Below are 72,089 nucleotides of genomic sequence, written 5' to 3'. Positions count from 1 at the left end.
CATCATTAAACTTAAACTCAAAATATTTAGAAACAAGAAACTTTTTGGTACCTTCCTCCTCGACTTTGTATTTGAATTCCAAAGCATTTCGGATTTTCTTTGCCGAAGGTTCAACAGTATAGAGATCATAAAGACGGTCTGAAAGTGTGTTGGGAATGTGACCTCTACACATGATTTCGTCTTCCTCCCTTTTTTTTGTGCCTTAAGTTCTTCAGAATCATCATCCTTTGGTGAAGGAATCGGAGTAAGGCTTTAATCAAGCACATAAAATATCTTCAAAGCAGTCAACATAAACTTTAATTTATCCCTCCATCTTGTGAAATTTGCGCCATCAAAATGATCCAGACAAAATCTTGATTCATGATTTTGATAGTGTCAAAATCCATGATAAAAAATTATAACTATCAAACCAATAAAATAATTCTTCAACTTCAGAAAGGTGTTGAATGCCCTTAACCCAAAAGGCAAATATCGTTTTTAGATTGTTGGAAAATATATTTCAAGGACACAAATTTATATGAAGAAGAACACTAAGATGAAGGTTTGATAAAATGAACAAAGAACACAAAATTGTAGCCTTGAAACACATGCAAAATATTTTCCTAAAAATGATATTTGCTCCCTCTCCTCCACGAGATTGCTATGGGATTGTATGCAAATAGTTTTAGTGGATATGACAAGCCTATGAATTTCTGCACTAAACAAATAGTGAAGAAATCCTATTGAAAAGCAAGAACTTGAAGACTTGATCTTTTGGAGAAGAAAATATTTCTTTGGAGAATGTTGTAAAGAAAATGTTTTTTGCAAAAAGTTGTTTGTAAATCTGCAATAGTTGGATTTAAATAGAATTGGTGGTAACCAAAGAATGAAAAGACACAACCTTTCATTTATAAGACACTAACTAAAGAATGAAAAGACATACTCTTTCATTTAAAAGACACCAACTAAAGAATAAAAGGATACACTCTTTCATTTAAAAGATACCAACTAAAGAATGAAAGGATACACTCTTTCATTTAAGAAAACTTATATTAATAATTTAATTTAAACAAAATTCCAAAACCGAAGGGAAGGGGCATTGGAGGTGAGCCAGTACAATGTATAGTAGCTAGTACGTACTGATTAGTACTACAACTTAATGCTTAATTCATTAACATTTTCAACACCTTACTATTCATGCATTAACAATTAATTGAATAAGTTATATATGCTACTAATCTAGTATTTAATATGATGAAGTAATATATCGTACGTTTGCAATAATGTTTTAAGTTACAATTTAGTATAAATACCCATGGTTAGACATTAGAAGAAGCACATCGATCATCTTCAGAATTATAAGCTCCTTAATTAATTCGTATTCGCTACATTTCAACATGGCTTCGAAAACAACTCACTCCTCAGTTACTCTTTCTCTATCACTGAATCTCCTCTTCTGTGCTCTTGTAACTGGACACGATGACGGAAGTGCCCAATAGATGCTTTGAAACTTGGAGTATGTGCTAATATACTTCATTTGGTGAATGTAGTAGTGGGGTCTCCTCCAACTTTGCCATGCTGCAGTTTGATCCAGGGACTGGCGGTAGTTTAGAGGCGGTAGTTTGCTTATGCACAGCCATAAAAGTAAAAGTGTTGGGAATAAATTTGAATGTGCCACTCACTATCAACCTCATTCTCAACAGCTGTGGAAAGAAACCTCCTACTAACTTCACTTGTTAAACTAGTTTGCCTGATTATGCTTGTCAATGGGTGGCACAGGCATTAATTAATTAATAAATAAATGTCTCGTCGAGCTTATTAATTACTATGAAATAAGTGAACTTTGCATATGCAAGTTCATCAGTTCTGTCGTGTGTCAACCTGATTCTGATCTTCTTATGTTACATAAATTAAATATCAAATCAATAAATAAAACTAGGGCTTATTACCTCTCTATGCTTCTCGTAAAGTTAAATTGAAACTATGTTATGTACTCTCTTTTCTACTTTCATGTCAAACAATGCATATATATTTCCTATGTTCTAAAAAGATTGATCAAGTTGACCTCTCTTAAGAGATCCAATTAAAACGTAGGAAGGGAGCATGTCTCTCATCCTTTTGTCGAAGCGCTTTGAAGACTACTTATAATTAATGGGATTTGAGATAATGTTGCATTTCTCGTTTGTTATGATTCGATGAACTTAACTGCCTACTTCTTCCAAGAACGTAAATAGTAAGAGCCCAATTACGCCTTCACCTGAGTAATATTTCCCTCCCCACCCCGTAATATTAATGAAAATTAAAAAATCCATCAAGAATAACTGTACAAATCCTTTCTTATTGTTGAACAAAAGAATTATTTCTATGATTTTATAATAAAATAACATATCCAATGTAATCTCACAAATGAGGTCTTGAAAGGATAAAATATATGCAGATTTTGGAGATGGAGAGGTTGTTTTCAACCGATACTCCGCTCAAAATAAATCATATCCATGCAATTTAGAGAAGGGGATACAAAATAAGAGCAATTACATTTACATCTAACCCTGTTAAGTGGGTCGGGCAGGGTTAGACCGGCCCATTTATTTTTTGGCCCATCGGCTATTCGGCCCGGGTCAGACTACATCCCGGGTCGGGTTGGGGCCAACAGTGAAAAATCGTAAACAGTCCGGCCCATGACCCATTAAGGGTATAGTGTCCGGGCCAGAATGGGCCCGTTGGGCTTGATTATTTTTTTTCGACGTTTATATATTCAAAAATTTAAGTCAATCATCAATATAGTGTATGGTTATCTATTTAATTTAGAAGTAATTATAACAATTTATATACTCACAATATACTATATATTATAGTGATATAATTAATTACATATTATATATATACTTACAAAGTATACCAAATATACTCACAATATATATACTTATACTATAATATATATATATATATATATATATATATATATATATATATATATACATACACTTATAATGTATATCTAATATACTCACAATATACTATCTATTATAGTGATATACATACATTATATATACTTAGAATGTATATCTTATATACTCACAATATATTATCTATTATAATAATATCCTTATGTTATATATTATATATACTTACATTAATGTATATCTAATATACTCACAATATATTATCTATTGTAATAATATACTTATGTTATATATTATATATACTTACAATGTATATCTAATATACTCACAATATTCTATCTATTACTTACATTATATATTATATATACATACAATGTATATCTAATATACTCACAATATACTATCTAATATAATAATATACTTACATTATATATTATATATACTTACAATGTATAACAAATATACTCACAATATACTATCTATTATAATAATATACTTACCTTATATTATATATACTTACAATGTATATCTAATATACTCACAATACACTATCTATTACTTACATTATATTCTTACAAAGTATACCAAATATACTCAAAATATACTATCTATTAGTATATATATATATAATTATATTGTAATATATATACTTACAATATATATCTAATATACTCACAATATATTATCTATTAAAGTGATATACTTACATTATATATATTTACAATGTATATCTAATATACTCACAATATATTATCTATTAAAATGATATACTTACATTATATATACTTACAATGTATATCTAATATACTTACAATATATTATCTATTAAAGTGATATACTTACATTATATATACTTACAATGTATATCTAATATACTCACAATATACTATCTATTACTTACATTATATATTATATATACCTACAATGTATATCTAATATACTCATAATATACTATCTATTATAATAATAAACTTACATTATATTATATGTACTTACAATGTTTATCTAATATACTCACAATATACTATCTATTACTTACATTATATATTATATATATTTACAATGTATAATAAATATACTCATAATATACTATCTATTATAATAATATTTTTTCAAGTATTGAAATCTTATAGTGACTACAAATTTAATTTTCCTTAGATGATGATCTAAAGTAAAAATAATTATTTAATCGAATCATACAATATTTATAGGGGAAAAAAATTAAGAAATGCAAAGACTCAATGAGTCTTTGACTTTATTAATATATTAATAAAATTCAAAATATGCAAGTTACAAACTTACAATTAGTTGTATATAATAAATTGTAACTTCTACATATTTTGAATCATTTTCTCCAATTCATCTGTCTTAACATTAACAAGAATTGACTCATAATTTTTAAAATCAACTAATCCGTAATTTGGACTGGCTTATGCAGAATGATCTCCAATTGATATTATTTCTTCAAATTCTTCGTCTTCTTCCGTATATTCTGCTCTTCCTTTTATTTCTATGCTCTGATCTAATTCAATCTCTGAGGCAAACTAAAACATTCATGGTATTGCTTCCCAAAGAGTGTCAATTGTCTCCGATATGCTGTCTTCCTTGACTAAATGCGCACTTCGATGCAACAGTTGACATTGAAATATTTAACACATCCCTAGCCATGGTTGATAATACTGGATATTATTTTTGATTGTTTTTTCACCATTCCAGTATAGTGACACTATTTTCATCGTAGATCTCTAAAGTCTGTCTCAAGTAATAATTAAGTTCGTCTCGATTTATGCTTCATTGTGATGTAGACTGTATTCTATTTCAAATAGATAAATTAAAAATATCATAAGCAGGCATACCACGTGCCTATCTTTTAGAAAATGATGGCTCTTCAGAAGGATGAGATAAAGGAATAATATGACTAGGGGTAACATTATCAAGTAAATCGATATAATGATTATATAATGTTTGAATATAATCATTTGTATCACTCATCGCCTTAAACATAGTAGGATCTTCATCTTTTTCAATTTTTATAGAAGTATATATAAGGAGAACACATTCAGACATAGTATTAAGTTTCATATTCGAATTTAACATAGCACCAATTAAATAAATAGGAGGAATAGAAAAAAAAATATTTTTAAAATTTTTCTATCATTTCAGTAACAACTTCTTTATAATCATCTTTCTTTTTATATTCCATAAGCAATACAGAAATTTTGGCTAAAAAAGTTAAAATATTAGAAACAGTAGGATAATAGGTATTGAAAAATTCAAGAGTAGCCAAATAAATTTTTTCTAAAAACACAACAACATCATTAATTTTAGTCCAATCAGATTCTTCCAACATGACTTCAAAAAATTTATTTGCATATTGATTAAAAGTTGTAGTTATAGGAGCTTTATAAATATTACAAGTCTTTAAAAAATCATAAGTCGAATTCCACCTAGTCTCAATTTCTTTCGGCATTAATCTAGGTCTAAGATTATTTTCTTCGCATTTTTTTTAAAATTCTTTAAGTCTAGCTTTTCTATTATTTTCTTGAATAAAACCAACTGCATGCCTAATTCTTTCAATTGTTGGCTCAAAAAAAATAAAATCCATATTTTACAATTAAATTATATATATGATAAGCATATCTAATATGAAAAATATCATCTAAAGAAGGGACGAACTCAGTTTTCAAAGAATTAATAGCAGCGGTGTTGTTATATGCATTATCAAAAGAAATAAATAAAACTTTGTGTTCAAGACCATAATATTTTGCAACCATTAATATAGAATCAGAAATAAATTGTGCATTATGTCTTCGGTCTTCATCATATTAAAATATTAATACGTTTTGCATAATAAAATCACTATCTATCCAATGACAAGTAACAGTTAAATAATTATTTTTATTTATAGCACGATCAAGATCAGAAGTAAGTGAAACTCTACATGGAAGATTTGTTAATAACCAACATAAATAATATGCATATTGTCCGTGAAGTCTAAAAATATCTGATCTACAACTACTTCTAGAAATACCATTAAACATGAGATTATAAATTGATTGTATATAGTGAATAAAGCATCAAAAGAAGCAAATGAAAAAGGTAGACAACCCACAGCTATCATTTTCGCTATCTCTTCACGGTCCCTTCATTTTATTATATGTCCCCGTTAATTTTTCGATCTGTGGGTTTATTCTACCTTGAACTGGACCAGTAGCACTCCCTATTCGTTCTTTCTAATCAGGATATTCATTGTCTAGATGTCTAGTCAATTGACCCGTTCCACCTCTATTACCCCGGTCTTATACTCGATTTTTTTTTGACATTCTTTACATTAAACTTTAGTTGTTCTGGCTATGCGTTCAAAATAATGTCATACTAAACTAGTTTTTTTTCTTTCTTTTACAGGTCGTGAAAGAAGATTAATAGTTCTATATTGAGCATTACCTATATCTACATCAAGACTAGTTAGTGTAACATTCACATCATCATTATTATCTTGTTATATTTCTACTTCAAATTCATTTGGTTCTTCTATACAGTAAGTTTCTTGATATTCATTTTCATTCATATCATGTGCACCTACACCTATTTCTCCAAATTCACTAGGTGGTGCTTCAGGCAAATGAAAATAATTTCTACTTGTACTACCTCTATCGGAAACACTTTTTTTATTACTACCACTACATCCGCCGAGACACAAATTTTTAATACTTTTACCTATATTTTTTAATCTATCCATTATGCAAAATAAACTAATAAAAATTATAAACACAAAAATTAACTATTTAAATACACTGGAATTAATTTACTAAATAAAAGCAAGGGAAGAAAAGATTATACCAAATTGCCGGAATCAAACAAAGAATCGTAAAATTGATGAAATGTGAACACTTGAAAGTTGAAAACTTCTACTTGATGTTGTTAATTGCAAAAAATAATAAAAGATTGATATCACTTTAAGAGAGAATTAGATGATTGTTGGTGGGAAAAAATGATTAAATGTTGTAGGTATTTATAGAAAAAAATTTTGATTAATAATTTATTTTTTTTAAGAAAAGGCCATTTTTGACCAATTTTCTGAAATGGCCGCCATTAGGCCCAACGGCTATTTTTGAAAAATGGCCCAAATGGCCAAATCTGCAAATTAAAAAAAAAATTAAACTGGGCAGGCTACCAGTCCTTTACCGGGCCGGTCTTACCGGTCCAGGCCAAAAAATAGATCGAATCGGCCCAAATTTTTTTTGGAGTGGGTCGGTATCCGGTCCGATCCCTACCGTGTCGGGCCCTTAATGGGCCGGTCTTGGTGGGCCGAAAACCGAGCCACCCGACTCAGTTGACACCCCTATTTACATCTTGGCGATAGATTCTTATCACATAATCTATATTAATATACTAGTTCTTACGCACCCTTATTGCCATATAAAAGTTCTGGTAATAAATCGAGTCAAAAATTTAATCCCAAGTTCGTGAAATTAAACGTAGAATTTTATTCCAAAGTTGATTCACCCATAACACAAAGGTCTCAAAATCAAAAATTTCATCCAAAATGGAATTTAAATTGACCTTCAAATCATCAAATTATATTCCTACATTACTTGATATGTGGTTTGTCTTACTTATTGGGTTGATATTTCGCCCTTTACACTCCTTAAATTTATTGATTCGAAGTTGGATTATGACAATATATTGTTGTTGTAATATTGGTAGTGTAATGTGTTACCCCTTGTTTGGATAGTTGTTGCCCGTTGTATTTTATTGTATTATTAGTCTAAATACATTGTTTGTTTTGATTGTTACTTAAATTATATTGTATTGTTTAAATTCATCGTTAGGTAACGACGAAAAGAGTTATTTTATGTAACGACCGATTTGGTGTGATAGCGTCATTACATACTTTTTTCTTATTTTGTCTTTATTTATTATTTAATAATTACATTTCATCTTTTATCCTACTTTTTTCGAGTAACTCTACCCCGTACCTTATTTTTTTGTAAGTTTATCATTCAAATCATGTAGGTGTGATATTATGCAACGACGGAGAATGATACAATCCATCCTAACACTATATTCATTAAAATAATATAGTACGATACAATACAATACAATACGATACATTATGAAACAATACGTAACAAGCATCCAAACAATACGGTATTTTTTTTAAAAAAAGCCTCAACGGTGTAGAGAAGAAGTGGGAAGAAATGTTAAAAGGACAAATAAGGTGGGTTAAAATTTAGCAGGCGTCTGCTTTGATTTTCATTTGCTTACTTAATTAGCTTTTTTATATGTTGAACCCCTTGAATTGAAATCCCACATCCACCAAGGGTTGTATGCGTGCACATTATTATATATGAATCGGAATGACACATTTGCTCAGTATATGGACCTCACAAGTCTCCGATGAGCCCCAATTATCCGATACAGAAAATGGATGTATCATACACATTGGGTTTTATTTCAAAACTTTTACCTTACATGTTGATTTGTAAAGATAAAAGTGAGCAAGTGATTTGTTTTCCTCCCTGTTTTTTCCTGGAACAATTTTAAGGAATCACGCGGGAATTAAATGTTAAATGATCCTTAGTTATAGGGAGGTTTTCTTTTGTTAATTAATGTGGAGTTTTAGAGTGGGTTCCACAATAACCGTCTTCTTAATTAACCGTCGCGACTATGATCATCAATATTTACAAGTAGAAAAAAAAAAACTGTCAAAGGTCACATTAAGAAATGACAAAGAGATACGGAATATTGCGTAAGAAATTGGAAAAACTTGAATCGGACATCCACTTGCTCTTCACATTCCCACCAGACACAGAGACCCATGAGATCCTCTACCACGGAATCGAACAGCAATTGGAGTTCTTAAATCATCTATTGGCTGCAGAAATCACTTCGTCCCCATCGAAGCCACGGCATTTGTACCATATCGCTCGCAGACTCAGCGAACTCGAAACCGCCTTTATCCACTCACAGCAACAATCACATGGAAATATGAATGATCATGATTCTGCTTCGGTCTGTTCTTGCAACGAGTCGTGTCTCAATGATGATGGAGAGGCGGCTGTAGAGCGCGATTTCGATGTCTCTATGGTTAATTATGATGTTCCGGAGGATTCTCCTGTGGTCAATAATATTATGAAAGGTGTTGATGGTGACGAAAAAGGGAGTAATATTAATGGGAAGTATTTTGGAATATTGGGGTGTGGGATGATGATGGGAGCAGTTTGCTTGGGATTTGTTATGTTGAGATTCTATGATTCTTTTCTTGTAATTCAGCCTTCAGGTTTTCTTGTTCCTACTTAATTATCACTTCCTCTGTTGTATGCTTTAGAATTGAACAAATTACTTCTAATGATGTATGTATTTTGAATTTGAATGATCATATATAGCACAACCAAAATTTTGTATTGATGCACAAATATATATATGCAATACTATAACAAAACAAAACAAAACAAAACAAAAAATGATGGTAATGCATTAGGTTGGATTTCACATTTCTTTCCTCTTCTTCTGGCTAATTAAATTTAGTACTGAGGTCTTGAAACACTGAGATTTATAAGGTCTACTTTCAATCTAAATGTAATTTCTACTGCGTTTACCTAACTACTTGTTTACGAGTGAGATGTTTGACACTGTATTAAACTGACGTTTTAATGAACCAATTCAAACGTTTTTTTTTTTCGGGTTAAACTGCCATCTGAGTGTAAATTATAATATTCCAACAAAAAGTTATAATGAGATGGGCTAATTAATCTGACCTCGGAATACAACAGTTGATGGGAAACCACGCCACTCAATGAGCTAAAAAAAAGGATTTATTGTAGAAGAGGATCCTATTCTAAATAAACTATGGCTGAACATATCTTTTAAGTAACAAAAGAGATTTGTCATGTCATATCAAATTTTGAGACTAGGATTATCCCGTTGGTAAGCACCTTTGGCATCTTTGGATAGGGCTTGATCCAATGTCTTGACTTGAAGCAAATTGAACCAAGCTAACAATTTTTTGGTTACCCTCCATGTAGCAGTGCTTAACGGTGATATTTATAGAGCTCATATTATATTGTTTAAAATCTTCCCCACTCTTCTTTTCAAAATGAGGTCGTTGTTCATCGATCTTATTGTGAAAGCATGCTGGCAATAATTTGAGAGTCTAGCTCTGTAAGGCCAAGTATTTTGCACATTTTCACACCATAACTGGCAGCAATTTTTCTCAACATATTGTTACTGTTACACTTTATTGTTGACAACAATGCTTAAATAACTTCACCATCCATTTCTAGGAATGCATCTAAGTGTCACGGACTTAGACTTCAACTAAGACTTCCGTGCGGCACTTGACAACTTATTCACGATTCTTTCACGATCTTGTAAGTTCAAGTAAGCCTTTAAGATTAGATCGCTAAGGGAACGCTAGATTGTAAGAAAGACAAGAGAACTTTTATGAAGAAGGTTTTTGTATTGCTTTGGAAGAATGCTGGATTGCTTGATGATCTTCTACAAATGAATGCCCCCGCTATTTATACTATTCCTAAGGGGCCTAAGTGTAAATAAAATTTACTATACAAGTCCTTTCGTATTTACAAAGAAGTCCCTACTCTAGAACTCTCCACACACTCTAGAGAATTCCAAGTATTTCAAGACTTTTCTACAAGTTTCTACAAGAATCTAGAGTCTTCCACTAACCTCTTCAAGACTCTAGGTTCTTCTATTTTCTTCAAAAATTCTCTTGGACATTCTAGAGCCTTCTATTAACCTCTCCAAGACTCTAGATCTTTCCCCCGTCTTCATGATCAAGTGGCGGGTCATGACATAAGTCCTAGTTAGCTAGAATCGTGAAAGTATCTTCCACCAGTGTTCAACTTCACTTAATTAGGTTTCTCCTAGATTACTTTTTTCCAGGTGAGTGTGGATCTTGATGAAGATAATATGGACGAGTTCAACTATGTCTTGGTTTCTTCTGGTATCCTAGTTTGTATAGGCTCTGTTGTTGTTGTACTGTAATCATCTAGGACTCTTGGTTAGTCTCTGTATATATATCCTCGTGTAAGTTGAATACGATCATTGAAGAAGAGAATCTTTACATGGTAGCAGAGCTCTAAGAGGTTAATACAACCCCCCAAAAAAACAGAGAACTGACTGCAATGGTAAAGGATGATAATATCTTCACAGCCTCTGGATCGCTAGGAACAAATCTGATTACAACAACACAAACCTCATTCACTAATATACATATACCGTCCCCAAATCTTGCACACCAATTACCAGTTAAACTCGCATCCTCAATTTTTTTGTTGTGGAAGACGCAATTTCTTCCGATGGTTCGAGGATGTGGTCTTGGTCATCATATAAATGGTAGCGCAGTGATTCCAGATCAGGTTCTGACTGGTGATCAACCAAATCCTGCATACCACGTTTGGGTAAGACAAGTTCAACTTGTGTTAAGTTGGATCGTTGCTTCAGTCTCAGAAGGTATTTTACCTCAATTGGCTGGTTCAGAAAAGGCTCACAAAGCATGGAGCAAACTCGTGGCTGCCTATGTGTCTGGTTCAAAGCCACAGATTCGTGAGTTGAAGATACAATTACACACATTGCGGAGCGATAATGCAAGTATCGAAACCTATGTGCAACATTCAAAGGGTATTGTGGACAAGTTGGCTGCATTGCAGCATCTCGTTACTGATGATGATCTGGTAAAGTTCATTGTCGCTGGTTTGGGACAAACCTATCGTCCCTTTACAAGATCACTTGAATCGTGTCAAAAGGATATTTATTTTGATGCTTTATATGGATTGTTGTTGAATGAAGAACGACAATTAAAGAGATGAGGATCTTAATGTCATAGCACTGACAGCACAATTTACTCACACCTCAGTTGCTACCAATCATGGACGTGGTAGAGGTAGAGGTAATAGAGGTCGTGGTCGCTCTTCACATCAAGGTTACTCCCAGATGGCTCAGAATAGTGGTTATCAGCACTATACTCCATCCTCTAATATTAAATCTTCAGTCACAGATGTATCAACCATTGTTTGTTACAATTGTGAAGTAAAAGATTACATCGCACGAGTATGCCCGTTGCCTAGGACACTCAATGGAACTCGATCTTTTGGCAGACCCGTCTCCAACCTAGCAAACACCCAACCCTCACCTACCCAAGAGTGGTTGATGGATAGTGGCACCACGCATCATATGACAACTGACCTTAATAATCTTGGAATTCATTCTGAATATCAAGGTCCAGAGGAGGTAACCGGTTGTCTCTAATGATGGTTATCGTTATTATGTGATCTTTTTCGATCACTTCAGTAAATATACAACAACAACAACAACCCAGTTTGATCCCACAACGTGGGGTCTGGGGAGGGTAAATTATACGCAGACCTTACTCCTACCAAGGTAGGACGGCTGTTTCCGGGAGACCCTCGGCTCAATAAAGCATAAAAAGAAGTTAGATAAGTCTAAAAAGTGAAGTGGTCAATAAGTACAAAGCTATATGATAAGGCACAGAACGGAGATGCTACACTTCAGTAAATATACTTGGATATATTTTCTTCGATTTAAGTCTGAAGTTCTCTCTGTGTTTACTCAATTTCGTACCTTGGTAGAAAAATATTCTGGTTGTTCAATTGAATCTTTTCAAGCTGACTGTGGTGGTGAGTTCAACTGTTCAAGCCCTGACAAGCTACTTACATGATAATGGAATTACTCAACACTCTTCTAGTCCTTATACGTCAAAATGATTGTGCTAAACTCAAACATAGGCATATAGTGGAAACTGGTAGAGCATTACTACATCATGCTAAGGTTCCCTCTCATTTTTGGATTAATGCTTTTGAAACTGCAGTCTATACCATTAATAGATTACCTACGCCAAGACTGCAAAATCGATCTCCTTTTTCAGTACGTACTATTTCGAGTTGAACCAGATTATTCTCTATTGTGTGTGTTTGGTTGTCTTTGCTTTCCTTGGCTTCGTCTTTACATGAAGGACAAATTATCACCTCGCTCTAAATCTTGTGTGTTCTTGGGATATAGTAAAATTCATAAAGGATATAAATGTTTTGGTCCTACTTCCTCCAATTTTTTCGTATCACGGCATGTCATTTTTGATGAAAGTGTGTTTCCTTTTACATCACAGGATACTATGGTGCCCGAAACATCAATCAATGCCACCATCAATCCTCTCACGTTACAACTTCCATTTACATCTCCAATAGTTCTCTCTCCACCTCCAATTTTGCCAACCTCCCAGCCACATTCACCATTTAGTTAAGTTGGCTCTCCACCTACAACCACAATAATTACATCTGGAACTCCGCAACCTTTGTCGATATACTCCTCCGTTAATGAGATTTCTCCGTGTGTTGACCTCTCTAAGTGTGACTTCCCAGTTGTTGCCTCTGACTCTATTCCATCTCAGTTGCCTTCAACACCTACTTGCCGAATGGTTACTCGATCTCAATCAGGTTCGTTGAAGCCATAACAACCGTTCTTCATGTCTGCCTACTTAAGCGCTCTCTTTATGGTCTCAAACAGGCCCCTCGGATGTGGAACAAGCGCCTCACCAATGCTCTTCTTTCACTTGGGTTCATGGGTTCTAAGACTGATAGTTCTCTATTTTATATGTCCACTCCAGGTGACAAGCTGTTTTGCTTGATATATGTGGATGACATTTTATTGATGGGCAATAACCCTGTACGTATCAAGGCTTTGGTTGCTCAACTTCAATCTCAGTTTGCCGTCCGCGATTTAGGGACCTTGTCCTATTTATTGGGTATTGCAGCAACTTGGACGAAGGAAGAATTATTCTTATTACAACACAAGTATGTCACTGATCTTTTTCGTCGAGCACAAATGGACTCGTGCAGTCCTGTTACTACTCTCATTTCCCCTGCTTCGAAGCTTTCCTCTTCTGGTGGAATTCCTTTCAGTGATCCTACTTTGGTGCCCTACAATACCTGACATTCACTCTCCCGACATAGCATACCCAGTAAATAAAGTTTCGGAATTTATGCATTGTCCTGTGGACATTCATTGGGTGGCAGTGAAACGGATTTTGCGATACATCAAATCTACATCTGCTCATGGTTCTTATCACGTACCTCGACCCCCTACTTCATGGTTACACAGATTTTGATTGGGGTGGCGATGTGGATGACCGAAAGTCTACCACTGGTTTTGCCATATATCTTAGCAACCACTTGATCTCATGGTCTTCACGGAAGCAGCATGCTGTCTCCAGATCGAGTACTGAGGCTAAGTATAGGGCTTTGGCAGCTGCAATTTCGGAACTCACTTGGGTTGAGTTCCTTTCTTCGTGAAATTGGCTGCTGCATCTCTTCTACTCTTAGTCTTTGGTGTGATAATCTCAGTGCGACATACTTGACTGTCTGTCAATCCTATTTTTCATTCGCATACAAAGCACATGGAGATTGATTTTCATTTTGTTCTAGACAAGGTTCGCGCTAAAACTCTTGCGGTTCATTATGTCAGCTCACATGATCAAATAGCTGATGTTCACTAAGCCGCTGTCGAAGTCACGATTTCAGGACTTGAAGTTCAAGTTGACAGTGGTTCAGCACCCTGCTCAACTTGAGGGGGAATGATGAAGATAATATGGACGAGTTCAATTATGTTGTGGTTTCTTTGGTATCCTAAGTTTGTATAGGCTTTGTTGTTGTTGTAATGTAATCATCCAGGACTCTTGGTTTGTCTATGTATATATATCCTCGTGTAAGTTGAATACGATCATTGAAGAGGAGATAATTTACAGATCTCAACTTCCAGCTCGCAGAGGTTGCACCGTGGTACTTCAATATTAATCCTAGTCATTTATTAAGGGGAGGAAGCACACAACTAAAGTTTGATACGATAATAAATAATTAAAATAAATTGGATACGGGAATTTTACGTGAAAACTCCTCAAACAGATAGAGGAAAAAAACCACGGGGTAGAAAGATTTTACTATGATAATATGAGAGTACATTATTCTCAAATAAAAGGAGAAAACAACAATAAACGCTTCTCTCTTGTAAAAGGATTAACTCACTAAAGAGGACACTCAAGACTACAATATTTATCTTGATATATAACTCTCTTTGTGTTTTTACTCTTTTGGATTGTATTTTTGTGGGATGATCTAAATGAGGGCAAGAGACCCTCTATTTATAGGAAACTGAATACGCGTTTTCGTGTAAAATACGCACTTTCTTATCAAAAGTTGCTAAATGAGGTAACAACTTTTGAAACGCGTAAAATACGCGTTTTCTTCTTGGACATTGCATGTGCACCTCCTTTTTTGACTTTCTTGCATTCTCTCACTTGAAGATTTAATTGAGAATCACTTAAGTCTTCACACCATCCTTTCTACCCAATTACTATAATGTTATGTTTCTGCTAGGCCAATAGAAGATCGACATCATTTAAACTTGTCACTGTTGATCGACTTCGTAAACATATCTGCTAGATTGTCATTAGTGTGAATTCTCTGAATATCCACACTGCCTTCTTCCATCTTATTACGAACAAAGTGATACTGAACTTGTATGTGCTTTGTCCTTGAATAAAATATTGGATTCTTTGCAAGATGCAAAGCGCTCTGACTGTCACAAAATAGAGCAACATTCTCTTGTCTGTGCCTGAGCTCCTCTAGTAAAATCTGCATCCATATTGCCTCTTTGCTAGCTTGTGTAGCTATTACATATTCTGCTTCCGTCGCAGATGTAGCCAAGATAGACTGCAGTTTTGAAACCCAGCTTACAGCTCCTCCAGCAAAAGTAAACACATAACCTGTGGTGGACTTGCTTTTATCAAGATCACCTATATAATCTGAATCAACATAACCTTTAACAGTAAAGTCTGATCCTCCATAACACATTGCAACATCTGAGGTACCCTTGATATATCTCAGGATCCTCTTAACAGTATTCCAATGCTCTCTACTAGGATTAGCCATGTATCGACTAACCACTCTCACTGCTTGTGCAATGTCAGATCTTGTATATATCATGACGAAGATTAAACTTCCCACTGTTGATACATACGGTACTCGAGACATCTCCATCCTCTCTGCTTCATTGCTAGGACTCATACTTGAGGATAACTTGAAATTAATAGGAAGTGAGGTAGAAATTGACTTACAGTTTTACATCTTGAAGCGTCGCAAGATTTTCTTCAAGTAGTTCTCTTGAGAAAGTCAAATCTTCATATTATTTCTGTCTCGATGAATTTGCATTCCTAGAATCTTGTTTGCTGATCCCAAGTCCTTTATTTCAACTTCCTAGCCGACTGTGCCTTTAAACTTGTGAGACGATCTTTGTTGAGTCCTGCTACCAACATGTCATCAACATACAACAGCAAAATAATAAAATCGTCATCACCAAATCTCTTGTAATAAACACAAGGATCTGAACTATGTCTGTTGTATTCAAGGCTTATAATAAAGGAATCAAATATCTTATACCAACACCTGGCGCCTGTTTGAGACCGTATAGAGATTTGTTCAACCTGCAAACCAAGCTCTCTTTTCCCTGTTCTTCAAAACCTTCTAGTTGGAGCATGCAAATTTCTTCTTCAAGTTCTCCATGAAGAAATACAGTTTTGACATCTAACTACTCCAAGTATAAGTCAAATGTAGCACACATTGTCAGGACCACTCGAATTGTTGTGAGTCGAACCACCGGAGAAAATATCTCATTGAAGTCTATACACCTTCTTTCTGAGCGAATCCTTTTACCACCAATCTTGCATGATACTTCTCCACTTGATCATTACCATTGCGTTTGATCTTGTAGACCCATTTGTTTTCATTGAACTTCCTTCCTTGTGGTAATTGAACAAGATTCCATATTTTATTTTTATGAAGAGCTTCAATTTCTTCTCGCATTGCTGCCATCCACAGAGATGATTTTTGGCCTTTCCTAGCCTCGTGAAAAGTTGAAGGCTCTCCATCCTCTGTTAATAGACATTATGCAACATTGTCCTCTATAGAATAATCTGATTGCCAAGCTGGTTCTCTTTTCTCCCTAGTTGACCATCGAACTTGTGGAGTTTCGATCTCAGCTTGCTCTTGTTCTTCGTGCTCTGGTGCTGCTTCAGAAAAAACTGGAACTTTTTCTATTTCTTCAATTTCAACTGTAGTAGTCTTTAATTTTTCTTTTGAAGTACTACCTTCTTTTGCTTGTATCTTATTTTTAACAAATGCAACATACCTGCTGATTACCACCTTGCGAGCAGTGGGATCCCACAAGCGATACCCTTTGACTCCATCAACATACCCTAAGAAAATGCATTCTCAAGATTTCAGATCCAACTTTTATTTTTTTTAGTGTTGTACATAACATAAGTAGGACTTCCAAATGTATGTAAGCAAGAATGATCAGTTGGTTTTTCTGTCCACATCTCCATTGGCGTCTTCAGATCAATTACGATTGATGGTGACCGATTGATCACATAATAGGCGGTTTTGACTGCTTCTGTCCAGAATAATTTTTTCAATCCTGTAGTTGTCAACATAGCTCTTGTTCATTCCAATAAGGTTCTATTCATCCGCTCTGCTACTCCATTTTGTTGTGGAGTATATACCACTGTGAACTGCCTTTTAATACCTTTTTATTTACAGAAGTTATAAAATTCATCATTAGTGTATTCTCCTCCATTATCTGTCCTTAAACACTTGATCTTTTTCTCAGATTCAAGTCCACCCGCGTTTTGAACTCTTTGAAAATCAGAAAAACATCTGTCTTTCTCTTGATTAGATACACCCAACTTCTCCTGGAGTAACTTCCGATAAATAACACAAAATATTTCGCTCCTAGGGACTCCACCGGTGCTTTCTAGACATCAGAGTGGACCAAATCTAATATTTTCTTGCTTTTAGCAGAGGAATTGCTAAACTTCAGTCTATGTTGCTTACCGATAACACAATGCTCAAAAAGGATAGTGAAACCTTTTTGAGCCTTGAAAGAAGTTTTTGCTCAGCAAGAATCTTCAAACTTCGTTCCGATATATGACCAAGTTTACGATGCCACATCATCGTTGATTCTTCAAATGAACTTGCTGACGCGGTTGATGCTTCTCCTTCTTGGTGTGTTTCACCTTTAAGCACATATAGATTTGCAGCAAGTTTTTCCGCTTTCATCACTATAAGTGATCCTTTTGATATTTTCATGATTCTACCATGAGTCTTATATGAACATCCATTATTATCTAATTGTCCTAAAGACAATAGATTCTTCCTTAAGTCTTTTACATGTCGTATCTCCTGTATGGTGCGTATCGTGCCATCATTCATCTTTATTTTGTTGGACCCAATACCAATAACATCCAAAGTATGAACGTCTCCCATGAACACAGATCCTCCTGAGATAGGTTTATATTGATGGAACCATTCTCTCCGGGAAGTCATGTGCCATGTTGCTCCTGTGTCCAAGATCCAGACATTAATGAAACATTTTCTACCTTCATTATTTGATATTGCTTCACTATATAAAATATCACCATCATCCGAGGTACTTTCAACATTCCCTTGAGCATTTGATGACTCAGGGTGTTCACTCTTCTTCTTGAACCAACAATCTTTCTTGATGTGCCCTTTCTTGCCATAGTTGTGATACTTGATATTCTTCTTACTTCTTGATTTAGATCTACCATGATTGTGACTCTTATGGGGGCCACATTCCATTGGTCTTTCTCCCACTATTGTCAAAGCTTCAGCTTGCTGCGAACTTGTTTGTCTATCTTTCTTATTTTTGCGTCGATTTTCTTCTTCTAAGACAACGGCTGCTAGGGCTGGGCGTTTGGTATTCGGTTCGGTATTTTCAAAGTTTGGGTTCGGTAATTCAAAGTATATATCAAATACCGAATTTTCAAACTTCGGTTCGGTAATTTGGTAATCGGTAAAATAAAATTCGGTTCGGTATGGTATTCGATAATACCATATTGAAGTCGAAGTCCACACGGAATATGTTAGTACATCATATTCACAATAGCAATAATAAAAAATATGAAGATTTTTAATAACAAACTATGTAATGGATCGAATACAACTGAGCCAGGGTGCTGATCAGTGATATTTGAATAGGTATTCTTATGTTCAATAGGTATCAACTTCAATATTACTGCAACAAGCAGGCTTGCAGCACCAATTAAGACACTGTCTCTGGCCTTAATATGTTCCATGATGTGCCCACACTCATATCCTGAAGAGCATTAAACAGGAAGAACAATTAAAGTAAGTTATCACCATAACAAACAACAAAAACAAACATCATCCTGAACTAAACTGTGCATACATGTAGGTTTAGTCATTTAAAAAATTTTGAGCTTCTATAGGCATTGTAAGTACTATACCTGAAGGCCTTCTTGCTCAACTCTCGATTGTGCATAATTTAGTTGCTGCTCAGAGAGAGTTATACCAGTATATTTACATCCTGTTTGCTTGACAACTTCCATAGCCAAAGTTCCCCAACCAAATCCAATCTCTAAAATGTGATGTTCCTTGCTAATTTTTGCCTATATAGAAATTCTATGTAGCTACGGTGAGAAGGAAAAAATGGACATAAAGTTCAAAGAAGAGATCTAAAGCTTCATTCAATTCACAAACATGAACATCGACTAATACGAGTTAAGATAAAAGAAAAATTTTACCTTTTCAAGAGCAACAAACTGGTACTATGAGTTGAAACGAGCTATTCCACACAACGATTGAAATCTTCCGGCTCCAGACGAAAACTCAGGTAGCAGAAGAAAGAAAAGAACTCTTTTCTAAAGAAATCTAAAAGCTTCGAAACTCTCTTAGCTATCAAAAATCTCTATTTTTATGATAAAATCCGTGTATTCAGAACCCTCCTTTATAAATGAAGAAGAGATAAGTTTATATAGGAAAGGATTTGGGGAAAATGGAGGGGAAAAACCGAATAGAATTAGGGATTCAAATGTGACATCATTATGCTTATCATCTACACAATAGCAGTCCATTTTAGACAAGAAAAATACAGAAAAATGGAAGGTAGTGATAAATATACTGAACTGGCAAAAATATGGCAAGGATTCATAGTACTTCAATGATATAATATGCAAGATAATTACCAGGTTATAATGATGAGAGATATTCCGACGAGCCTGAGTTAGGGTGTTCCATTTTGAAACATGTTGAATGAAATATTTCGCAGATGACAGTGCTGCTGTAAAAAGCAATGTCGTCCACCAGCCTCTAGAGCCATGAAAGTGATAAAAATTAAGGTGTATAATATGTTTAGTTAGGGTTAGGGATTTGGGCTGAACAATTTAGGGATTTGGGCTAGACATTTTACTAATATATTTATGGGACTTTACTCCTTTAGGCCCTACAGAATTGAGAAATGAGAATACAATGGGCTGGTCACTTACTCATTTAATTTCGGTATTCGGTATTTACCGAATACCGAACGGTATATTTGTAAATACCGAATACCGAAATTAAAATACCAAAACATAAAATTCGATATCGAATACCGAACTGAATTACCGAATACCGAAATATCGAAATAGCCGATTCGGTTCGGTAATTCGGTTTTTGGTATTTTATGCCCAGCCCTAGCGGCTGCAACTTCATCGAAAACTAGACTATCTATATTGTTCGTCAGGTTGATGATGAGTTGATCATACGAGTCAAACAGACTTTGAAGTAGAAGCTCCGTATATTCAGTCCCCTCTATTTTGCAGCCCATTGTTGTAAGTTGCAAAAATAGAGTATTGAAAGTATTGATGTGTTCAGTAACCGACATGGACTCTGCCATTCGAAGAGTGTACAATCTTTTTTTTAAGAAGATTTTATTATGCAAAGACTTGGCCTCGTACAATCCCGTAAGAGTATCACATATTTCTTTCGCAGTCCATTTTTCAGTCATACTAGACAACACTTGATCAGCTAGTGTCAAGTGTAGATCAGCAACAGCATTGCTGTCTATGTTGTTCCACTTGCTGTCGTTAGTAAAGTCTGTGGGTCTGCCTTCAATTGCAACTAAGCAATTGTTTTTTTCTCAATATCGCTCTTATTTTCAATTTCCACAATGAGAAATTAGTCTTATTGAATTTTTCAACGTCAAACTTTGTTGTACTCGATATTGTTATTTGGTTCACACCCTTCTAGATTATTTCTGAATATTTTTGCGAACAATCATGACAAATTGTACCGTCATCAAAATTTATCATTCACGTGAACAGTACTTTTCACCGAATTTTACTATTCACAAAATTACTATTCACAGATAGTACCTTCGCATAAAACAAACAGAATAACAGAGGGCTCTGATACCACTGTTAGGGGGGATGAAACACCACAATTAAAGTTTGATATGATAATAAATAATAAAAATAAATTGGACACGAGAATTTTACGTGGAAACCCCTCAAACAGATAGAGAAAAAAAACCACGGGGTAGAAAGATTTTACTATGATAATATGGGAGTACACTACTCTAAAAAATAAGGAGAAAACAACAATAAACACGTCTCTCTTGTAAAAGAAATAACTCACTAAAGAGGACACTCAAGACTACAATATTTATCTTGGTGTATAACTCTCTTTGTGTTCTTATTCTTTTGGATTGTATTTTTGTGGGATGATCTAAATGAGGGCAAGAGGCCCTCTATTTATAGAAAACTGAAAACGCATAAAATACGCGTTTTTGTGTAAAATATGCGTTTTCTTATCAAAAGTTGCTAAAGAATGCAAGAATTTTTGAAACGCATAAAATACGCATTTTCTTCTTGAACGGTGTATGTGCACCTCCCCTTTTTGACTTTTTTGCATTACCAACTTCCTCAGTGCATTCCTCACTGTCCTTTCCAATTGGTATTTCATTTAAGCCTACTGAAATGGTCTCTTAATTCCCTCCATATTTGCCTTCCCAGTAACTCTTTCATGTTTTTCATATAATTGCAATGGGTTTAATTTGCAACAGTCTTGTGAATCTTGTTTCTGTATTTGGTGTTTCACTAGATTTGCATTAGCATGTTGATTGGTACGGGGTTATCACCCCAGGAAAGTTTGCAAAATAATTCTAAATAATCTATATATATCTTTTCCTTCAATTAAAGCATGATGTATTTGCATGATTATTGAATTTGTATAATAAAGTAAATCACATGTATACCGAAATATGTTATATGTAATTAATTGGAACCAATATATTTCGAGGGTGCATTTCACTTTGGAGGGACTGAATCTGGCCGACCATCATACCTCGACTATATCAGATGATAATAGGAGAAAATTAATTTGCCTATCTCCATTTCTTAATTGAAACAGGACAAAAATCCTAATGTTATCCCACATGCGAGATCTTATTGAAAATAACCCCAATTTCAAAATTAGGTGGGATAATGAATTTCACATGGCTAATGCACAATAAAAAAGTTCCAAAAAGACTAAAGCCTACTCCACTTAAATTTGTCTGATAAAAGTACATTGTTTATCAATTATAATTGGGTTGCCTTTGAATTCAATTGAACAGCCAGTGGCCCACAAAAGTCAGAACCCCACATGCCCTTTAACCTCATCTTCATTCATATACAATCCCAATCTAAAGATTCTCTTGTCTATTTGTACGGCGCAAATTCCTAAACTTTTTCAGGGCCATATTCGTAAAAAAACACATATCCCGTGCGCGGCGATATTATACGCTTTAACCAATCAACCTAAGTACTCTACACTAATCTCCGTCAAATTCCAATAATATCCCCCGTCACTTTCTTATTATCCTTTTTTGACTTCTTCTTTTTCTTCCCCACCTAATACATTAACCTCTGCATCTTTATCACTCTTTCACCATCTCTTCTCTTCTCTTTCCTTTTCAAAGCTTACATCTTTTTTGCCTTTTGGGTTGCTAGATTCAAGCGAAAATGAGCCGTTTAAGGAGATTTGACCTCATCGAATACTCTCCTTCTCCTTTCGAATCCTCATTTTTCACATCCAAAACCCTACCTCTAAACCCATACTTACCCTCATTCCTCATTGAAGATGAGCTTGACTGCACTCTCGATCTCATCTGCCCCAAGCCTAACGGACCCACTACCTTCCTCGATCTTACCTCCCCTTTCGACGACTTTGACACCATCACCGATCTGATCCAAATCGAAAGAACCCCTTTTTTCAGCACTATTCGCCGAGTTCAGCACCGGTTAAGACTCGGTACTGAGTTGCAATGCCTTTCTGACCGAGTCACCGCACTCGAGCGGATGTTAAGGGAGAAGGAGAAGAATAATAAGAAGAACAAAATTGGTGAGCGGAAGTACACGTGGACGGCTGACATCAAGAGCCCTGAGAAGGACGGAGTTGATCGGAAATACAAATGGGTTGCTGAGGTGAAAGATGGTAAGAAGAAAGGTGCTTTGGATAAAAGCTACAAATTTAGTGCTGAGATCAAAGGAAAAGGTGAGGAGGATTCACGTAGTTACAGTTTCAAAGCATCAAATGTCAGCGATAGCGATAGCGATGAAAGTGAGAAAAAAGAGAAGAAAGATAAGAAGAAGAAGAAATGTGAAAGTGGTAAATCTGTTGGTTGTACTCGCCTTGTTGAGATTGAAGAGCCGTCCCATCATGGGGCACTCGTCTTAAGACAGGTTCAGTTTCCAGATTTTCGTAATCAATGTTACAGATCTTACTTAGGAATGACAAATCTTGAAATTTTGTATGATGGGATTTGTGTTTTCTTTGTTTGTGATGTATAGGTATTTGCGAAGAGAGTGGAGAAGAGAAGGGGGAAGAGGAAGGAGCTGTCACCACAAGATGCAGCTTTAGCAATTCAAATGAGCTTTAGGGCTTACTTGATTAAGAGGTCTCAGGCACTGCGTGCTCTGAGGGAACTGGCCATTGCCAAGACTAAGTTGAAGGAGCTAAGGGCTCTCTTCAACAACTTCACTTACCGAAGACGTGTTGCCCGTGATGCTGAGGAACGCCAGAGGTTCTCTGAGAAGATTATTGTGCTGCTACTCACTGTTGATGCCATTGAGGTAAACATAGTAGTATTCGTTCGTGCTTGGCAATGTTGCTAGTTGTTTGTATCAATTGGCTTATTGAGTTTTGTTATCTAATGTTACTTTTTTCTTTTCGAAATGATATGACGGTGTTTGACTAGATAGGGAGTGTAAGATACAAGTGGTTAGGGCTGTTCACAGTTTTGGTTAAAACCAAAACCAAATTGAAAAAAAAACCGACATTTGATTTGGTTTGGTTTGATTTGGTTTTAAATTTGAAAAACCGATAATATTTGGTTTGGTTATGGTTATAGTAAAAAATAACCGAATAAATAACCGAATCAAACCATAATTATATACATAAAATTTATAATTATTTATATGTATAATATTAGCTTTTCATAAATAATTAAAGATATTTTATACCTTTTAATTATTAATTTAATTTTGATCTATTTATTTTTAAGTCTCATGTCTTAAAAGAATATGTCCAAGTCCAACAATCAAAGTCCAACTCTAAATTCTAATAAGTTGTAAACACTAAGCAACATAAGGGTAAAACGTAAAAATTCTACTATCTCTTTTCCTTTTAAGCTAAGGAAGATGGTCGAAGTACTTTTGATTATATTATGGATTCTCTAGCTAGTTTAGTTTAAATATGTAATTTTTTCATTTTAATGGACAAAGTTGTTTGTATTTTGGAACCTCTGTTTGACTTGTTCTTTATAATATCTAAACTGTGTTGCAAGTTTGGTCCGTCTGATTTGCCATCAGCATGTCTTTCCCTCAATATGCAGCAAAGTTCGTCCTTGTGAGCCGTGAGAAAAAAAGAGCTTCATAAGAAATTTGAAGAATGTAGAGAGAGAATATTTGAATTGTCCCGGCTAGTCATAAATCGAAAAATCGAACCAAACCGAACCAAACCGACAATAACCAAACCGGTGGTTATTATTTTACTTGGTTTGGTTATGGTTTTAGACATTTAAAAACCGATTAAATTGATTTGATTATGGTTTTAATCAATAACCGACCCAAACCGAACCATGAACACCCCTACAAGTGGTAGTTGAAGAAAATATTAAAGTAATACTAGAAAAAAGCACACCAAAATTTATGATTTGATTAGTTAAATGGATTTGGATATTTGAAAGTTGTGAATATTGTACAAAATAGTATTGTCAAAGACTTCGAGTTGTCCAAAAAATCAAATAAGAAGGCTTATAAATTGGAATGGATAGAGTACTAGAAATTTGCTTCTTGGAAATGTTACTTTCGTATGCAAAGTATCATTTATGAGTTCTTGGATCTATAGTTCTCAGATGTTTGTAGTAGTTACTTTCAGCCCCCTCATTTTAGTGATTCGTCTGTATTTTTTGTTCTTATTTCTTTTCTTTCTCCATTGGGTTTGGGAGTGTTAGATGGTCTATAATTGACATAGTTCATCAAATAGGAAGGGCATTAATAGGAAGTCTGGATCTGAACAATGAAAAATTATACCCACGACCTTTGCTATTTTGCTGGCAACATGGATTGTACATTCTTCGTATTGTCTGAACTAAACGGGCAACATAAGGATGCAGTTTATTATTACTATGTTGCTGTCTTTCCTGATATTGAGGTGGGGAAGCACAAATTTTCTGTTCTCCAGCTAGCTTTGCAGCAGCTTCGTCACTTTTGTAAATACTTCCTGTTAAAACTTTTTCGGTTTGTATTTTCATATATTTGCATTAAATAGTGCCTACTGCAGCAACCGTCAATGTTATCTTCGACTAATTTCAGTTTCTATATTAGAATCCATAAACATAGTTTGTCAATAACATCAAATGTGTGCATATAATGGGATCACATATTTTCTTTACTTGCAATTGTGTTATGCAAAACTTTGGCAGTCTCGACCCTTTTTTGCATTTTCCTTTTGCTCCAGAAATGCATTTATTCTTTACTTTCCTTCTATATTAGGGTGCGGATATGATGGTGCGATCTGCAAAGAAGTCCATGGTGGACGAGTTAGAAGCAATGCTTGATGTTATCGACCCCCAACCTGGTGGGAGGCCTTTATCTGTTGCAAGAAGGAGAACATTTGATATGCCAGATGGTGCCATTCAGAAGGAGCTTGCAGCTGGTGTGGCTCAAGTTGTTCGAATGCTTGACGAGTCAAATGGTACTGAAACCTTTGAAGGATGCTTATGAGTCTACTATGAGTCTGACATGTGAGATTCCACTGGTCTCTGGGGTTTGCTAGTGTTGTATGTTCTAAGTAGGACCGACTACGGTATGAAGCTAGTACTACTGTTGTTAACGTTTCTTTTATTCTGGATAATGGAGATCAGAGCTAGTATGTCATCTTCCTCTATCTTTTGGTATGAGATTTTCACTTGGCTTAGCGCTCAACCCACTTGTAGGGATATCTTTTGATGCATAGGTGATCATGTCAAGTGTAATGCTTGATGTTTCCTTTGTAAATCACATGCATTTCACTATCATGTTCAGTAGACCTCGTGCTATGACAATGTCCACTAGCATCTCTTTGTGTTATTAATAATGTGGAAAACATGAATCGTGATTCCAATTTGACCTTAGACGTGTTCAAGTTTCAGTTGGGACTGCTAATGTTGTGTAGTTGCTTTCAACTTAGCTAAGTTGTAAGACCAGGTTGCAAAAATTGGTTAGCTACGGGTAAAAGCTTTAAGACTGGCAATTCCCTACCTCAACCTTGTTAGCCATGCACATACGGGTAGCTGTTGTTTGTTAGAAGTGAAAATACATTATTCGTGAGTTGGTGTTGCACGTGCAAAAGGCACAAGAAGGATATGAAACACCATATTTTGCACTGTAATTTTGTATCACAATTTTGCTCCTTTTTTCTTCGGGTGAATGGGGCATGGTAATGGTCTGAAGCAGATGTAGAAACTCTACAGATACCATCTGTTGAATTTGCTTGTGGTTGTGTTGTGCATAGTGCATACTTCTATTGGCTTTTCCCTTCTGAATATGCGAGGAAAATCATTCTGGCAACCAAACGACGATAAACAATTTACAGTTTGAAAAATATTGAACAGACATGAGCTAAGTCAAGATTTGTGAACTAGTGTGCTATAATGCTGTTTATACTTCCCAGTAGCTTTGCTAGTCTGGCAAGGCGGTGCGCTACGCAGACCAGTCCAAGGGCTGCCCCGGGCAGATCCAATTCTAAAGAGGGGTTAGTGATACACCCAAATTATACCTCCAATTAAGTAGTATAATGCAGTCATTGTCAAATATAGAACCCAACAAGATTGGAGTCGAATTTGTGAGAACTAATTCATATGCAACTAATATTAGTTACTTATTTTCAAAGAAAGGGAAAGTTTGGGGGATTTGAATAACTTTTGGTATCAACTTGTAATCCTTAACTTCGACAATATTGATTTGAAATGGGAAATTTATAGAGAGAAAAATCAGAATTACGTTCGCAAAACTGAATGACTTATCTCGGGTAATTACAGAATTCAACCTTATAGTGTTAGTTTGTCAAACTTCATGATGCATTTAATTGTTTCTGAACCAAATTAAATGTGTCACTTTTGTTCTTCCAAACTAAAAGTTTGACCTTAAGCAAATGACATTTACTTCGAGTTGGTTAATCTTGCAACAACATTAACCATTAGCCGAGTTTTAATAAGCTCGAATTCTTGTTATTAGCTCATTTACTAGGTTTTGCACTTTTTTACTCAAACAAGTTAAACCCATAACAAGATTTAATGTTTGCAATCATTAGAAATCGGATAAAACGAAAGAACTAACAAGGCATACAATCACATTGTAGGTTTTATTCTATACACACCCTTTATTTAGGTCAAATTGTCATGGATCGCACAATCCTTGATCGTGGGGTTTAACCATTCATGATAATTGAAAAAAAATACTCAATTGCATTTATTGAATAAGAATTTACTTACAAATTAAAGTCAATCAAACAAGATTTTGATTTCAAAAATCCAGTAATCTATGAATAACCTTTAGTCATAACATACATTGTCAATGCGTTCTTTGCTAAAAAAAAAGATAATAAAATAAACCCTAGAAAATACTAGCTATAGTGCCATAAAATTTGAAATTTACAACGTCAAAGCTGGCCCTCTGAAGCATGCGTGAGGTTTTGTCTAACATCCCATAACAAGTGTGACATTCTGTCGCTCTGATCATCAGCTCTTGTCAATAGCTTCGTTAAGATACCCTTAGCAAATATTTGTCTGACGGCTCATCGCAGGTGTGACGGTCCATCAGATGGACCATCGAAGCCTTCCAGTGTGCTTCTATTAGCTCTTGACAGTGGAGCTGACGGTCTACCGGATATGTGACGATCCGTTAGAGATCCCGTCATAGTCACTTTTTATTCCACTTAGCTCAATTTTGCTTTCTTTTCCTTTTTTGTGTGATTTCCTATCCAATATAGTAGAAAAATCATCAAACGACACTATTATTGCTTAAGATCTAGCATTTATTCATAGTTAAAAGCGTCAAATGTGTCATCTAATGCCGGCACATCAGTTAGCAAGTTCAATGGTCAATACATAGATGATTTTTGTTCTTTCGAGCAATCATTCTCTCATCAGTTAACTTTTAGATTGAGTTAGGGCAAGGTCTATTTCTTTACAATAAATACTACTCCCTACAGGAGTATATGTCTATTTCATAAAATTTAGTGGTTTCTAGGGAAGAGGATCAAGTTGGCCCTTGCAAACAACTTGATGCACTATCTCCCTTCAACTCTTTGAGTGAAATGCAGCAAAAGAAAAGGAATGAAAATTCATAGACTGATCCCATCATCTCGTTCCGAACTTGATCTTCATTTTCGAACTTCTTGTTCGATAAGATCCTAAGTCTTGTTGTTTCCATTTTCTAAAAGTGCAAGAGGGGGGGGGGGGGTGAATTGACTATTTTAAAAATCTTTAGTCGACTTGCAACAAAAATAATTAACTAATAAAATCAGAGATAATAAGTAGACTGTAAGGAGCAAGAAGGAAATGTGACGCCGGATGTTTTTATACTTGTTGGGATCTAATGTAGATCTTAGTCCAGTTCCCTTGGGTTGCAAGGTTGTTCTACTAAAGCTTATGGAAGGTTACAAAAAGGAACAAAAGTAGATCCTAGATCTACACTCAATTCTTTTCTTGATCACTCTTTTTTTTCCAGATTCTTTTTGATACAATGCCACACCACTCTAATTCTCTCTTCTCTTTTTAAGTATACAGAAATTTAAAAGCAATAACAATGCTTGCTAAAGTAGAATAAAGATTGTATAAGTGTATTCGACAGAGTGAATACTTCAGCCAAGTCTTGATTGATTTATAGTTTATTGAGGTTGAGTGCAACCCAAAGGAATTGATCCTTAGAGAGGAAGGTGTATCCTTCTTTCTAAGAAGATTGTCCTCCATAAATTAAGGTCTGATTCCCCTTGATTTGTCTGCAAATCTTTTCTTCAATCAGTTTGGTATTGTTTCCTTCTTTGTAGATTCCTTTTTACTTGCTTTCCTTCTTTTGCTGATTATTTGCTTTCCTTTCCTTGCCTTATACTTGGCTTGTAAATCACTTGTAGATCCTTCTTGATTTGCTGCTGAGAAATCTTTGTTGATTTCTTTGCTTCTTTCTTTTTTATGAAACCTGCATATTATCATCAAAATTAGCTTCAACACGCTTTGACTTCATTAGAAAGTGGTTGGTCAGCTATCGACATATCTTTTAGGTCACCGTCCACATAGTCTGTAATGCCTTTCACTGCATCGCATTTAATTTATCGGGGTTGAATCCTGTTTCTTGAGCGATCGCCTTCGGTCGTTGGCAGAACGCCTTGATGTGTGCGCTTGTTTGTTGGGTTGGCCAGCTAAGTTCGAAAAATGTGTTTTTCCTTTTCAATTGGGAAGTTGACATTATGAAGCGTAGCTATCTCCAGCCCAGTGCTAGTCAATTGATCTATTGTTAGTGCCTGTTTGACTTAACTTATTTTATAAGCTCAAAAAAAATTAATTGGGTAGCCCAACTTATATTGTTTTGGCTTATAAATCATTTTTAGCTTATAAGCTGGTTTAGATAAGTTAAGTCAAACCGATCCAATTATTTTTTGGGCTTATTTTAAGTACAAAATAACTTTAAATTGACTAGTCAAACATTCAAAAAAACTGAAAATAGCTTATAAACAACTGACAAGTCAATTCAAACGGGCTTTTAGTCTATTCGGTCCTACATATTTCTCTCATTGGACTGATGAATTTTATTGGAATGATTTCGATGTAGAGATGGTACAAGCCTGGTGGCAAATGGATTGGGCTTCGAGCTTAAACCCAACTTGGGATATGTTCGGCGTAGCTTCAAATAAAATCTTTTTCGAAAAATATTTTGAATATTTTATGTTTGACCAAATCATTTGAGAAACGGTTTTAGTAGTACCAAAAAAGGTTTGTGTTTGCCACAAAAAAGTCTCATAACCACCTAATAATTGCATACATTTCATGTGCCTTTTTTGGTTGCATGATTTCCTTGTTCTAGACGTAATGCAGAATTAATAGAGTACGTATTAATTGAAATTAAAATAATAATTTAGGAGTTAGGCGCCGACTATAACATGATGTATAAGTCTATACTATTACTACTGGTAGGAATGTACATGGATCGGGTTGTTTACAAATCAAATTAAACCATTTGTGTCGGGTTATTAAATCTATAAACCAAACCAAATCAATAAAAGTCGGGTTTTTCGATATCAATTTTTCTCGGATTTTTCGAGTTTTTTCGGATTTCTCGGATTTTTCATAGTATCTAATAAAAAGCACAGTGCTTCTTAAAAAGAGTTCTAGTACAAAATATCAACATATAAGATAGATGCAAAACACTGTTTGAAGTTTTAACTTTATAATATAACTTTCTAAGATGAATTTTTTTTATATTATTTAGATGGGCTTCTCAAGTCCAAATCTAAATGTAAGGAAAAAAATAAAAAATTATGAAAAGTTTTAAAAAAATATTTATAAATTACATTTTAATAAATATTTTTATGTATAACATAATTTAAAAGTAGTATATCTATAATCGGGTTGGTTTGAGTTCGATTTGACTTTTTTTAGTTAAAACCAAACCAACCCTATAATGGTTGGTTTTTTTTCCAAACACTAAATCAAGTCAAACCAAACCACTAATCGAATTTTTTCTCCGATTTGATTCGATTTATCGATTTGGTGCAATTTATCGATTTGCCCTGTACATCCCTAACTACTGATACACAATGAGTTCATAAAAATAATATGGCCTAGTATTTTATTTCCAAGAGATTTCCTCAATCTTTGCAATTTGACTTGTATCAAAACCACCTCTTTCTCTTTCTTCTTATAATATTTCATTTGATTCCCAACGCTAATTAATTAATAATTTTCGAACTTGTCGCAAAAAAACATGGAATATTATAATAGTTTGAGTGTTCCATTTTGACGAAACTAGATATAGGAAAACACGACCTCGAAGAATGCCGTGTATTGAAGTTAAGAAAACTGGCAAAAATGATTCTAAAAAAACAATAAGTGCAAATATGAGAAAAAGAAATAGTTTAATTAAACCAATAACACGTTTCTTATCACCAAGTTTATAAGCAGATTCAGAATATTTAGTTTATGAATTTTCAAATTTTATCTTATCAATTTTTGAATAATTTATTTATACATATTTAATTAAAAAAAATTAATAGTATAAATATATGATTTGTTGAGTCAAAATTACTAAATTTTACTGCCCTGGCACCAACTAAGAAGAATATCAAAATATGTTTAGCTTGAACTCAAGGTCAAGGTCTCAACTTCCGCCAGCCTATCAAATTATTAATAAGAAATCCTAAGCAGCAGGCACGTTTGGGAAGTGAAGTTTTACCAATACATCACTTTAATGTTGTCTAGAATTTTTTCTATGAATAATACTAATTATATATAAGATTTTAATTTTTCACTAAAAGATATTCACGTTTACTTGTCCAGTTTAAAAAATCATGAAATAATTTATCATTATATACTTATTTTATTCTTATTTTTAAGTAAGTGTTTATTTCCAATTCGTTTCCTAATGAATGAGATGATTTATAATATTTAAGGATAATATAGTAAAATTATTATTTTATTTATTGCTTCTTATGGAATATGTCAAGTTAAACATAGATAAGTAAACATGAGCGAGGGAGTAAGATCAGGGGCAAATCTATTAAGGTTTGGTAGGGTGCCACGCCACCCACAGACTTCGACAGAATATATATATATATATATATATATATATATATATATACATGACATATATAAATAATAAACGTGGACCCTAGAGAACCAATAAAGGCTCTAGTCTGAGTTATCGCAAGATATAAAATATATAAGGTACTAAAAAGATTAAATATAAGAGAAAGGGTGTTGAATCCCCATAAACTCAGCCAGTTCAACTAATCATGCAGAAATATCCATAGAATCTGAAAGTCGAAGTACCAAAACTCTAACAAGTAACAAGACTAGAAAAAGGGGATGCAACCCCAAATATCCATAAGGTAAACAGTGTTTGAAAGTCTAATCCTGAAAGAAGGACTAGAATGAGGAGAGCTCATGGCTGCCTGAAGGAGTTGACTCACACTTGAACTCTGATAGCTTATGGTCCTCTATTCTAGGTCTATCGGCAGTCGTCTGAATATGTCTTGTACTCAACAAAAAATAGAGCAAGTATATTATCAATACACAAAAATAATAGTGTACTGGTAGGATCGCGCGGCTAGCCAATAAGCGAGACATGGACATGTAAATACAGCACCATAAGTACATATATACAGAACAGACTTAACTAATATCATCTCCTAACTAGTACTCAACATTATCACAATTCATCAGTCTCAATATCATGCAATATCACATAAGGATTCTCTCATGGGACTTATAACACTCAATATGTGTCGGAACGTGATATCTGATTCAAAGATTGTGTCGAAATGTGGCACCCGATCCAAGTATGTATCGGAACGTAACACCCCTAAATGTGTGTCAGAATGTGACACCAAATTCAAGCATACAAGCCAGTCACAATCACAACAAATAGTCAAACTATCATATCTACCAAGAACAGGCTCATCACAAGTCATGACCAGTAAGTAATTATTTCACATAATTCATATACACATATTCATATAATGGAGTAATTTAGCAAGTACATGAATCACATACGGAAAACAAAATCATCACCTACCTCGAAATCAAGCCTTGACAACTCTAAAGCGCAAGAGCTTTCACTTTTCGAGTTCGTTCATCTTGTTCTTGGTCTAAAAATAATAAATACGTACAAAGGATCAATAAAATGACATAATTAACATGAATTATAACATAATTCCCTTCCTAGGCAAAATCCATGATCCTAACCCCCTATTCTAATGCTACTTCCCACCCTTCGTTTCAGGCCAAAACTCTCCCCCAATGATCACCCACCAATAATTATGGGTCTTAGAAAATCAAATTACAAGTTTAGGGAGTAATTTAATTACCTTTGACACAAATTATGATGGAAAGCAGTAGAAAATTGCCCTAGGTCGCTTCTGGTCTTTTAAGAAGGAAGTGGGAATGACTAAAACCATTTTTGGACTTTTTTCCGACTTTAAATCCCATTTGTCTCGCCACAGCGGGACCATTCCACTCTGACGGGATATGCGAACACAATAAGCTCGTAAAGAGTCTCCAAGTCTCCCATATCACAACATAGCCTCACCCTAAGACACCTTAAAATATACCTTCCACGCCAAGTCTAATTTCGAGAGTTTTGCTCACCCAAATGCGATTCCGTAAAGTCGCACAGGCTTTCTATCTTCTTGGATATCAGCTAACCTAATCAAATTAAAGATTCAATCCCCTATCCAAATTTGGATCGCCCTAGATTTCTCCTGACTCATAATTCGTCCAAGTCTGACCTAGACTCAATTTTTCTGAAATCACTACGCAAGCTTTTCTGGCCCGTATTCATTCCCTAATGGTTTACCCTTAACGACACTGATTCGTTCATAGAAAGGAAAGACAGTTTCGAAAGTAGAGACATAAATTGAGACAGGATTACTACTGGCTCGATAGCGGCGTGACCGACTGGAAGCAGGTCGTTACAATCACGATCAAGATCTATAGACATTTTCCTTTTTCAAAAATATCTACCTACTTTTGAAAAAATTGTCTAAAACAAAATTACTTTATTTTTATTTGGTATTTTATGGCAAAGTAATTTTCAATACTTTTTATTTAATATCTAAATGCTATAATTTTTATTTTATAATTTACAATGCTTTTTCTTCATAAAATAACTTATTTAATATTAATTTTCAATTGGCAGAAATTTATCTGCGAAGAAACATTTTTTTTTGTGAATGGAAAAACTATAGATAACTAAATGATCTAAATAATGGTGCTAAAAAATTATGATATGACTTATTATATGGCTAAAACTAGATAGATTTAAATGATAGTATATATTCTTTAATCATGATTAAGACACTTGATTACTTAAAAATTTGCATCAGTGATATATGAATAAGAAGTGGAGAGGGGTCGGATTCTCCAAATATCAACCTCCCTTGCGAGTCGCCTCAGCCTCGCGCCGTTGCTATTGCTTTTTCCGTCGACAGTGGACGATCGATCCACTATGGCACCAGAGACTTCAAATCCTGGATTCGCCTTTAAGTAAGATACACGATTTTTACATAAGGATACAAAATTAAAACTCTTAAAAATATTCTATAGTATAGTATGTTACTAGTAATTTGTAGGTTAACACATGTTGATCTCCAATAGATCATTTGTATATACGTTGCCTTTCTTTCAGACATAATGCATAAATATGCCCTTTAATTTGGCTTCATTTCACATTTTTGTACTCTCCAACTTTAGATGCACAAGTAGACACTTAAACTTGTATAAAATTGAACAAGTAGAGACGCATATCCTACGTGGCACAATACACGTAGGACACAAAATTGCCATGTAGGATGCCATGTAGAATGAATATGTCTATTTGTTCAAGTTTTGAATAGTTAAAGTGTCTAATTGTGCATTAGTAAAGTTAGATGTCATAGTTGCCAGCTAAATCCAAGTTAAGGGTCATAGTTATGTATTATGCCTTTCTTTTACAAGTGAAAATGTATTATACCAATGATACGTGTATATTTATATGTTATGTCTTGTTTCTGTCCACTAGTTGGCATAACAACGGTGTGTATTGCACGTAATAGTACTCTTTTGTTTATATTTAAATATGGAGAAATGATCTGATGAACTCTTGTACTCGTATGAATTTGTATTATGGATCCTTCTACTTAACCGTTTGTCAATTGAAACCTTAAACTCAAATAAAATAAGTTTTTTAAACCCTTCCAACCATGTGTGCAGCTTACTCTCCCTTACATAAATAATATGTCACATCCACGTCACATATATTAATGCCAAGTCATAATTATCTTCATAACTTATTTTTAATTATTAACCAAAAATATTAAATAAAAACCAAAAATAATAAGTTTTTATTGTAAATTAAATTGGCAACAGAACAAATAAAAGATAAAAAGAAGAACAAAGATATAGGAGAAATGAGCAGAAGAGAAAAGCAGCAAATGTATTTGTATTTCGATGCACATCTTCACTTCACCTATATGCCTTCAATATATAGGCAAAAAAATAGGCTAAAAGGGAGAGGAAATCAGTGGGTTGCCCACTTATCAGTGGGCCCCACTTATATATAAAAATTCCACCTAACATCCACTAATCTTTCTAACACTCCCCCTTGGATGTACACGTATAATGTGCTTTCATAGATGTTGTGTCTACATATCTGGTAATACGCCTTAATTGCTGCCTCATTAAAAACCTTACCAGGAAAACCCAGTGGGACAAAACCTTGGTTAAGGAAAAAAGAGTGCAGCGCGTATTTTACTCCCCCTGATGAAAACTTCATTTGATATTTTGGAGACGGCGCATTCCAACCTTATGCCTTAGCTTCTCAAAAGTTGATGTTGGTAATGCCTTTGTGAATAAATCTGCAAGATTATCACTTGAACGAACTTGTTGTACATCAATTTCACCGTTCTTCTGAAGATCATGTGTGAAGAATAATTTTGGTGAAATGTGTTTCGTTCTGTCTCCTTTTATGAAGCCACCTTTCAATTGAGCTATACACGCGGCATTGTCTTCGAATATAATTGTGGGTACTTTAACATTATTTTCCAGACCACATCTTTCTTTGATGAACTGTATCATCGATCTCAACCACACACATTCTCTACTTTCTTCATGAATTGCTATTATTTCAGCATGATTTGAAGAAGTAGCAACAATGGACTGTTTTGTAGATCGCCATGATATAGCAGTCCCTCCGTGTGTAAACAGATAACCTGTCTGAGATCGAGCTTTATGTGGGTCTGATAAATAACCTGCATCTGCATAACCAATAAGGTCTACGCAACCTTTGTTAGTATAAAACAAACCCATATCAATAGTACCCTTCAGGTATCGCAAAATATGTTTGATACCGTTCCAATGCCTTTGCGTTGGGGATGAACTATACCTTGCTAGCAAATTAACAGAAAATGTTATATCAGGCCTAGTTGCGTTAGCAAGATACATAAGTGCACCAATAGCACTAAGATATGGTACTTCAGGACCAAGAATTTCTTCATCCTCTCTTGGAGGTCGAAATTGATCTTTTTCCACTTCAAGTGATCGAACAACCATTGGAGTACTTAATGGATGTGCTTTGTCCATGTAAAATCTTTTTAAGATTTTCTCAGTGTAGGCAGATTGATGGACAAAAACTCCGTCTGCTAAATGTTCAATTTGTAGGCCTAGACAAAGTTTTGTCTTTCCGAGATCTTTCATTTCAAATTCTTTCTTTAGATATTCAATCGCCTTTTGGACCTCTTCAGGGGTTCCAATAAGATTTATGTCATCAACATAAACGGCGAGTATCACAAACTCTGATTCCGTTTTCTTAATAAAAACACATGGGCAAATGACATCATTTATATAGCCTTCATTTATCAAGTACTCACTGAGGCGATTATACCACATACGCCCTAATTGTTTTAAACCATATAATGATCTTTGCAGTTTTATTGAGTACATTTCCCGAGACCTTTTACATGCTTCAGACAATTTTAATCCATCTGGAATTTTCATGTAAATTTCATTATCAAGTGAACCATAAAGGTAAGTTGTAACTACATCCATTAGATGTATTTCAAGATTTTTATGTACAGCTAAACTGATGAGATATCGAAAAGTTATTCCATCCATAACTGGTGAATATGTTTCTTCATAGTTGACTCCCGGTCTTTGAGAAAATCCTTGTGCAATAAGGCGTGCCTTGTATCTTACAATTTCATTTTTCTCATTTCGTTTTCGCACAAAAACCCATTTATAACCAACTGGTTTTACACCTTTAGGGGTTTGGACTACAGGTCCAAAAACCTCACGTTTAGCAAGTGAGTCTAATTCTGATTGAATTGCCTTTTGCCATTCTGGCCAATCACATCTACGTCGACAATCTTCGACGGATTTAGGTTCAAGACTTTCACTATCTTGCATGAGGTTAATTGCAACATTATATGCAAAAATATTATCCACCGTAATTTTTGATCGATCTAAATTTATCTCATCACCGGTAGAACTTATTGAAAGTTCTTCATTCACTTAAGTCTCGGGTTCACTAATTTCTTCAGGAATATCAGGATTACTCAAACCTTGACCTTCTTCAGGAAGTCCATGTGTAGTATCATCTTTATTATTTCTTACGCATCTTTTGCTAGGATTTTTATCCTTTGAACCCAACGGTCTACCACGCTTCTGGCGTGTTTGGGATTCAGAAGCTATGATACTTGTAGATGGTCCTTTTGGAACATCAATTCGGATAGGTACATTCACTGCAGGGATATGTGACTTAGTTATCCGTTTCAAATCAGTAAATGCATCTGGCATTTGATTTGCTATTTTCTGTAAGTGGATGATCTTCTGGACCTCCTGCTCACATGTGCGGGTATGTGGATCAAAATGAGATAGTGATAAAACTTTCCACGCAATTTCTTTTTCTTTTTCGGGTTCTTTTTTCTCTCCCCCTAATGGCGGGAAAATTGTTTCATCAAACCGACAATCTGCAAATCGAGCAGTGAATAAATCTCCAGTCAACGGTTCAAGGTATCGAATTATGGAGGGTGAGTCAAACCCAACATATATGCCCAACCTTCGTTGAGGGCCCATTTTTGTACGTTGTGGTGGTGCTACAGGCACGTATACCGTACAACCAAAAATTCTTAAATGGGCTATATTTGGTTCATGACCAAATACTAATTGTGACGGAGAGTATTTATTATAATGTGTCGGTCTGAGACGTACAAGTGCTGCTGCATGTAAGATAGCGTGACCCCAAACAGTAATTGGAAATTTTGTTTTCATTAGTAAAGGTCTTGCTATTAATTGTAGGCGCTTAATAAATGACTCTGCAAGGCCATTTTGAGTATGAACATGAGCAACAGGATGTTCAATTTTTATCCCAATTGATAAGCAATAATCATTAAATGCTTGGGATGTAAATTCTCCAGCATTATCAAGGCGAATGGCCTTAATTGGATAATCTGGGAATTGTGCTCTCAATCTTATTATTTGTGCTAACAACTTTGCAAACGCCAGGTTGCGAGATGATAATAAGCACACATGAGAATTCATCATTTGTAAGAATCTTCTGGTTCTTTAACAGATGTCCAGTTGAATTTTCAAGAATTCGTCTCATCATTATTGATCCAGGATGACCTATTCGATCATGCCATAGCACAAATGTATTTGGATCAGTAAACTTCTGGTTTACGATCATATGTGCTTCAATTGCACTAATTTTTGCATAATATAGGCCAGATGACAAAGTTGGTAATTTTTCCAAAATATATTTCTGGCCTGAGACACTCTTGGTTATACCAAGATATTCAATATTTATTTCATTTAGTGTCTCAACATGATATCCATTTCTGCGGATATCTTTAAAACTTAACAAATTTCTTGGGGATTTAGAAGAAAATAGTGCATCTTCTATAACAATTTTTGTTCCCTTAGGCAGAATTATAGTAGCTCTTCCGGAGCCTTCTATCATTTTTGAATTACCAGAAATTGTAGTAACATTAGCTTTTCTTCTAAGTAAATTGGAAAAATATTTCTCGTCTTTAAATATAGCATGGGTTGTTCCACTATCAATTACACAAATATCCTCGTGATTTATCATTGATCCAAATAAGATTTGAGGCATTTCCATATTTTCTTCACAAAGAAAGAAAGTAAATATTATAATTAATACATAATTTATTATACAAAATTTTATTTTGTTACATGGATCTAAAAAAATACAAACATAATATTTAATACATACAACAACAAAGAGAATTGTTTAAATATTATCGGGCTTATCAACATTCATATTTACTTCTGGAAAATTAAAGAAATCAGCTACATCTAGATGCATGGGCTCAATATTGTCCTCAGAGATAAAATTTGTCTCTGGATTATTTTCTGCCCTATTTAACGATGCCTGATATAGCTGAACCAAGCGTTTTGATGACCGGCAAATACGCGACCAGTGCCCCACACCTCCACATCTATGACATATTGTTTCTGAATTATTTTTCGGTAAAGCTTTTGGCTTTTTACCCTGCCTTTTATATTGCTGGTTATTTCTCGGTGCCAGCCGAGCATCATGATTAAAATTTCTTATTTGACTACGACCACGACCACGACCACGACTGGAGCCATGGCCTCTTTCTCGTTGGTTAGAATTTGCCTGATTCACTTCAGGGAGTGGCAAAGAACCAACTGGCCGACTATCATGATTTTTCATTAGTAGTTCATTATGTCTTTCAGCAATAAGAAGGTGAGAAAGTAATTCAGAATATTTTTTAAAGCCTTTTTCGCGATATTGCTGCTGCAGGAGCATATTCGCGGGTGGAAATGTGGAGTATGTTTTTTCAAGTTTATCTTGTTCCGTGATTTCATCTCCGCATAAAGTTAACTGAGCTATAATTCTAAATAAAGCAGAATTATATTCAGTTATATTTTTAAAGTCCATCAGTCTTAGATTTAACCAGTCATAACGTGCTTGTGGAAGCATGACCAACTTCAGGTGGTCATACCTTTCTTTTAAATTTTTTCACAATTTCAAGGGATCTTTTAATGTAAGATATTGTAATTTAAGACCCTCGTCAAGATGGTGGCGGAGGAAAATCATAGCTTTTGCACGGTCTTGACTAGATGCCGTGTTATCATCTTTGATGGTGTCTGCCAGACCCATCGATTCAAGATGAATTTCGGCATCTAGTGCCCATGAGGAGTAATCTTTTCCAGAGATATCCAAAACAACAAATTCAATTTTTGAAATATTTGCCATTTTATGAAAATAAATTTAAATAAAACTCTTACCACTTTTTGTTACCTTGAAAAATTAGCCGGAGCCTCGTGCTGATAACGTGTTGTAAATTAAATTGGCAACAGAACAAATAAAAGATAAAAAGAAGAACAAAGATATAGGAGAAATGAGCAGAAGAGAAAAGCAGCAAATGTATTTGTATTTCGATGCACATCTTCACTTCACCTATATGCCTTTAATATATAGGCAAAAAAATAGGCTAAAAGGGAGAGGAAATCAGTGGGTTGCCCACTTATCAGTGGGCCCCACTTATATATAAAAATTCCACCTAACATCCACTAATCTTTCTAACAGTTTTTAATTTAACAAAAAATATAAAAATGTTATTTCTCTCACCTCTCCTCCACCTCCCCCTCCCCCGAACCACCGTCAACACCATATCCATTTTCCTTATTCTTTTCTTCTTCATTTTTCTTCACACAAAAATGAAGAAAGTTGGCTTTCTTGAGGTTCCCTTTAGATATACTCTTTAGAAATTTTTATTCTGGGGTTATGTGATGTTACAAATTATGATTGAGTTGTTGATAGCAAATGTTTTGCATTGCAAATCTGGAGAAAGTTTAAGAGATAACACTTTATTAGGAGAAATTGGACAAAAATTGAATAAATTTGCAAAAATAGATTGTGAGCATTTTTGGGATCTTCCTTGAAGAAGAAATCTTGTGGCAGATTTTTGAGGCTCGAAGAAGAAGACAACGCACAGTAAAACCAAGAGCTCAACACAGAATCGTCATTGACCGCCTTCTTGTTCAACATCTGAAACATTCTGCTAAAACTCACCAATACACCTAATCATTAATGAAGGTTCAATGGACAAAATGGGTAGAGATGCAGACGAAAATGGCGTCGCAGGAAACGCCGGCAATCCGTATCGTTTTCTCAGAACTACGAAAGAAAAGGTAGAAGAAAAGGGTGGGGTTAGGAACTTTAATTTGTTTTTTTTTCTTTTTTCCTTTTTATTATTTATTTCTTAAAGCAAATTCATTGCTTTCACTCGCTTTTTTGAGTGTGATATCACGCGTTGTAATTGAGTCAGAAAAATAAATGCCACGTAAGCTTAGTCAATGGTCAGAAGGTTTACAAGTCTCATTTTATTTAAGTTTAAAAATTCAGTTGACAAATAATTAAGTAGAAGAATTCATAATACAAACTCATACGAGTACAAGGGTTCGTCATTCCATTTTGCCTTAAAAAAATAATGAATGTATATATAGTACAAACGATATTCTAGTAAATAGAATTAGAAAACTAAAAAAATTCATATATAGCTCCTGCATAAATTACATTATGCAAGAAAAAAAGGTTTTTAACTAGAGATAATTTGATCGCTAAAAGTCTCCATTCGATCATAGAATAATTTATATTATTTACTGTTTAAACTCAGCTGTTATTCATTATGTAAAAAATATTAATACTTTTTTGATTTTAATTAAAATTAATTTCAAGGATTTTAATATATTTGTATATTAATTTGTTTACTAATTTATAAAATAAAATCTAAAGATCCTCGAGGATTACTTCCCTCGTATTTTAGGACTTACTTCCCATCTCACTACCAAGTAAAATGTTACATCTTCACTACTAAAAAAGTCACTTGAAAAATGTTCAATGGGTATTCCTACGAAATAGTGATTGAATTAGTGAGAAAAAGTTGTACTATTTTCATATAAAAAAATTATGAGATTTTTCACTATTTTAGTGAAAATCTATTTCTCAATACTTTACATTTTCTCAATATGATGGATAAGTATATATTTCACACCCCTTTCGGCTTTCATTGTTTCTCCATAGGAATTCTTATTACAAGTTCTCATGGTGGTTGGTCGCTCATGGAGTTTTTGGTAGTGATAAAGGAGGAACAAAGGGGGCTAGAGTGAGGTTCATCATGGTTGAGCTTCGTGGGAATCGCTGGTTCTTGATCGCCATTGACATTTTTTGGAGGGGACAGGTCAGGCTGGGGAACAAAGAGGGGGTGGAACAGGTCGCTGGACAGAAGACAAAGGAGGGCACACTTATTTTTCTTTTTCAACTGTTCGCTACTTATTCACAGAGATGTTTTTATTTGTCACATCAACCATTAATATAGTATTTGATTCAGTTGAAAGTTATTTAGAGGGGTACTTAAATGTCCATAAAGTTATAGTGCTAAGGTAAATTTAAGGATCATTTTATATATTTTCTCTTTTCTTAGGGTGGCGGATGTACTTGTAGAGCATAGCATAGGCATTCACGGGTCCTAATAACTTTTGCGTAATATATATATATATAATAAAAAAAATTATAAACTCAATTGTTAATCTATATTAACTTGAGATTGTTACCGAAATCATAAACTACAACTTATGAATCCACCCCTATTTTTTTCCTCAAGTTGATATCAATTAGTAATTTATATATGTAATAAATAATGGCCCAAGAAAAGCAAATCATCATTTCTCAAAACCACGATTCAATCATTTTAGCTATGGAAAAGATTTAAATATACTTTTATATTATTAGAAATAGTTTAACTATATTCATCATTATATTTTTCGTTTAAATATATCTTTTTTATTATATTTTCGGCCCAAATTCATCATAAAAGAATAAGTTGGAAGCTTTATTGAAAAGAAAAGAAAATAAGTCGGATTAAACAGGTAAATTTTAAAAAGAACCGGATACTTAAATTGGGATGAGTTATTTGATTTTGAATTTAACACGTGTTCCTCAATTAAAATTGAGGACAAAATTTGGACCAATTGTATAGTAGGAGAAACATATTTGAACCAAATATATAATAACATGTATATTTAAATTATTTCTCATAGTATTGAGTATATTTGACCCTTTCCAATTTCATCTAGGAAAAATTACATAAGATGGCAAATATCCATTATTTAATTAGTAAAACATAGCCATAGTTTAATTATGGGAAAATGACACGGATTAGTAAATATACACTAGTTAATTAATAGGCATAGCTATAGTTTAATTTAATTGTGATTCGCAACTAACATTTTGTTAAAATTAAGTGGCCCACCTTTTTTTTTTAACTATATAAGGAAGTGGCAACCTTCCAATTTCCTTATACATTTTTACTTTCTCTCTCTATAACCATTTTTACCATATTTTCGCCTCTTTCACTCAATTCAATCAACATTCAAAATTCAAAAATTTCAGCAATTTCCTCTCAATTCGTGATTCCAGAATTTCAAGACATTTGTTTTGTGGTTTTTTCTTTAATTTTATTTTTTATTTTGAAGTTTTCCTACTTCCTAGGTCAGATTTGGACAAATTCTAAGTCAGGTGAAGTCTAGGATGACTCGATAATAGGTGGAGGGTCGAATCGATAATCTGATTGAATTAGCTGATAGTCAAGATGATATGGAGCCGACAAGGCTTTACAGAATTGCATTTGGATGAGTAAAACTTTTGAAATTTGATTTAGCCTGAATGGTATGATTTAAGACGCCATGGATTGAGGGTGTGTTGTGAAATGGAGGTTTGGATCTCAAGTTATGAGGTCTCTATTTTCGTGCAATCCGTCAGAGTGGGATGATCCCGCTTTGGCGGGACAGTCGCGAGTTAATACGGGGTAAAAACCCCAGATACAGTTTTCTACATACAAACTATTCTTAAGACGTTAGGAGGCGACCCAGGGCACTTTGGATCACTTTTCCACAGATTCTCACACCAAAGGTAAGATTTGTACTTCCTAAACTCATAATTCGATTTTTATAACCCATAACTTATGGTGGGTGATCATTGTGGAAGGGTTTTGGCCTATGGGTAATGGTGGAAATTAGCCCTAGGTGAGGTTTAGGATCATAGGTTGGTCTAAGAGGGGAATTATACTATAATTCGAATAAAGTAGACCATTATATTGATCATTTATTTGTATTTACTGTCTTTAGACCAAGAACAGGCGAAACGAAATTGAAAAAGGGAAAGCTTCTGCACCTTAGAGTGGTTGAAACTCAAATTCGAGGTAGGTGATGGTTTTTTCTCATATGTGTTTCTTGTACTTGCTAAATTACTTCATTGTATGCATATGTGTATATAAATAGGGAAGCATGCTATAAATTATGTGAAATGACCACTACTGGCCTGAGTTGGGATAAACCTATTCTTGGTGATATAATGTTGACTATTGATTGTAATTGTGACTGCTTTGTATGTTTGGATTGGGTGTCACATTCCGACACATAATTGGATTGGGTGTCATGTTCCGACATATATTTAGAACGGGTGTCACGTTCTGACACATAATAAGTGTTTACAGGTCCATGAGAGGACCCTTATATGAAATTTCATGCTATTGGGATTGATGAACTGTGATCTTGTTGAGTACTGATTTAGATGAAAATGGTTAAGTTATTTTGTATATATGTGCTTATTATATTGGGTTTACTCGTCCCTAACTGACTCATTGACTAGCCGCGTGATCTTACAGTATATTATTGATTTTGTGTGCTGATATTACACTTGTTCTGTCTTTGTTGAGTACATGGCATATTCAGCCAGCTGCGGAGAGACCTCGCTTAGAGGAGAGATAGCTGTTTGAGTTCAAGAGTGAGTCATTTATTTTAGGCTATCGTGGACTCTTTTTTATCATAGTCCTTCCTTCAGGACTTAGATGTTTAGACTCTGGTTTTATTTTAATGACTCTCTTTTGAGATTGCATTCCCTTTCTTAGACTTGATGGTTGTTAGAGTTTTGGTACAATTGACTTTCAGTTCCTAGGATGATTTTCTGTATGTTTTGTGTTCATTGACTAGATTCTAGACGAGTTTATAGGAATTTAGCCCTATTATTTATATTTAAGCTACTATCGTATCTTTAAACTTATTATATCTTGTCAATATTGTTATTTTTTGTTGTACAAGTATTTCTCCCACTAGAGAATTAGTGTGGGTGCCAGTCACGGCTGGTCAGGGTCGTGACAAAGTTAATATCAGATCCCTAGGTTCGTTGATCTCATCGTATCAAAATAAGTCTAGTAGAGTCTTACAAAATAGTATGAAGACATTTGTATTTATCTTTGAGAGGCTAAAGGAGTTTAGGAAAAATTTCTGTATCTTCTTTCCTTTGTGTTATAACTTGATTCCAATTAACATCTAGTGATCTAAATTGGTATCTAACTTCTTTCACTCTCTTGTTCACAGATAGTTAACACCCGCTATAATGGTGTTCGACCCGTAGCTATAATTGAGCTAGAGGAAGAGCCAACCGTATGAGGGTACGACTGAGGTAAAGACAGGAAAAAGAGGTGCAACAGAGGGCGAGAGAGTGTAGCACCCGCCAGGGTTGAGGATCCAGTTTAGGAAGTGCCGGTAGGTGAGGCCCCTCCTGCTCCCCAGAATGAGTTAGAGGAGAATCTAGAGGTTGAGGAAGAAGGAGTTGCTGAACAGAAGGAAGACACCCATGTTGGGGCTACCGATATTCTTTTTCTGGACCCCATATTAGAATAGTAGATCATGGTCTTCCTAAGCGGGTTGGATGGTACTGGAACTATCCCCACTGTACCTGCGGTACTAGGCCCTGTTGCCCGTCCATTTGTTATAGCCCCTTGGTAGATGAGGTGGTAGGCACTGATGCCTTTTTTAGACCCCTCATGGGTCCATTTATGACCAATATTGAACATGACATGCTCACCAAATTCCTGAAGCTTAAGCCCCAGTCTTCTATGGTTCTAAAAATGAGGATGCCTATGAGTTCATCCTTGATTTTTATGAGAGGTTGCACAAACTGCGCATTGTACATTAGCATGAGGTAGAATTTGTGACTTTCCATCTGCAGGGTGAGGCCAAGCAATGATTGAGGGCTTATGTGGAGTGTCGCTTCCCATTGTTTCCCCCACTTACTTGGGTCCATTTTCATGCCATATTCCTGGAGAAATATGTACCACGCACCTTGATACACCGCAAAAAAGATGATTTCATAGCCTTGGAACATGGTGGTATATCAGTGGCTGCTTATGAGGCCAAATTTCATGCACTATTCAGGTATGCTACTCAGCAGGTAACTCTAGAGGAATAAAATATCCGGTTGTTTATGAAGAGGTTGAACCCCGAATTGCAGGTGATGTCAGTTCACATGACTTCATTAGGTAGAAGTTTCAATGAAGTCACTAATTTTGTGAAAAAGATAGAGGGTATGAGGCGAGATCGGCAGGCCAAGGCTTTTTCTAACAAGCCCAAGAGCACAAGTAATTTTTAGGGATCATATTTTAAAGGGTCAGGCAGGATGGTAATTATAGCCTGATCGATTCAGTCAGCTCTGCCCACTTCTTTCGGCAGTTTCTCAAGTATCCCCCAACAGCATCCGACCCATAAGTGTTAAAAAGCATCTTTTCCAGGTAGCATGAATTTTTTTTAGCACGACTGCTTTAATTATAAAGAGCCGAGCATATAAAGAGGGAATGTCCTCACCCCCGCGGGATAGATTCAGCACCTCAGTAGGCCAGAGTAGTAGTGCCTGCGGGCAGGGGAGGAAATGGTAGAAGACGTTCACAAGGTGGGAGATGAGGAAACCTGAGAGGCCGTAGAGGTCGAGGTAATGGTAATGCAGGTTGAGAAACAGCACAGCCAGGTAGAGAGGTGGCCCATTAGTATAATAGGGCTCAGTTCTATGCTTTTTCGGGCAAGACCGAGGCTAAGACATCTGATCAGTGATCACAGGTACTATTCTTGTATGTGATCAGATGGCTACTATTTTATTTAATTTGGGGTCTACTTATTCGTACATGTCAGTGAAATATGCCTTAGGTTTTGATGGACTTTATAATATAATTGATGCCCATATCCATGTTTTTATCCTTATTAGAGAGTCGATCATTGTCACCCATGTTTATCGTGCTATTTCTATGATGTTTATGGGATTTCAGACTTGGGTTGACTTAGTGATTTTAGACAGGACTAATTTCGACGTAATCTTAGGCATAACTTGATTGTCTTCCTATTTTTCTGTATTTAATTATAATGTAAAAATTATAGCTCTAGAGATCCCGGAGAGGGAAAGATTAGAGTGGGAAGAGGTGTACAAGCCTCAGCCAACTAAGGTCATATCCTTTCTCTAGGCTAGAAAATAGTAGGGCAAGATTGTTTGGCCTATCTGGCCCATATTCGAAATGTTGATATAGAGTCTTCCTCTATTGAGTCTATTCCAGCAGTATGCGAGTTTCTAGGAGCATTTCCTACAACTTGCCCGGTATGCCTCTTGATAAAGACATAGATTTATCTATTGACGTAGAGTCGGGCACTCGCCCAATTTCTATTCCTCTCTATCGTATGGCTCCAGCAGAGTTGAGAGAGCTTAAGACTCAAATCCAAGAACTTCTTGATAAGGGATTCATCCATCCCAGTGCTTCTCTATGGGATGCTTTGCTATTGTTTGTTAAGAAAAAGAATGAGCGTGTGAGAATGTGTATTGATTACCGTCAACTGAATAAGGTCACCATTCGGAATAAGTATCCTTTTCCACGTATTGATAACCTCTTTGATCAGTTGCAATGTGCATCAGTTTTTTCAAAGATTGATCTTAGGTCTGAGTATCATCGGTTGAAGATTAAACCTGATGATGTGCCTAAAACAACTTTTAGGACAAAGTACGATGATGTACCATGGATTTACGGTACTTTTAATTTTTTAAAACTTAAGAATGTGCATGTCTTTTAAGCATGTGTTAGCATATTTGATGTTGGTTGTGCTTATTTTGCAGGAAACTAAATTGGAGAGTTGGTTGAAGAATCACAGCACTGAAGGAAAGTGCTTTTGGTGTTTACGGGCTCATCCTACGACTCGTCGTTACTTGTACGGGTCATAGGTGTCAATCATCAAAAGGAAAAAGAGAAAAATAAAAGTTGAACTGAAGACTACGAGTGAAGGGAACGACTCATTCTCAGATTTATGGGTCGTGAAAAGAAGTCATCAAAGTAGTCGTAAAGGAATGAAGGCAAAGTAAAGAAAACGAGTAAGTTATACGGCTCGTCTAAATTCCTATGAGTTGTAGAACTCACTTGTAGCTAGAAGTTACAAGTGATGAAGAAAGGACAGTGTCTACAACCTCATTTGATGAGTCATCCTCAAAGTTACAATCCGTAGAGAGTGGCCTTGAAGAAGAAGAATTCCTCAGTGCAATGTGAAAGATTACGAGCTGGGTCTATGACTCGTCTGAATTGATACGACCCATAGAAATGAGTCGTAGACCCAAATCGACTTTTAGATTCCTAGGGTTTCCAAATCCATATATATTTAGGAATGTTTGTCTATAAATACACTTCTTAGGTTCAGATTTTTTTGTGCACATTTTTGGTTTGAGAATATAGCCTAAACTACTTTTGAACTTTTATTCTTGAATTCGGGTTTTTGTTATCGATATTTTACGTTCAGATTTTATTGAAGATTTCATAATTCTCACTATAAGTTTATGATTTCTTTTAATCTGAATATTATTGATTGTGAACACGTAGTTATGAGTAGCTGATTCCACAACTAGGGTGTGGGAACCATGAATAATTAACGACGTAGAACTTAATAAAAAGTATTTCTTGAATAATGTGCATGCATGTATTGTTTTTTGCTTCGTTTTGATTGTTTTTTAATGGTGGCCAACGTTAGAACTTGCCTTATCCTTACTTGTCGAATCAAGGAGGTAACAAATGAGAAAAGGGATTAAACAACGAGATTTATGGCTAATCATCCTCATCTAATTAGCTTGAATGGATAAAGGGATAGCTAAATCTAGGATTATTGGTAAGGGTTAATAAAGCATACACTCATATACGGATCAAGTTGTATAGTAAAATTCACTTATTTGTCAGATCAAGGACTTAGATAAAATTAACTTACCGATTCTACATGTAACACACTAGGAAAGAATTACTAATAAAAATAGTCTAGTTAGTTAAGGATTTGTGGGGAACACATAAAATTCTAGTTTCACTTCTTATTGATTTAAACCACATTAAATCGTACTTTCATTCGTTGACGTTTGCTATTTGATATATTGATTAGTTTTATAAAAATTCCCCCCTTTGTTCTCTTTTTACGGGAATAACTTGATTACTAAAGCAAATAATAAACGATTGATCTAAAGTCTAAACCATATTCCTCGTGAGATCGACCCTAATCTTCGTTAGGTTTTGTATTTGATTAACGATCACTTTATACTTCTTTAGGAAAGTATAATTTGAGCGTATCAAATTTTGGCGCCTTTGTCGGGAAATATGACTTTTAGATTAAGATTAATTTTTATTATCTGATTGATAGTCATTATTTCCTTATTTTACGTTATTTTTCTTTTTGTTTGTGCTGAAACAAGTTTTGATTCCTAGTGCATGCCAAATACTAGAAGTCAAGGCATTCACTTGATTCCATTCACCCCCAAAATTGAAAGAACATTACATAGGATGGTGAACAACAACAATAACAAAGAGACACATGAACTTGGTGATGGCGTAGAACATCTTGGAGAGTAACATGACAATGCACCACAACATCCTCCACAACATCAACCACAAAATATCCTTAATAATCCACAAGTAGCAAGGAAACATCTTCCACCTAGACAACGCCCTGAATTCGGCATATGGAATACCTATGGGGTCCATCCTGACGTCGTCGGAATTACGGGTGCTATTGTGTTACTTCCATTGCCTTCAGGAACTAAGTTTAGCATCACAAGCAGGTTGATTCAAATGCTTCATAGTAGAGGACTATTTTTAAGATTTCCATCTGAAGATCCATACATTCATCTCCAGAATGTGGCGTATATTTGCCAAAGCAGTGTTGGCGACCCAGGCTTAAATATGGATATCATTAGATTGTGCATTTTTCCATTATCACTTATTGGCGAAGCTTCAATTTGGTTATCCGAACTCCCATACAATTCCATCACAACTTGGGATGAATTACGCCTAGCATTCATGGAGAAGTAATTCCCATTATCTAAGAAGTTGAAACGGACAAACAGAATCAATAATTTCCAATAGTTGCTTAGAGAGTCAATTTGTGGAGCTCGAAAGAGATTTGTAAAGTATCTACGAATCGTGCCAAATCATAGGATAGCAGATGAGTCACTTCTTGAGCTATTCTACCATGCACTTGGTGATAATGGAAAGGTTGTTGCCAATACCATCACTGGCGGAGCATTTTTGGCTAACACTTTCCAAGAGGCTATAGAGAGATTTGTTTGTGTTACAAAGACCAATAGAGCTTGGAGCACTAGGGACACAGAAACTTCAAAAAGCTCTTTTTTTTGCTCGCACAAATGAGAATTCCAACTTAAAAAATGAAGAGATACTTCAAGAGCTCACTCAAATAAAAATTGACATCAGGTTAGTAGTCAAAAACTTGGGATAAGAGAAAATTAATGCAATCGACCATCAAGGTGGGGGGTTTTTGGACTAACGCTGAAGCATCCCATCGGGATTCTTGGCGCCAAGGTCAAGGAAATTAAGGTCGGAACTATAAAAACTTCAATCAAAAGGCCCATTACAACTGCGACAACAACTACAATCATGACAAAAACTATAATTGTGAGAAAAATTACAACCAGAATGGATACAATGATCGAAACCGCGGGCAAGACAATAAGGTGATTGGAGAAGGAGAGATAACAGTAATAGTGGTGCATACATCCCTCCCAAAAATCGAGATGGGGGATCCGTACTTGCAAGAATCGAAGACATGATGGCTAAGATGATGAAAAAGTATGACGCAATAGAGGATAATCTTAAGGAGATACGCAATGATCTACCCAGAATAAATCAAAATGTTGAGTCACATTCTACATCCATAAAACTTATTGAGTAATAATTGGGGAAGATTTCATCATCTTTGAACCCACCCCAAAAAGAAACTCTCCCAAGTAATATAATTCAAAATCTAAAGAATGATGGGCAATGCATAGCGGCGACCACCCGAAGTGGCAGTCAAACAGTTGATCCACCTATGGCAGAACTTGAAGATGGTGTGCACGACGTGGTTGTTAGTGTGGATGAAATAGAAAGCAAAATCAAGGAAGAAAAAGTAGGCGAAGAGCCAAGCACCAATCAGCCTGAAAAAGGAGATGCAAAGCATAATGAGAAAGTAGGCAATGTAAAAGACGTTGCTCCAACTCCAATTCTAATGACATGACCTCCTCCTCCTTTTCCGCAAAAATTGAAGAAAAAGGCCAAAGATGGAAAGTTTCTTAAGTTTATTTCCATGTTGAAACAAATTTCGGTGAATGTTCCCTTGATAGAGGTACTAGAACAAATGTCGGGTTATGCCAAGTTTATAAAGGATCTTGTCACAAAAAAGAGAACGGTAAGCTTTGAACCGGCCAATAACTTGCATCATTGTAGTACAATCGCTACTTTCTCCCCGCTGCAATAGAAAGAAGAACCAGGCGCATTTACCATACCATGTACCGTTGGGGTATTCAACTTTTCAAAAGTATCGTGTGACTTGGGTGCTAGCATTAACTTGCTGTCAGTCACAGTATTCCAACAATTGGGCTTAGGAGCCCCAAATCGACATCAATGTGACTCTTGATGGAAGATCATACTGTGAAAAAGCCCATGGGCATTATTTACGATGTTCTAGTGAAGGTTGAATCATTCATATTCCCTGCTGACTTTTTCATTCTTGACTGCAAAGTAGACTTTGATGTTCCTATCATTCTGGGTAGACCATTCTTGGCAACCAAACGTGATTTGGTAGACATGGAAACTGGCCAACTAGAGTTTTGACTAAATAATAAAGAGGTGATCTTTGATGTATGCCGAGCAATGAATCATCACAATGATCTATGCATTATTTCTCTGATTGATGTTGTCGACGATTTGCAACCTGACATACCTATTGAAGAGAGGTTGGGTGTTGAAGCTCTAGCTGCCGTTATCATGAATTTTGATAAATATCACATTAGAGAGTATGATAAGATCGTTTGTGCGCTAAATGGCCTTGGGACTTTCAATCATGCACCCAAGAGACTCGACTTAGATTTGAAGAATAGAGCAACTCCACCTGCGAAGCCATCCATCGAGGAACCTCCAACTTTAGAATTCAAAGCACTGTCATCTCGCTTGCAATATGCATTCTAGGGACCCAACAACATGTTGCCGGTCATAATAGCTGCCAAGCTTCACCAAAAGCAAGTAGAAGCTCTTACATTTGTCTTGAGGCGTTTCAAAATAGCAATAGGGTGGTCCATAGCTGACATCATTGGCATACCACCGGGCATATGCACTCATAAAATCCAACTCATGCTGGATTTCAAAGCAAGCATTGAACATCAATGACGTCTCAACCCACCTATGCAAGAGTTAGTAAAAAAAAAGACCATCAAATAGTTAGATGCTGGAGTTATTTATCCAATTACAGATAGTAACTAGGTAAGTTCTGTCTAATATGTACCAAAAACATGTGGTATTATTGTGGTGCTAAACGCAAAGAATGAACTCATTCCAATGAGGCCTATCACCGGTTGGAGAGTGTGTATGGATTATCGCAAGCTCAACTCATAGACTGAAAATGATCACTTTCCAATGCCTTTCATGGATCAGATGCTCGACCATCTCGCTGGCAAAGGTTGGTACTATTTTCTTGATGGATATTTGGGCTATAATCAGATCTCTATAGCCCTAGAAGATCAAGAGAAAACCACTTTCACATGCCTATATGGGACGTTTTCCTTCAAAATGATGCCATTCGGATTATGTAATGCATCAGAGACCTTTCAACGTTGTGTGATGTCTATCTTTTTAGACATGGTGGAAGATACAATTGAGGTTTTCATGGATATCTTTTCAGTGGTTGGTGACTCATTCGAGCATTGCTTGGCTTATATATAAGATGTACTAAAAAGGTGTGAAGAGTGCAACCTTGTGCTAAATTTGGAGAAGTGTCACTCTATGGTGAAAGAGGGCATAATGCTGGGTCACAAGATCTCAAACAAAGAAATTGAGGTAGATCGGGCAAAAATAGAGGTAATCGCTAAGTTACCCCCTCCCATCTCCGCCAAAAATATTCGAAGTTTCTTGGGGCACGCCAAATTCTATCACTGCTTCATCAAAGGCTTCTCTAAAATAGCTCATCCTCTATGCAAAAAACTAGAGAAGGAGACAAAGTTTGTTTTTGATGAAGCCTGTCTAGAAGTGTTCGAAGAGTTAAAGAAAATGTTAGTATCGATTCCTATCACCATTGCACCGGATTGGAAGCATCCCTTTAAAATCATGTGTAATGCAATTGGAGTAGCACTTGGAGTAGTATTGGGTCAAAGGCGTGAGAAGATTCCGCATCCAATATACTATGCTAGCAAAGCTCTTATTATTGCTCAAAGAAACTACACCGTGATCGAACAAGAGTTGTTTGCCATTGTGTTCGCTTTTGAGAAGTTTAGATCTTATTTGTTAGGCACCAAAGTCATCGTGCACACAGAATATGCAGCTTTGGGATATCTCATAGCAAAGAAGGATCCCAAGCTGAGAATTATTCATTGGGTATTATTGTTACAAGAGTTTGACTTCAAAGTGAAAGATCGAAAAGAGACAGAAAACCAAGTTGTAGACCATCTCTCTAGTCTTGAAGAAGAGGCAATGTTAAGGTTGGAATATGGAGTTGAAATAGATGACACCTTTCCAGAAGAACAAGTATTGACAGCATCACATGACTTAATTCTATGGTATGCCGATGTTGCCAACTATTTGGTTATTAATATAGTGCCATCCGATTTAAATGTTCACCAACGCCATAAGTTCATATCCTATGTGAAGAAGTTCTTTTGGGAAGAACCATACTTGTTTTGTGTTTGTGCAGACGAGATTATTCATAGTTGTGTACCCGAATTAGAGATGATGAGTATTTTTGAAGCCTGCCATTCATTGCCCATTGGAGGCCATCATAGTGGTATCTGGACAACTTATAAGATTCTACAATGTGGGTACTACTGGCCAATAATTTATCAAGACTCTCCTAATTTCGGCAAGTCTTGTGATCGTTGTCAAAGAGAAGGAGGAATTTCAAGGAAACATGAGCTCCTACTCCCTCCTATTCTAGTTATTGAATTATTCGACGTATAGGAAACTGACTTCATGGGGTATTTTTTGACTTCATATAGAATGAAATACATCCTCGTTGTGGTTGACTACGTGTCTAAATGGGTAGAAACTATCGTACTTGCCAACAATAAAGCAAGGAGTGTCAGTTCCTTCCTCAAGTGTAATATCTTCTCAAGATTTGGTACACCAAGGGCAATAATCAGTGACGGAGGTTCCCACTTTTGCAATCGGTTGTTCAAAGCATTACTTGAAAAGTATGGGGTTTAACATAGTGTAGCAACTCCTTCTCATCTACAAATAAGTGGACAAGTTGAAGTCTTCAATCGTGAAATCAAGCAAATAGTTGCAAAGACGGTGAGCGTTAATAGAAAGGATTGGTCAAGGAAGCTTGATAACGCTCTATGGACTTACTGCACTGCCTTCAAGACACCCATAGGTATGTCGCCTCATCAACTTATCTTTGGGAAATCTTGTCATCTGCTCGTAGAGTTGGAACACAAAGCTATGTGGGCATTGAAGAAATTGAACATGGATTGGAATGCCGCATCAAAGCAAAGGATGAATCAAATAAACGAGTTTGATGAGTTTTTCCTAAATATATATGAGAGCGCAACCTTTTATAAAGAAAAAATGAAAAAATACCACGACCAAAAGATTGAAAAGTAAATATTTGTGCCCGGAGACTTGGTCATTCTTTTCAACTCAAGAATGCATTTATTTCCTGACAAACTCAAGTCTAAATGGTTGGGGACACTTAGAGTGAGTCAAGTCTTTCCACATGGTGCGGTCGAGCTAGAAAAGAAGGATGGTACAAACTTCAAACTTAATGGTCAATGAATCAAAGCATACATGGGCACAGAGGATGAAATCAAAACCGTGGAAGCGTGAAAGCGTAGTAAGTTTGAGTAACTAAGTATATATACGCCGCGCCGCAATATTAAATCAAGCATTAGTTGGGAGGCAACCCAATTTACTTTATTCTCATTTAATCTATTTTTTTCATGTTAGATTTTAGGATAACAGTGACTTTTTTAGGGTCTGTGTCTAATTAGAGTCACAATAATCATAAATAAATAGGCCAAAGGTTGAGCACGTGCCCATGCTGAATTGAAAATACTAGAAACTAAAAAGAACTTAGAGAGAGATACGAGCCATTTTTACGGGCCATATAAACTTCTATGGCTCGTCAATCCGACTCATCAATATTCAAATTCAATACATGGAGCAGCTTTAAGTCTACGAGTGTACTCTATGACCCATAGAACCTTCTACAACTTGTAGCCTACACTTGTGGCCTCCAGGTATGTTTCCTTTACTCTGAGACAATCTACGATGCAATTGTACGACCCATAATAATAATTATGATTCATAACTTTCTTGTTTCACGTACTCAATAAGTTAAACACCCGACCCGAGCTAAATTAAATAAAAGATATGAAGTTTAAAAATCACACCCATTCTTCTCCAACACTTAAACCGACTTCTATTCATCTTCTCCTTTATAAAATGGCTTCTCAAATTCCCTCTCTTTCCAAAACCACACAAACTCCATCACCAGTCCACACTATTTGAGCATCAATAAGTTAAAAGTCAGAAACCCTAACTCCTCAAGCATCTAGCAATATCAGCCCCAATTTGAAATTCAAAGGATTTTCATTCCCCCTTGTGGTAAGTTGATATTTTAAATTCCTCACATACCTTGCTTAAATTCATACTATAGTGGGGCTAAAGGTTTAGTTAGAACAGAATCAGGGCTTTTTGTGATGATACAATTGGATCATTGAATTGATGTATGAAATGGGAGTAATAAGTTAAAAGTCAGAAACCCTAACTCCTCAAGCATCTAGCAATATCAGCCCCAATTTGAAATTCAAAGGATTTTCATTCCCCCTTGTGGTAAGTTGATATTTTAAATTCCTCACATACCTTGCTTAAATTCATACTATAGTGGGGCTAAAGGTTTAGTTAGAACAGAATCAGGGCTTTTTGTGATGATACAATTGGATCATTGAATTGATGTATGAAATGGGAGTACTGAGTTCTTCATGAAATTATTGTCTAATGTAAATGAACAAGGGAATAATGAATTTGTTGTTGAACCCTTGTTGGAAGGTAATCACTGACTTTTGGCATTTTCAAACATGAGGGTTTCCTACGAGTCATAGATCATTCTACGGGTCATAGTTACCCCTCATAGAATGGGACCTCCAGGATCAGTGATTAATACCTTCACAAGCAATGAGCTTAACTAGTTTATTTACTTTTGCACCTGACTTATTGAACTAATTTTTGGATTGGGAAACTGATCTTCATTTAAAATATTGTTTAAAATAAATGCCTGGAATCCTTTCACTTAGGTTAATGTGATAATATTAAAATGAGCAATGATCTTGAAGTTTGTTCAAATGAGGGTTTCCTTTAAATCGTAGAATTATCTACGAGTCGTACCCCTCTTAAGCAATGAACTCAAGATCACTGTTCACAAACTACCAAGTGTTATGAGTCCAATTACGGGTCGTAAGGATTTCTATGCCTCGTTAATTAGACTCATCCAAACTAAATTCTCAAAAATTCAGTACTTTAGTATTTTTGCAAATTTACATGTACGGGTACATCTTACGGGTTGTAGATCTATCTATGAGTCATCGGATTAACTCGTTCAAGTCTAGTATCATCACCTAGTGGCACATCACTGAGTCTATGACTGAACCTTACGATCCATAGAAACTTCGAGGGGTTCTAAGTTCCTCTCGTAGACAAACTTCAGAGACTCAAAACCTACAGGTTTAATTCTACACCTGAACCTTACGATCCGTAGAAACTTCTAGGGGTTATAAGGTCCTCTCGTAGACAAACTTCATAGGCTAATAACCTACAGGTCTGATTCTACAAGATGGGTCTATGGGCCGTCGACTCTTCTATGACCTATAACTTTACCCTCATAGAAGCAAAAACTATGGAAGTCTAGTTATATTTTTTCTTTCTTTACTTGTTTTTCTTATTATATTTGTGTCCTAATTCTCCCTCTGCAGGTACAATGCCTCTTAAACAAACATCGGAAAAGGTTAATGGGAAGCAAAAGTCGTCCAAGAAGGAAGCTATGGAAAATTTTAGACGATGCCTCAAGGATGTGCCAACTGATGCTGAACTCAGTGCATCCAAAGAGGCGTCCTCTCATGATTCAGAGACACCATTGGTGAGGAGGTCCAAAGATTAAAAGTCCAAACAAATCATCTCGGTGTCTTTCAATTTTCTCCATTGCTGGGTGGAGAATGAAACATTTCTGGACACTGTTAGAACTTCCTGGGAAAGGCCTATGGAAGGAACTCCTATGAGAATCTTTCACTTGAAACTTAAGAGGGTGTCTAAAACTCTTAGCAATTGGTCTAGACAACAATATGGTGACATATTTGAAGCAGTCAAATAATTTGAAGAAAAGGTAAAGCAAGAAGATGATGATATTATTCATGACAATTTTAAAGGAAATAGAACCAAGCTCAACCAGGTGAATGCTCATTATATCAGATACTTGAAGACTGAGCAGTCCATCCTTAAATAAAAGACTCAGCTTTAGTGGTTTAACGGACTCAACTTCAGTGGTTTAAGGATGGAGATGCCAATTCCAAATACTTTCATGCTATCATCAGAGGAAGGAGAAGAAAATTGTTCATCCATAAACTCAGTGATGACCAGGGCAATACCATACAGGGTGATGAGATTATTGCCATTGCTGCTTGTTCTCATTTTGAGAATATTTTCACTAGGAAAGAGGAACTGATCAATAAAGATATCCTAAATTATATCCCCAATATCATCATAGATCAACATAACCAATCCCTTAATGCTATACCTACTAAGGAGGAACTGAAAGAGCTGTATTTTTTATAAGTGATATGTCAGCTGCAGGTCCAGATGGATTAAATGGAAAATTCTTCCAACTTGTTGGGATATCATTAGTGAAGACTTATTAAACTTGGTACAATAATTTTTCTGTGGCCATTCTATACCCAAGTTTATCTCTCATGTATATTTGGTCCTACTCCCAAAAGTAAATCATCCTAATAATTTGACTGAGTTCAAACCCATATCTCTCAGCAATTTTACCAATAAAGTCATATCCAAAGTGTTGTGGCTCAGGCTGTCTCCCATTCTTCCTCAACTAATATCTGAGAACTAATCAGGGTTTGTCCAAGGAAGAAGCATTTCAGAAAATATAATACTGGCACATGAAATTATTCATAACATCAAAAAGCCCAAGCTTGGAGATAATGTTGTCATTAAACTAGATATGGACAAAGCCTTTGATAGGGTATCTTGGTCATTTGTATGTCTAGTGATGAGAAGAATGGGTTTTAAAAAAATTATTTATAAATATGGTTTGGTGGATAATGGTCAACAACTGGTATTCAGTTATTGTGAATGGTAGTAGGTATGATTTCTTCCACTCTACCATAGGCCTCAAGCAGGTGGTCTCCTACTCTTTATAATATGTCCTGAGGTACTATCCAGAATGCTCAACAACATGAACCACCATTACCTATACAAAGGCTTTCACATGTAGAAGAAAGGTCCTTTGATTAATCATTTGAGTTTTGCTGATGATATAATCATATTCACTTCAACCTGTAAATACTCTCTAAGATTGATCACTAAGACATTGCAGGTTTATGAACAAAGTTCAGGGCAACTTATTAACAAGGATAAAAGTCAGTGCATGATCCCTTTGAATACAAATGCTGAGATTATGGAAAAGGTCACTACCATCACTGGTTTCAAGTCTACTCATGGTCCTATCACTTATTTAGGATGTCCCATATACATAAAGAGGCAAAGGATTATATACTTTACTAATATGGTATCCAAGGTCATCTCCAGAATTAAAGGATGACATACTAAAATATTGAGCTATGGGGGTAGAGCTACCTTAGTAAAATTTGTTCTGCAATCCCTTTTTATTCATCTCTTGTCTTCTATTACTCCTACTATCACTACACTCAAACAAATTAAATCTCTTATAGCAGACTTCTTTTTAGGGAAGAACAGAGAGAAGAGGAAATACCACTGGGCATCATGGGAACTCTTAGCTATCTTGTGGAAGAAGGAGGTATTGGCATGAAAAATCTGAATGATATATGCTTAGCCTTGCAATACAAGCAGATGTGGTTCTTCAGGTCTAAGAAGACTTTATGGGGAGAATTTTTGAAGTCTAAGTATTGCCAAAGGGCATATTTAGTGATCAAGAAATGGCACATTGGACAATATCTTATGTGGAAGCATATGATGACAAACAAAACTGATATGGAGCCTCATAGGCAAATTAACTCAGGTACCTGCAGTTTCTGGTAGATAATTGGCTAGGCATTGGACCCCTAGCTAATCACAATGACTATCTTCCTAAGCTCAACAATATCATAGTATCCAAGTTCTTGATTAATGGTGTGTCGAATGAGGAGAAGGTGAGACATCATACCCCACCACCTTGTACAGAAGGTTCTCAACACCTCCTTCAAATATCAACTTGGCATTCAAGATACAGCCTGTTGGAAACTAAATCCAAATAGGAAGTTAACTTGTGCATCATCTTGCAACCAGGTCAGGAAAAAAAGAAGTGAAACCATGAGAGACACCACTATATGGAACAATAATATACCTTTCAAGGTATCCTTCTTGGTCTGGAGATCCCTTAGAAACAAACTCCCTATAATTGAAAGTATTGTATCCTTTGGACATAAACCTGTCTAGTGTTCTTATTGTTACAGCCATGGGTGGGACAATATAGATCACATATTCATTTCAGGCTATTTTGCTAGGCATATTTGGAGGTACTTTTCAGATTATTGGGGAATACAATATAGTAGCAATCCCATGAGAAGTGTGTTGATGAAATGATGGCTGCCCAAACCTAACAATGAGGTGCATAAACTCATGTTGCAAGCTACACCTATATTTATTTCTTGGAACTTATGGAAGAATAGGTGTGTTAGTAAGTATGGAGGAAAGAAGTCAAGTACCACTAGAGTTAAATTCTCAATTGTCAAGGATCTCTACATGCTGATTTTCAAAGCCTTCCTCTATATTAAGTGGTCTCGTAACTGGAAAGAGCTCTTATCTATGGTTGAGAGTTGCACTCATGTTTGTAAGGTTATTCAAGTTACATGGCATAAACCTCCTTGCAATTTAGTAAAGTTAAACACTGATGGAAGTCCTTTAGATAACCCAGGAAGAATAGGGGTTGGGGGTATCCTAAGGGATCATAAAGGAAAACTCATTTATGCCTTTGCAGCACCACTTGGTTTTGGATATAACAACAAAGCTGAGGTACAGGTTACAGTACTAGGCTTCACTTGGTGCATTCAACATGGATATAATAGGGTACTTTTGGAGGTAGACTCAGAGCTTCTTATTAAATGGCTAAAACAGGAATTCAAACCACCTTGGTCCATCAAAGACCACATCAATGAGCTGCAAAACTTGATCAATTTGTAGGACTACTTTCAATGCAAGCACATATTTAGGGAACAAAATTATCCTGCTGGTACTCTCTCTAAATATAGTCATAAGGTTGACAGTACCTACCAGATCTACAATGCTCAGCAACTTCCTAAAGTGTCAAGAGGGTACTATATATTGGATAAGCTGGGTATGTCAAGCTTCAGAAGACAAAAGACGAAAAGGAATAGAGAACCTCCATAGATGGTTGGCCGAATCTCCTAGTAGAACAGGTTTACCTCTTGTTCCTTTTTGTATGTATTCTTCTTCTTTTAAGCTATACGCGATAGGTATAGCTTCTAAGAAGAAGTCTTATTTTGCATAGGCTCTTTCTTTATCATATGTAAGGGGAGAGTCTCTCTTATTTATGCTTTCTTAGAATTAATGTATTAAGAGGAGTCTTCTCTTAGGTGTTTTTTTCTAAGTTATTTCCTATAGTAAATGGGGGTGATTTAACCGGCCTTAGTAGGCTAATTGACTTATTTACTAACATAGGATTAGAGGTAAGGTCTATGCCCCCTCCTTGTACTTTTGTTTTTATATATATATTAAGTCTTGGGGGTGTTTGGCTCAACTCCTGATCGCCACGAGGCTCTTCCTTGCCTTATTCATCTACAGTACCCACACCTTTCCACTCTCAAGAAGGAGATTCAGTAGAGCTGGAGGAGAGTGGAAATAACTCCGTACCACCATCCGCTTCAGGATCTAAATCCACCATGGAAAAGTCAATGCCCGAGCAACTCTCTATACCAGTCCACATAGGAGGGAAACCAAGGAAGTAGTGCATTCTTAGGCCTCTAGATTTATAGAGAATGGGGCAAGAGAGAAATGATCATCAGAATCTGAAGAGACCCATTACTGAGTACCCGCATATGATCACAACCAGACTGGAAGTAGTTCCTGAGATTCATGACTTGTTCCTTTGCCACAGACTAGAGTGGATAGCTGAGCACCCCAGGAGTTATATTAATAACATGATCCGTAAGTTCTATGATTCATATGTGACCATAATTAAACAACTGGCTCCTTCCAAAGTAAAGAAGCTAGAGCAGCCAGTCTGACATGTCATCTACGGGCCCAATTTTCCACTGACAACAGAGTTTGATTAGAAAATAAAAGTGGTTCATGATAAAAATGCTATGCGGGATCCGGTGCAACGTAGAGAGCTACTTAGATGGGTAGCAGGTTATATAGTAGAGTATGGAATCGCAGCAAATTGGATGTCATACCCAATCCCAATTAATAAGGCATCATTGAACTTTATGGCTAAGTTTTGGTGGACCATTGTCAGACACCGACTTTGCCCGACCAATGCAGACAACTATTTAACTTTAGATCAGGCTGTGATCGTAGCAAACTAGATGGCTGGATATGAGGTAGATATGGTGAGAATTATTATTTCAGAGATTCATGAGAGGTTAATTCGGAGGAACATCACGATCCCTTTCCCGTGTCTTATGTTTGCATTATGCAGGGATGCTATAGTTTCATTAATTGCAGGGTTCGATCCGCTGATTAGAGTGAATAGGACAACAGACCCGGGGCTTATTAAAGATGATACCAACCCGTCAGATAGAAGTGAGCTTTCTTTCTAGAGGTGCAACTATCGAAGTTTGAGCATGTTCAGCTGCTTATACAAGAATATTCTGTAGGTGCTCCAGACCTCGAGACGCCTTCCGTAGAGCCATCTAAGGCTGCCCCAGCTGTTTTGGCAGTCTTTTTTACTAGTAAGCCGCCATCACAGCACACAAGCTTGTTCACTATCTCGGTCGAGGATTTACAAACTATGATATAGTGGAAGGCATAGACCGAGGCCTAATTGGGTCAATTAATTCAACAACTTAAGCCATAGGTTTGAAAATCCATTATCGAATCAAAGAAGCACGTGGAAGGCAAATTTAATGCTATCTTGGCTAATCGAGAGCGACAGATTCAGAAGCATATTGATGCCTTTGAGCTGAGGGTGAATACAAGGTTGTGGGCCTCATCCGGTGCTGACATTATTGCCATTCGGACTGAGATTACAGCACTATGTGAGGAGATCACATCTCTGGCTATATAGGCCCCTATACTATTTGCTTTGTCTGTTGTACAACCACCATAATTGTTTGATTTGTTTGTGGATGAAGAGTCTGAGGTAGTCGGACAAAAAAGGCCCCGTACTAAGGATGCCACTTCGGATAGGGATGAGGCAAAGAAGAGAAAAAGTAGGGAGCGCCAAGATGTTGAGGAGGCCACTCGGGCATCTATAGTATCCGAGGAGATACGGCGAGAGGAGGAGAGGCAGCATGCTTTTGGAGCTTCGAACTCTCGTGTTGACACTCATAATGACATATAAACTATTGTGGTACCACATATTTCTTCACTTGGATTCATACCTATGGACTCGGATGCCACCATATAGGTTTCGACTCTTATGCGCCATAGGTTTTTTCCTTATCCCTCGTACTCTTTAGTTTTTGTGTATGGCATTCAGGACAATGCAAGGCTTTTCAAGTAGAGGTAGGGTGGTTATAAATGAATGCATGAGTATCTAGGCAAAGTCTGAGTATCCTAGACACTCGATTAAATTCTTGAGGTTTTCTTGCATGTGTTCTTTTTCCCCATGGGATATTTTTAAATTATGTTGAACCGAGATGTTTGGGATGTAAATGTGAAATAAGAGTAGAGATCTATGGTATGATAGCTAGAAGGTTTTAAACGAAAACAAATGGACCTTTCTGAAATTTACTTGAATTATTGTGACTGTTTCTTTGATAGATTGACTATGTAGGATCTTTGTGTGACATGATGTAAACCAGTATGATAACACATTACTTAGACTAAAATATGAACCAAAGATTGATGATTGATAATGAAACTTGTTGCCAAGTGTGTGTGAGGTATTTTTGTGTTCGGACTATTTATGTTAATCTAGAACTTGCCCTGTTGGTCGTATTGTGATGATTGAACTGTTGACTAGGAAATGATCATAGGCCATTTTTGACTTAGTCCACTTAGCCTTAAAAGAACCAACCAAAAATTGTTTTACCCTTTGAACCAAAGATATAAACTTCTAAAAGACCTTTTTAATTAAATAAACACATGTTTCAAATATCCTTAATCTGAATTGTAATCCCTTGTTTTGGCCCTGGTCGCTCCTATGATAATGTAACCTCAACTCAGGCCAAAATCCTAAGTTGAGGGTGTCTACTATGAGAGGAAAGCGAGAAGAGAAGCGGTATGAGAAAAGAAAAATAAAAAAAGAAAAAGCTTGAAAAAGTGATGTGTGAAAAAGAAGAAAAGGTGGTTGGCTAAGATGAATAAATAGGCTATAAGAAAAATATTGTAAAAGAAACAAACAAGCCATACCTAAGGCAAAATCAACAAGCGAAGAAAAAGAGTGAAAAAAAGTATGGGTTGTAAAAGGTGGATTCAAAGTTGATGTAGTGTTTGAGGAGGGATGAAAGTCACTAAAATCTAAATGCACCACACCTGCCCCTGAGCCTACGTTACAAACCGTAAAAGTTCTATAGTGATCCTAGTTCAATAATTCAAGAGTCTAAGTATTGAAAATAAGGGCAAGCCAATGGTATTGTGCATGAAAGTCTGAATTTCTTTTGTGAGCGTGAGTGTTTTCCCATGACCCTAAAGTTTAAAGAATAAATGTAATTTATGAGTGAAAAAGGAATTTTTTTTCAGTGAGGGCACAAGTGACATTGTCTAAATAGTCATGAAAATGGTGAATATTGTTTTTGGCATCATAATTTTTCTATTGATGCTGAAGTGTCTAGCATTGATCCACATAGGTTAGTTTGATTTGAAATAATGGTTGCAATAGTATCATGAATGGAAATTGGAAAGGGTCGGGAGTTAATAGCCTATGATTGTTGTACATTCTTAATCTTGTTTTGCATTGTGTTGTTGTAGTATAGTAGTGTCGCTTGAGGACAAGCAACTATTTTAAGTTGAGGGTGTTGATGTACTATGGATTTAAAGTACTTTTAATGCTTTAAAACTTAAGAATATGCATGTATTTTAAGCATATGTTAGCATATTTGATGTTGGTTGTGCTTATTTTGCCAGAAACTAAGTCGGGGAGTTGGTTGAGGAATCACAACACTGAAGGATAGTGTTTTTGCTATTTATGGGCTCATCATACAACTCGTCATTACTTATATGGGTCGTAGGTGTCAATCGTCAAAAGGAGGAAGAGAAACATAAAAGTTGAATTGTAGACTAAGAGTGAAGGGAATGACTTGTTCTCAGATTTATGGATCATGAAAAGAAATCATCAAAGAAGCAGTGAAGGAATGAAGGAAAAGTGAAGAAAATGAGTAAGTTCTACGGCTCGTCTAAATTCCTACGAGTCGTAGAACTCACTCGTAGCTAGAAGTTACAAGTGATGAAGAAAGGACAGTGTCTACCACCTCATTTGATGAGTTGTCCTCAAAGTTATGAGTCGTAGAGAGTGGCCTTGATGAAGAAGAATTTCTCAGTGCAATATAAAAGATTACGAGTTGGGTCTACGATTCGTCTGAATTGTTACAACCCATAGAAATGAGTCGTAGGATCAAACCGACTTTTAGTTTCCTAGGGTTTCCAAATCTATATTTATTTAAGAATGTATGTCTATAAATACACTTCTTAGGTTCATATTTCTTTGTGCACATTTTTGGGTTTGAGAATATAGCTTAAACTACTTTTGAGCTTTTATTTTTGAATTTGGGTTTTTGTTATCGATATTTTACGGTCAAATTTTATTGAAGATTTTTGGATTTTTATAATTCTCACTGTAAGTTTATGATTTCTTTTAACCTGAATATTATTGATTGTGAACGCATAGTTATGAGTAGCTAATTCCACAACTAGGGTTATGGGAACCATAAAGATTAACGGCGTAGAACTTAATAAAAAGTAATTCTTGAATAGTGTGCATACATGTATTATTTTTCCTTTCATTTTGATTGCTTTTTAACGGTGGCAAACGTCAGAACTCGCCTTATCCTTACTTGCCGGATCAAGGAGGTAACGGATGGGAAAAGAGATTAAACAACGAGATTTGGGGCTAATCATCCTTATGCAATTAGCTTGAATGGATCAAGGGATAGCTAAATCTGGGATCATTGATAAGGGTTAGTAAAGCATACACTCGTAGAAGGATCAAATTGCGAAGTGAAATTCACTTATTTATCGGATCAAGGACTTAGGTGAAATTAACTTACCGATTTTATATGTAACCACTAGGAAAGAATTATTAATAAAAAAGTTTACTTAGCTAAGGATTCATGGGGAACACATAAAACCCTAGTTTCACTTCTTATTGATTTAAACCACATTAAACTGTACTTTCGTTCATTGACATTTGCTATTTTATTTATTGATTAGTTTTCTAAAAATTCCCCCCTTTGTTTTCTTATTTTACGGGAATAACTTAATTACTAAAGCAAATAATAAACGATTGATCTAAAGTCTAAACCATATTTCTTGTGGGATCGACTCTAACCTTCGTTAGGTTCTATATTTGATTAACAGTCGCTTTATGCTTCTTTAAGGAAGTGTAATTTGAGGGTATCATACGGGTACTATGAATTTTTGGTGATGTATTTTGGGCTAACCAATGCACCTATCATGTTTGGGAGCCTGCAAACATCCCTTGTCTAGAGAGATTCAGGTCTTGGAGTCCAAGTTCATGAGACTAGACATCTCAAACAAGAGTGGAGTGATGGCCAGTATTGATCTAAGGCCCACTTTTATAGGGAGATTAAGGCCAAATAGTTTAAAGATGTAAAATTAAACGAGATTAGAGAGAAAGTTTTGATGGACAAGGCCTAAGATTTAGCACTTGATATAGGTGGGGTACTTAACTTTAGGGGAAAGATTTGTGTTCCCGGGGTGGATGACATAATTCAAAAAGTTCTGTCTGAATCTCATGATTCACGGTACTCTAATCATCCTGGAGTAACCAAGATGTATCAAGACTTAAAACGTCTATATTGGTGGCCGAGTATGAAGAAATACAAAGCCGAATATGTAACTAAGTGCCAGAATTGCCAACAGGTGAAATATGATCACCAAAGACCTGCAGGTTTACTTCAAAGAATGCTCATTCCTGAATGAAAGTGGGAAATGATATCTATGGATTTCGTGGAGGGACTTCCCAATACCTATCTAGGTAGTAGTTGACAGTTAACAAACTCAGCATACTTCATTCTAGTTAGAGTGGACTACAATGCACAACAGTTGGCAAGGATTTATGTGGAGGGATAGTAAGGCTGCAGGGGGTGCCCCTTTCCATTATTTCAGACCGTGGTACGCAGTTTACCTCTAAATTTTAGGGAAAGTTGCATGAAGATCTTGGCACTCAACTCACTTTCAGCACGACCTTTTATCCACAGACAGATGGATAATCAGAGAGGACTATCCAGGTGTTGGAAGATATGCTGAGAGTATTTGTTATCGAATTTGGGGGCCATCGGGACAAGTTCTTGCCCTTGTGTGAGTTCTCCTACAACAATAGTTACCATTCCAGTATTGAGATGGCACCCTTCGAATCTCTTTATGAGAGGGAATGCCGGTCTCTCATAGGATGCTTTGAATCTGGAGAGGTGGAGCCATTAGGGATAGACTTAGTGAGGGATGATTAGAATAAGGTAAGAAGCATCCAAGCTAAGCTTCTAGCATCTCAGAGTCATCAAAAAGAGTATGCTATCGTAAAGTGGGGGATATGACATTCTAGGCAGGTGAGCAAGTTCTCCTAAAAGTGTCACCCATTAAGGGGATAATGAGGTTTGGTAAAAAGGGCAAGCTCAATCCTCGCTATATTGGTCTTTTTGAGATTCTTAATTGTGTAGGGCCAGTTAGGGGTGGGCATTCGGTATTCGGTTCGGTATTTTTAAAGTTCAGGTTCGGTAATTCGGTAATCGGTAATTTAAAGTATATACCAAATACCGAACTTTCAAACTTCGGTTCGGTAATTCGGTAATCGATAAATAAAACTTCAGTTCGGTACGGTATTCGGTAATACCATATTTTTTTAATAGTTAATATACAATAAAAATTTATCCGCATTTAATATTTACATTAACCTAAAGAATACATATCTTAACTTACATTTTTATTACTACACCATAATTAAATAATATATGCATTTTAACTTGCCGAATATCGAAATCGAAATTGCTCGTAAGCCACATTCTACGGAGGAGAAATGATACATCGTAAATAAAGAAAAAATAATTTATGAATCGATACAGAATAAAAAAAATATTACCATGTAATAAAAATAATGAAAAAGAGTGAAAACAAAAATCTCTAATATATCATACATAATTTTTATACATATGTTTTTTTTTGAATTATCCAAAAACTCTACATCACTGCACTAATTATTAATTAGTTCCTGCAAAGATATGAAAGAGTTGAAATCTTTCGTTTTCAATGTAACTACCAAACAATTTATGTAGATAACTAACGTGGGAATCATGCAAAGTGAAATTAGAATTCTTAATCAATTGTATAAATTTGAAATTAGAATTTATAATTTTTACATGTACATGAATTAAATTTTAGCAGTTATCCATAATGTACGTGTAAGTGTGCATATAATGATATAATATACGGTAAACGTGGGAAAGTTGAAATAAAAATGGTAAGGAAAATGAAAAAATGAGATAGTTTCCTCTTACTATACTCTTATTTTTTGGTAATTTTTTTTCCAGTTTTTTTGTAAAAAAATAAAATAAAATAAAAAATTAAAAAGCTCGGTATTCGGGAAATTCCGAATACCGAAACCGAAATCCCGAATACCGAAACCTAATTACCGAATACCGAAATAGCCGGTTCGGTTCGGTAATTCGGTTTTCGGTATTTTATGCCCACCCCTAGGGCCAGTGGCGTACAGATTGGACTTACCACCTATCTCTTCTAGAATATATCGGGTGTTCCATGTGTTGATGCTGAAAAAGTAACATGGAGATGGGGATGACATCATTAAATGATACTCAATTTTGTTAGATAGGGATCTTCAGTACGAGGAAGAGCCAGTTGCAATCCTTGATCACGATGTCTGAAAGTTGAGGACTAAGGATATCAACATGGTAAAGGTGCAATTGAAGCATCGTTCGGTGGAGGAAGCTACTTAGGAAATCGAGAAGGACATGAGTGATGGATATTCATCAAAGCAGGTACTACTTTATCTCTACTTTAGCCTTGTTTTCCTTAGTTGGTTACTTGGGGATGAGTGATGGATAAATTGTTATGACTACATGTTACATCATAGCAACACGACCAAATGGAGGTGGAAAGCCTTTGTATAGGTTGGGCACAAGCTAGCCCCTTTCAAATCTAATGACGTGAAAGAAGTACTTAACATAACAAATAAATAAAATTTGGCATGTGGATTGCATTGACATGATCATGACATAAGATGTATATATGCCTGGGCTCGAAAGGCTTATTGAATTTCATCTTATATAACAACACAATCGAGGCCTTATTATTATAGAGACTTTCTCAATAGTATATCTATTGTAATGAACTTTCCCCGTCATTTTGAATAGGCCAATAGAGAAGGAATTTGGGTCAGACAACTTCGGGTAGTAACTTCAAAAATTTTGCCAGACTTGAATAAATTCTGAGTCAGGTGAAGTAGAGGGTAACTCGGTAATAGGTGGGGGCTCGAATCAGTAATCTGATTAAGTTAGCTGATAGCCAAGATGATACGGAGCCACTACAACTTTATGGAATCGCATTTGGATAAGTAAAACTTTTAAAATTTGATATCGCGTGAAGGATTTAAGACGTAATGGATTGAGGGTGTGTTGTGAAATGGAGGTTTGGAGCTCAAGTTTTGAGCTCTCTTTTTCCGTGCAACCCACTAGAGCGGGAATAATCCCACCAGAGCAAGATGGTCCTATTATGGTAGGACAATCCAAGTTAATACGGGGTAAAAACCCAAATACAATTTTCTACATGGAAACTATTCTTAAGACATTAGGAAGAGATCTAGAGCGATTTTGATCACTTTTTCATGGATTCTCACACCAAAGGTAAGATTTATACTCCCTAAACTCATAATTCGATTTCTAGAATCCATAAACTATGGTAGGTGATTATTGTGGAAGGGTTTTGGCCTGTGGGTAATGGTAGAAATTAGCCCTAGGTGAAGTTTAGGATCATGGGTTGGTCTAGGAGGGGAATTATACTATAATTCGAGTAAAGTAAACTATTACATTGATCCTTTATTTGTATTTACTATTTTTAGACCAAGAACAAGCGAAACGAACCCAAAAAGGGAAAGCTCCTGCACCTTAGAGTGGTTGAAGCTCGAATTAGAGGTAAGTGATGATTTTATTTCCCGTATGTATTTTATATACTTACTAAATTACTTCATTGTATGCATATATGTATATGAATAGGGAAGCATGCTATGAATTATGTGAAATGATCATTATTGGCCTGAGTTGGGATAAACTTGTTCTTGGTGATATAATGTAGACTATTGATTGTAATTTTAGATGCTTTGTATATTTGGATCGGGTGTCACTTTTTAACACATAATTGGATCAGGTGTCACATTCGGACATATATTTGAATCGAGTTTTATATTCTGACACAAACTTGGGATTGGGTGTCACATTCTGACACATAATTAGTGTTTGCAGGTCCTATGAGAGGACCCTTATGTGAAATTTCATGCTATTGGGATTGATGAACTATGATCTAGTTGAGTATTGATTTAGATGAAAATGGTTAAGGTATTCTGTATATATGTGCTTACTATGTTGGGTTTACTCGTCCATGACTTGCTTCTTGGCTAGCCGCGTGACCCTACCAGTACAGTGTTGATTTTGTGTGATGATACTACACTTCTACACTTGCTCTATCTTTGTTGAGTACATGGCATATTCAGTCGATTGCGAAGAGACCTCGCTTAGTGGAGAGATAGTCGTTCGATTTCAAGGGTGAGCCATTTCTTTCAGGCTGCCATGGACTCTCTTTTAGCCTAGTCCTTCCTTTGGGACTTAGATGTTCAAACACTGGTTTTTATTTTAATGACTCTCTTTTGGGATTGCATTCCCTTTCTTAGACTTGATGGTTGTTAGAGTTTTGGTACGATTGACTTTCAGTTCCTAGGATGATTTCCGTATGTTTTGAGTTCGTTGACTAGATTCTAGTTGAGTTTATAGGAAATTAGCTCTATTATTTATATTTAAGCTACTGTCGTATCTTTAAATTTGTTATATCTTGTCAATGTTGTTATTTTGGGTTGTACAAATAGTTCTCCCACCAGAGGGTTAGTGTGGGTGTCAGTCACAGCGGGTTGGGATCATGACATATAACAACAGATAGGAGAAGACGAATTGATTGTATCATGTACCTTTTTGTATATTTTGGGTTGTACAAATGGTTCTCCCACAAACTCTATTTGTATAAAACCAAAATTGTCTCTCCTCTCTCCCACGTTTAATTTCTTTTGTTTTATACATCTAATCAATTCTCTCTTATCTCTCACACTTTCTGATTTTTCTCCTAATTTCACTCAATCATATTTATTTTTGAAATTTCAAAGATTATTTTTCTCCCTCCAAATTGTGTTTCCTCGATTTTAGGTAACCCACATTGGCGCTTTTTAATTGAAGTTTTTCGATTATTTTTTTTGTATATTTTGTATTTTGTACCTCCGTTCAAATAATTTTATTTGTCTTTATTCAATCCTTAGTTTTTCAGTTACATCAATATGAATATACAAATATATGCAAGTTTATAGATGAACAAACTCCATCAAAGAAGATTACACGAGGTATACAAATACATGTCCAAAACTTTGATGATGCATCATTTTTTACATGGTGTTGTATACGATTTAGAGATTTGTATTTATATCAATGTTATTGTAGATTTTATTGTATTTGTATTAATTGTATATGTATTTTTTATTTTTATTTGTATATTTTCAGCAATTATACACAACTATTTATTTGTATATATGTATCAGTTGTATATATACAATAATTGTCTAGCATTTCTCATTTGTATATTTTATGGGAATCTTTTTAATGATAATTTTATATATTTTAATTTGTATATTTTTGTATTTTTAACCCATATGTATTTCCAACAAGCTTTTCGATCGATAAAATCCAGTAAATTAAAATCACAGTTTTAAGGAAGAAGTTCACAGCTTGAACAGTTCATTTTGGTAAGAAATTCAGAGAAAATATACTAAGCGTGATTCGTGGGACTTCAAAATTGGTTTTGCCATATCAATCAAAGA

General features: G+C 35.6%; 2 protein-coding genes and 1 pseudogene across 2 annotated transcripts; 2 read left to right on the top strand and 1 right to left on the bottom strand.

The window, feature by feature from the left end:
• Positions 1-18,797: 18,797 nt before the first annotated feature.
• Positions 18,798-20,482, bottom strand: LOC129894623 (uncharacterized). Its single transcript, XM_055970304.1, has 4 exons — positions 20,396-20,482; positions 19,978-20,166; positions 19,240-19,401; positions 18,798-19,088 (listed from the first exon to the last, which is right to left on the bottom strand). Exons 1-4 carry the CDS (start codon positions 20,480-20,482, stop codon positions 19,035-19,037), a joined length of 492 nt encoding a protein of 163 aa, XP_055826279.1. The 3' UTR covers positions 18,798-19,034.
• A 2,172-nt stretch (positions 20,483-22,654) lies between these two features.
• Positions 22,655-26,238, top strand: LOC129894980 (BAG family molecular chaperone regulator 7). The gene is made up of 3 exons (XM_055970583.1): positions 22,655-23,493; positions 23,602-23,883; positions 25,807-26,238. The coding sequence occupies exons 1-3, from the start codon at positions 22,774-22,776 to the stop codon at positions 26,035-26,037; spliced, it is 1,233 nt and encodes a 410-aa protein (XP_055826558.1). The 5' UTR covers positions 22,655-22,773; the 3' UTR covers positions 26,038-26,238.
• A 23,986-nt stretch (positions 26,239-50,224) lies between these two features.
• Positions 50,225-61,614, top strand: LOC129894622 (uncharacterized; annotated as a pseudogene).
• Positions 61,615-72,089: the final 10,475 nt, after the last annotated feature.

This window comes from Solanum dulcamara, chromosome 7 (genome assembly GCF_947179165.1).
Source record: "Solanum dulcamara chromosome 7, daSolDulc1.2, whole genome shotgun sequence".
Taxonomy (NCBI): Eukaryota; Viridiplantae; Streptophyta; class Magnoliopsida; order Solanales; family Solanaceae; genus Solanum; species Solanum dulcamara.
The sequence above is the reverse complement of the archived record's forward strand: the minus strand, read 5'-3'. Positions and strand labels throughout refer to the sequence as shown.

What these genes read in the sequence shown, in the direction of transcription:
- LOC129894980 (XM_055970583.1), top strand. Translation starts at nt 22,774, where the DNA reads ATGAGCCGTTTAAGGAGATTTGACCTCATCGAATACTCTCCTTCTCCT. An exon ending in GGGCACTCGTCTTAAGACAG is followed by an intron (nt 23,494 to 23,601) that starts GTTCAGTTTCCA and finishes TGTGATGTATAG; the next exon opens with GTATTTGCGAAGAGAGTGGA. An exon ending in TCACTGTTGATGCCATTGAG is followed by an intron (nt 23,884 to 25,806) that starts GTAAACATAGTA and finishes CTTCTATATTAG; the next exon opens with GGTGCGGATATGATGGTGCG.
- LOC129894623 (XM_055970304.1), bottom strand. Translation starts at nt 20,482, where the DNA reads ATGAAGTTGCAGCCGCTAGGGCTGGGCATAAAATACCAAAAACCGAAT. An exon ending in TTTCGATATTTCGGTATTCG is followed by an intron (nt 20,167 to 20,395) that starts GTAATTCAGTTC and finishes TAAATTGTTCAG; the next exon opens with CCCAAATCCCTAACCCTAAC. An exon ending in TTGAGCAAGAAGGCCTTCAG is followed by an intron (nt 19,089 to 19,239) that starts GTATAGTACTTA and finishes AATGCTCTTCAG; the next exon opens with GATATGAGTGTGGGCACATC.